Below are 72,089 nucleotides of genomic sequence, written 5' to 3'. Positions count from 1 at the left end.
ATCAAAGATGAGCTTGTGGGGCCTTTTCGGGTTGAGGATGGAGTAAAGCTCAACTCCCAGTCCTACTGCCAGTTTCTGGAAGACACCTTCTTCAAGCAGTGGTACAGGAAGAAGTCTGCATCCTTCAAGCAAAACATGATTTTCATGCAGGACAATGCTCCATCACACGCGTCCAAGTACTCCACAGCGTGGCTGGCAAGAACGGGTATAAAAGAAGAAAAACTAATGACATGGCCTCCTTGTTCACCTGATCTGAACCCCATTGAGAACCTGTGGTCCATCATCAAATGTGAGATTTACAAGGAGGGAAAACAGTACACCTCTCTGAACAGTGTCTGGGAGGCTGTGGTTGCTGCTGCACGCAATGTTGATGGTGAACAGATCAAAACACTGACAGAATCCATGGATGGCAGGCTTTTGAGTGTCCTTGCAAAGAAAGGTGGCTATATTGGTCGCTGATTTGTTTTTGTTTTGTTTTTGAATGTCAGAAACGTATATTTGTGAATGTGGAGATGTTATATTGGTGTCACTGGTAAAAATAAATAATTGAAATGGGTATATATTTGTTTTTTGTTAAATTGCCTAATAATTATGCACAGTAATAGTCACCTGCACACACGGATATCCCCCTAAAATAGCTAAAACTAAAAACAAACTAAAAACTACTTCCAAAAACATTCAGCTTTGATATTAATGAGTTTTTTGGGTTCATTGAGAACATGGTTGTTGTTCAATAATAACATTATTCCTCAAAAATACAACTTGCCTAATAATTCCGCACTCCCTGTATAGCATATGCAATAATACTTCATATTTTAAAAGGTTTGTTTGGGTTGGTCACTCATGTTTAGATTCTGTGATTGGGTTACCAGTGGACAGCCTTACTTATTTTGCTTTGGCCAGTTTTGCTTATCTTGTTTTTTTTTTTTGTTTTTTTGTTTTTTGCTTTGGCCCTACCTTCATGTGTTTTAACTACCAGCTGGCCTGGTTCTTATTGTCCTTGACCCTTGTCCTGGATTGCTGTTGACTGATTTCGAGATTTACTCACCGTTGGAGTGCAACTCCAACCAGGACTTAGAGCAGATAGAAAAGTGCTAAAGCTCTCTGAGACTGCAGAACAAGGAGCTGCAGTCCAAGCTTCCTGGAGATGGGGCTTGTATTGATTCATTATGTGTAAACAAAAATACATTAAATAAATAAAAAAATGCTCAAATCTATGCAGAAACATTTATTTCTTCATTTGAGAAAACGTGCGCTTCCTTACGCAGCACAGGCAAACACTTGTACCCTGACAGTCTCCTTTATAAATACAATCATTATTTCTACTTGTTAAAAATCTAATGTATAAGCAGCAGTGATCTCTCAGCCTGTATAGTTTGTACACAGGGCCAAAGGAAACTCATTTTATTGGTTATTTTATTTTAAGAAGCCACACCCACATATTTATAGCCGTGCTCACGTTCAAATCTCACACCCTTTCTGTCTCTCCCACCGCATCACTGAGTCATCATACATTGCTCGTGCTGAGTCACTTCTTATCGGCAGAGAAACACAAAAAAATGCGAAACACTATCTGTAAGAAAGTTACCGTACCCACCTGCGCTGATTCATCCAAACAGTTGCCACAGCCAGGAGATTCCCTAAAACAGTGAGTAGAGTTTGGTTTCATCACGTGTCACCTTAAATACCTTACAGGTGTGTGGGCACGTCAAGCACGAGACAACACTTACTGTGTGAAATATTTATATTCTTTTTTTTTTTTTTTTTAATTTTTTGCTAAATATGTTAAATTAGGTCATTCTGATTGGTTCCTTTTTTTTTTTTTTTCTTTTTTCTTTCTTTCCTAGATGGATGATATTTTGTGTTCTCCTTGTTGTGCAGGAATATGTTCGAGGACTGTGCGACCCAGAACTGCAGAAAGAAGAGCGGTACCCGGTAGATATGCACTGTATCTTTGCTGGCGCCAGGGGCCTTTTTTTGGACAGGCTCATACGGGACACGAGCGCTGAAGTTCTGGTGCAAGAGCCGGGCTGCCTGCGGCTGTTGGGTCGGGCTGAGCCCGTGGTGATGGCTCAAAGCAGAGTTCAGCAGTTTGTAGCACTGTTCCAAGTACGAGTCTTGTTATCAGACATAGTTTCATTCTGATTCTGTAGTAGTTACGTGACTCCAGGGGGGTCATTTATATTGTGGAAAGCTGATGAATAGTTGTAAATAAAATGTGAAGATTTAACAGTCATTTGAAATTATTTAAGAAGGAGTAGTCTACAGCATGTCATACCACACGCTCAAGTGTTTTTGTGTTTTGTCCAGGAGAAGCGAAGTCTACCATGTGACACAGAACCAACAGTAAAACGAGCATTCAAGTCCTTCGTGGAGGAAAGGGATGACAAGTACACTATGGAGCTCTTGCTGCTTCCCAGTGCGCTGAAGGAGGAGTTGCTGGGACTTGTTCACACCCCTACAAACACAAACACCTCTTCTCTGGTTAGTGTGAACATTTTCTGGCAGCACGTAGAGCATGACCACTGTGACCAAAGAGTTTTTGATGACAACTGCAAATTTCAAAGAGAATAAGCTGCTGTGGGTAGTTGAGATTGTAGCCTTGTGCTATAAGATTTAATACTAAGATTTTAAAAAGTTTTTCTGATGCATGACTGGTATTATTTTGTGTTCAACCACACCTCGACCCAAAAATATACCTCTGCATTCATTGTTTTGGTGTAAGCAGCTTAAGTTTACAAACTGGTCTGAAAGTCAAGGTGGGAAGGTATGGTCAATAAGAAGAAAGTTAACTTTAAGGTCATGTGTAATAAAAGGCGTTTTTATAGTGTTATTATATTTTTATAAACTGTGTAGAATTAGCTGTTAATATCTGCTGACATTCTTCTATGTCCCAGCAACAAGATGCTTCCCAGCTTTACAAGTCAGTAAGAATTTCCCCCCGTTTTTACTTAGAAAACTGGTAAGCTATAGGCATTGAGCTAAAATCAGTCTCACCCCCTCACTGCTCACTTCCATTGTGAGTGTGAAGGGGAGATTTACTAACACAGATGCTAAACATACTGCCAGCCCTGGCTTTGGGTGGGTGGGTTATTCAAAGTGTTTTTGAGGGATAGGATCATTGTGAATCATGCATAGTAGTCCCCCATTAACCATGTCTCTTTGATATGTTTAGAGAGCATAACTGGTGCTCTTAAACTTTCGTGATCATGCTGCAGAATTACAAATTTGGATCTGCCACCAAAATGTTGAATTAGTTATTATTTTATATGAAGCTTGTTTTAGTTTTAAAAAATATGACTTCAGTGTGAATTATTTATTTATCAACAAGTTAAGAGCTTCATTGTACTTTTAGGTATTTAGAAATCATGTTTTACCAACGTATGAAGTAAGAGAGAAGTTGAAGAACAAGTTGAATGTTTTTGAAAGTCACACACTAAGTACAATCGAAGACGTCATTTCTGGCATCGGGAAGAAGAACCACGTAAAGCACACTGGAAAGTACAATAGGAACGTTGGCTATGGCAAGCATTCCAGTTTGAGAGGAACTTTTATTGTAGTTTCCTAACTGAGGCAACAACCACTGTGTTTCCTTCCCCAGACTCAGCTCAACCAGATGCTCCATCCAAGCATGTCGGAGGTTGACCAGGACCGCTCACAGAGCAGCACCCCTGTGACGGAGCTCTCCAACCGCATCCTGGACACTAGTTTTGAGGAGCGAGGGACCACGCCATCATCTCTTGGCGGAGGCAGTAAACCAGCAGGTGGAATCGGTTTAGGTCCCGAGGCAGTCCTGCATAACAGCAATCGGCCCACGCACAAGCGGCGTTCATCAGGCAGTGAGACGCGGGATACAAAGAGACAGTACTCTCTGGAGCGGAGGGAAGAGTCGCCGGAGAGAGCAAGAGAAAGGGAGCGACAGAGGGACAGAGAGGGCCGGGGGGGCGGTAGCAGCTGTAGATCCAAAACCCCCTCTGCTTCGTCGTCCCTCTCCTCCTCAGCGAAGGCAAATACCGTATCTGGGCCCATCATGCTGGACTCTGCTGAGGGTGTCTCGGATGAGGGAGAGGCAGTCAGCCCAGAAACCAACCTCCGCTGCTTGGTCAATTTTTTCAGGTAAAGTTCACACTAGTCAAATGTTTCCAAATGAATTCCTTGGATTTATATTAGAACTGTTTGGAATTATGGTGGTCATCTTTGGGGTCTAAAGACGACCACCATAATTTGAAACGTGGTCAGTTTTTCTTTGTTTTACATTACAGTAAGTCGAATATTACCTGGAATGAAGGATATTGTGATGGTTTTGTTTTATTGATTAAATTAACACACTCGTTGGAAGAATTATTGCTTATGAATATAATAATTAGTTGAAATCTTAATGAAGAATAGATTTTGTATTTGAACAGAGCTCACATATGCTTATGTACATATAAGAGACCTGCTGGTTGTTGTCCTGGTTGATGAAACATTAGGTCATGACCGTACGCATACAGTACAAAAATACATGTGGATGTTCAAATTAAAGTAATACAAAGGTTCAGTGATCCAGTTGAATCAGATCGAGTGGCTAACTGTTGAGTTTCACTGTGCAGTGTTCCTTAGTCATTTGTGGTGAGATCATAATCGACAATGACAATAAATAAATACTTGACTACTTGACTTGATAACAGAACGAGTCAACCTCACGTACCCTTTTCAGACACGCCCCCCTTTTCATTGATCTCTTAATGACTCCTGTCTGAATGTGCAATCCAGTCAGCTTTCCCTTAAAGCCGTGATGACTAGGTGGGACATAACATTTATACGTTACGTTCAACTCCATAATGTTTGAATGAAGAGAGGCAGACAGCATGTCTGGGACGAGGTCACGTTTAATGAGCCAATTTGGAAAGTTGTAGCTGAAAAGTTGATTCTGTTCACCTGGACGTTTTCAGTGGGAGAAACGTTTTGTCATCATCAGGTGACTTCTTCAGTCTCAGCTGACTGCAGGTTCCAATCTTATAAACAGTACATTTGCACAATGGCTGAAACCAGCCCACTGAAGGAACAAAGGGCTGGGAGGTCAGTTCCTTGATCATTAATATGCAAATTCTCATAACCATTGATCAACAACCACTGATCAAAGCTCATCCTGGGTGACTGAGCATGCATCAAGATGTATTACATGGCACTGGATTAGATTCAGGTGGGTAAGTTATCTTACCTCAGTAGACTCAGTAGGGTAGGGTAGAGGTCGGGGGTTCAAATACACCAAACAGCTACCCTGAGGCACCCCTGAGCAAGGTACCATCCCTACACACTGTTCCCTCGGCACTGGATTGGCTGCCCAGTGCTTCACTGAGTGAATGGGTTAAATACAGGGAGTAATTTCCGTACAGGAGATTAATAAAGTATACAAAACAACAAAAAAAAACTCTACTGCTGAGCGGTTCGTCAGTATGAGCTGTGACAAGCATCGACAGAAAGGTGAGCCGTGTCTGAACGACACAATGAACCCAGTAATGTTACTTGATTTGTTTGAGTTTCTCTTGAACTGGAATTGAATGGCTCTCTTTACAGCCATTAAAGACAAGCGGATGCATTATAGCCACCAGTAATGTAACATGCTACAAAATCACATTTTCCCCAGAACCATGGGTTACCAGCAGGAAGTGGTGGAACGTGTTGTCAAGGCAACAGGACAGACGGAAGATACCTTCCTCGTCCTTGAGAAAATTGTGGAGGAAACTAAGCGTTGTGAAGAGAGCTTGAAAGGAGGGGAAAAAGAAAGAAGACTAAACTCTGTGCGTACCTCAGACGCTCGCTCTTCATCGTCATCCGTCTCTACAGCCTCCTGCTTCAGAGAGGAGCTCGAGCTGAGCAGGCTGTCGGCGGACCCAGGGAGATCTAAAGAGAACATCAAGCCCAACCAGTATGGAAGCAGCAGTAATGGGCTTGGGCACAGGAGGCAGTGCAGCGGCAGCGAAACAAGCACTCAGCAGGTACTTGACAACTTACAATAACTCACTTCAGCTTTACTTCTTTGTCTCACAGAAACAGACATAGAGCCAAAGGTCTAGCTGTAGCGTGCGATCCTGTCTTCACATGTACATCTTCTATATTATTCTCTCTGCTTCTTATTATCTTTCATCTTGTTCTCTGATACCTTCACCTGAGATAACCTCTGATATCTTATCAGATACGATGCCTTTTTTAACCGTGGCGAGGCGTTGTACACGTGCTAAACTTTGATTCGAACCTCATTTCAGGCGATCACTATTAAGAGGAGCTCGAGCGCTCAAGGAGGAGCAGGAAACTATGAGGTTATTACCATTGATGACGATGAAGACATCATCCCCACTGATACCAAAGCGGCAGACAGAATGTCTCGGATGATCACGGTGGCGCACCTCAACGCACAGTCGGGTTCCAGAACCGACTATTTGGCACGAGGAGGCGGAGGCATCCCGCAGAGGGACTACTTGTCCCGAGGTGGGACTCAGACTTTGGGGGGATCGGTGAAGGTCGAGACCGTAACGGCACTGCGCAGCACGCCTCAGTGGCTGACTGCCACCACTGCATCCCTGGCTTCAACCACCAGTGTAGGTATTGCCCCAGTGTTCAGTCAAAAATGGTGTGTGTGAAGTTTTCTGTGTAACAGGTGGCACTTTGAGGTAGCATTTTGTGCAGTGTCTGTTGTCTTTTCACACACACGACAAAGCTGGGAATGAGCAGTTATTTTAAACGCAGCACGCGCCCGGACAGCTGCGTCTGGTGGATTTATAACATCAGTGACATCACGGTCTCTTTGTCTCGTCCTCGTCAGTCAGCTCAGCCCATCGCCCGACCCTCAGCCTCTTCCTATCAGACAATCAGCCACACGGGGTTCCACGGGGCAGCAGCACGGACGCCTCCCACAAATGACCCGCCGGCCCCACCAGTAACTGGCTTGGCTCGTTTCCATCAGTCGCTGAGGACTCCCTACAAACTGAACCTGCCAAACGAGCCGGGACGCCCAGACCTCAGACACATCATCATAGACGGCAGCAACGTGGCTATGGCGTGAGTGTAAAAAGAAATTTATACTGAAAAGTCTGGCCTTTTCATACCAAGTAAGATATTCACATTCAGTAAAAACTTTATATAAGAAAACTACTGTTATAGTTTCAGATCCCTCTCATCTGTCGGAGAGTTATTATAAAAGGCACAAAGCTCTTCAGCTAACATTGTTTAAATATAGGTTGTATAAAATGTCTTTTTTTTCCAAGGTTAGTTAACAAATTGGATGTTTTTTATGTGTTGATGCGTACACCTGAGCTCCAAGCGGGGTATTTAAAAAAAACCACCGTGTCCGTTTTTCACAGGACGCCTCACCATCCTGTGACAAACACGTTTCAGCAGTTTGTAGCTTGTTGTCTTTAGCAGCAGTTCAGCTCAGTCAGGTTTGTGCTCATTTTTTCATGCACCGCTCTCTTAAGGTCCCACAAACAGCCGTTTTCTGGTTCGGCTTTGCTGCTGTGCTTGAGATCAGTGTCCTGTTGCGTGACATTTCAGCAAAGCGTTGGCTGTTGCCCAGATGGCTTCACTCTATATACTTTGGTATATAGAGGAGTTCATGGTCAAGTGCAATAAGGTTTCCAGGTGCTGTGGCAGCAAAGCAAACCTGATTATCAGCCCTCCACCGCTTTTCTTAGCTGTTGCTGTGAGGTGTTTGTGCTAATTTGCAGCTTTTGGTTTTCTCCAAACGTGGTGCTGTGCATCATCTCCACTTTAGTCTCATGTGTCCAATGGACTTTGTTCCTGACATCTTGGTAATCATGTTGGTTCAGCTTAGATGATGCAGAATATGAGCTTGAATATGAAAAAAAGACAAATATACATATTTGTATGCCAGGATTATCCACAAGGTACCATCAAGTACAAAGCTGTGCATGACTCGGGGAATCAGAAGATTTACCAGATGCTTCTTGTTGTAGCTGCAGCATTTTCAGGGCTGTCTGTCTGAATCCCCATCTGCTCCTCTGACCATTATAAATAAGAGATGAGAGCAGAGTGTTAGTCATTTCTTTCAGAGCGAGCATTTCTTAATCATGGCTGTAAGGACAGGATGTTGTAAGTCGCTTGATGACAAATATAATATGTGTTTTGATTGGTGTCACTTCCCGCGCCTGATTTTCTCGTACCACATTTTTCCTTTTTACTAACGAAGCTATCCACCTTCCCATCATCATCATCATCAGTTAAGGTCACACCATCTCTGTCACACAATACCATCTGTTGAAGCGCGTAGGTCGCAGCTACAACTGTTGTGTAGGTGCACCAAAACCTTGCCCACGCAGTCACATACTGTTATTAGTCATCATATTTGCGAGTGATTTCACGTGTGTGTGTGTGATTGACGGAGCGAAAGCACGTGTAACGGCACAATATTGATGATGTGTGGGGGTGAAACCGTGGGGGTGTTTTTGAGAAGAAAGGCCCTTTCTAGTAAAAAATCTGTATGTTTCTTTCTGATTATTGGATAGGACATTCTTTATGTGTGTAACACAAATTATTGTCTTTCCTCTGTGCTCGCACTCTTCCACCCAGATGACCCTCTCCTGCCCTCTCATTTTTGCAGCTACTTCCTTTGATGTTCTTACTTCATCGTCCCTCCTTACCAGAAGTATGTCTAAAGGAAACACACAAGTCAGCACTGTGACTCAGTTTTGATCATTATTGTATCTACACAACGCAAAGTGAGCCAAAATCAATGCAGTCGCTTTCCTGTACAGACACAGGAAGAGATTTTCTTGTATATTTATTGAAATAATAACACCTGCCTTAAATGACTGCAGTAATTTGAGTTTCAGGGATGAAGGCAATGATCCTGAAGGAGGTTATTGGGTTATGTAAAGTTTTGAAATGTGTTCCCTTGTCAGGTTTGCTCGGTGATTTTTAGATTGCATAAGCTCTTCCTGCTGTGTTCTCATTCATCACTTTCTCTATCAGCGGCGAGTGGAACTCCCCCTGACTTTGCACTTTAGGCTCTGACCACAAGCTGAAGTTTATCTTGTTGTGCAGTGTCCGTGTGCGCTCTCTGCCTCGACTCTGTGCATCTGCAAGACGTCTGAGTCGATGGGTTTATCAGCTTTGAGCGTCCGCCCGAGTATGACGAGCCATGTTGTGAAATACGGGGCACTTTCTCACAGCGTTATTACAAGAATGATATTACTGAGATATTAATAAGAATATTATAATGGCACCATTACATTAAGAATTCAGGTAGACATCAAATTTCATAGTGAAAAGTTTCCATTTCACAGTTCTCGTGTTTTAAGGAACTCGCTCTGTGAAGTCTCTACAGTCAAAGATGAATTATCACGTCGATGTTAAAAACAGTTCTGCTTGGTTTTTGGCAGAGTGTATACAGACGGATGTCGTTGCCACTTTCTACCTTTAGCTTGTTGCATCATTATTTTATCTGTTTATTTATTTTTGGTCAGACTTGTGTCACTTTTCCATGTGTGAAGCACTTTAAGGAACTGCTAAGGTTTTAAACGCTGTATGAAGAGTGTGGAGCAGCTGACCAGGATGTGAGCTGGTCATCTCTGCTTTAACTGCAGCACATGTAAGACTAGATTTTTGAACACCATAGTAACTCCGTATACAGGGAAGTAGGCAGGGCAGACAAAACCGGAATTCACATGATGGGGGAAAAAAAAGAATGAACAGAAGCTTCATTCATAAAGCAGCATTTAATTATTTCCTCAAGAACATCAGCTTTCCAAAACAGAAATCTGCAGTTCCAGTCTAGTTTTCCCTGTTTCGTAGTTTATTAGCTGCCGTTTTAGTTGTACATTCAGTTCTTAGTGAAGAAAAGGGGAACTTGTGCCGGTCTGTTTTTGTATATCAAACAGGGGTCACAGAAGCCTTAAAATCTTACAGTAGTAGTGTATAACATTTCCTCTGAAAATAACCATGTGCACAAGATTTCCCCCAAACATAAAAATCCATTGAAGGGCTGTCAGCGTTGGCGTGTGTGCCGTTTCTCCTGAGGTGGTGATTGTTGAGGTGTATGAATGACGCAGGATTAGATTTCACTCAGAAACCTGAGACCACTGAACAAAGTGCCAATAAGGCCAAATACTTAAAAATACCTCCGTGGCTGATAAGATTTTTGTGTCTGTGGATTTCAGCGAGAGAAGCCAACTTCCTGCTGCTGTCAGGGAGTTTCTCATGTCTGCTGCCGTGCGCTGCTTTTGTTGTTCTGTGGTTTTCTGCGTCCTAGCGACCGATGTTGTATTACAGCTATCTGACGTGCGCATATGGAGGTCGTGCACGTCATCGACAACAATCTGGGTCAGCTGACGTTGCGCCCTGTATCGTGTATTTGTTTGGTTTATTAACGAACTCCCGGGTTTTGCCCACACATCACGTTGAATGTGTTTACATGTGTTCAGTGTTTGTGCTTATTGCCTTATTTTTTGGGGGGGGGGGTTCTGAAGTGTTTCCAAGGTTCCCGTTCCTTTAGTTGACTCTAGATCCTAGTCCTGTGCACATGTTCACTCTTATTTCTCTCTGTGCTTTCAATCCATTTTTTGAATGCTCGTGGAGGGAACAAGGAGCATCTGTAGTTTAATTTGTGGCACTTCCTCACAAGTGGACAGCCTTATCCCTGAGCCTTATTACTGTCCATTACTTCTGTTTTTATGGGTTTTTAGGAGTTGTCTTCTCCAGTTAACTGTGTCCTCCTCCTTCTCGTCCTCACTTCTGCAGTCATGGCCTTCATCGGTTCTTCTCCTGCCGTGGTATAGCACTAGCAGTGGAGACATTTTGGAAGAGAGGACACAGGGAAATCACAGTCTTTGTCCCCCAGTGGCGTCAAAAGAGGGATCGACTAACAACAGGTACGACAGGTCTATACAGGCCAGTCTTCATATGTGTATTAAAATATTTTAACGGAGTGTCTGTTTGTCTTTCCTTTGGTCCTTTGTTGTCTTGGAGACACAGCCACAAAAAAGCATCAGCAGGCTTGTGATTGTTCCCGTGGGTATTTGATTTATTTACAGTTCATTCACTTGTGATGAATCAATTATTCAAACGGGTTGCTTTAGTATCAATCGCCTCCGCCCTTTGCTCACTCCTCATGCCACTGCCATTCTCGTCCATACTCTTGTTATCTCTCGAATTGATTACTGTAACTCACTATTATTTGGCCTCACACAAAAATCCATTAACAAGCTGCAACGTGTCCTGAATTCTGGTGCCCGTATTATTACTAGGACTTCCTCTACCCACCACATCTCCCCAATCCTGAAGCAGCTTCACTGGCTCCCGGTTAAATTTCGCATCCATTTTAAAATAATCCTCTATACATTTAAGGCTATTCATTCTCTCTCTCCACCATACCTCTCCAATTTAGTACAGATGAACTTCCCATCCCGGTGCCTCAGATCTTCATCTTCTCTTTCTCTCTCTGTTACTTCCTGTCTGATTACAATGGGGGGGGGGCGGGGCTTTTAGTTGCTCTGCCCCTCGACTCTGAAATTCCTTACCCCCTGACCTCAGAAATATTAGTTCATTCCCTCTTTTTAAGTCCACCCTCAAAACTCATCTGTTTAAAATTGCTTATGTTTAAACCTCTGTATGCTCTTAACTTTCATCTGTTGTGTATATTTCCAGTTTTTGTGTTTTTATCTGTTGTACAGTGTCCTTGGGTGCTTTGAAAGGTGCTATTTTTAAATAAAATGTATTATTATTATTAGTAGTAGTAGAAACACAAACATTTTTTTCTGCTGAAACTCTGTACTTAACACAGCTGAAGGTCATATCAGCAGCAGTACTTCTGGAGCAGCTGTTTGGGTTTTTGTCTTGCGGGTCATTGTGTACGGGAACCAAACAAACCTGTTTAGTACACATGTGTGTGTGTTCACTTTGTCGTCATTGTTTTTACTGACACAGCCGGCGGTGTTTTCTTACAGAGCAACATTTTCTAAACCAGCTAGAAGACCTGAGGCTGCTCTCTTTCACCCCCTCCAGGGAAGTCTGTGGCCAGAGGATATCTTCACACGATGACAGGTACACCCTGAAAACACTTCATATCTAAGGGCACAGAGACTGATGGACAAAGACCGAATAACTGAATCGCTCAGTTGTTGAAGGTTCCCTTGTGTGTGTTCGCTCCCAGACTCACCCTGCTGACCTTCATCTGTACTGTATCTTTCTAATAGATGACTAGAAGATACATATGCAGATATATGATGATTCTATGATGATGTTTTGAAGCCCAGATCATTCATCATAAAACTGACCAGCACCTTCTCCACATACAATATTTTTGAACACGAGGAAAATCCTGAGTGTCCTTTTTTTTTCTCCCCGTCAGATTCATGCTCCACCTAGCAGAAAAAACAGACGGGATCATTGTAACCAATGACAACCTGAGGGATTTCGTCGACACCTCGGACACCTGGCGTAGGATCATTAGAGAGAGGTGATTGTTGTGTATACAGCTCAGTGAGTCATTCACTTACGTGCTGCATTACCTAACATGGCACTGGAAAGTCCACACAGGAGCAATGTTAAGATTGAAGTTCTATTTAAAACCATTTTATTTACAATCAGCGAGTCCTTTATAGGAAAAGGAACCTGAGAATTCATGTGTGTGCAGGAAACTAAACGGGTACAGCATTTTTAAGTGTGTCACCAATCAAAAGATCCAGTTTTGGTGACTAATAGTGAATAATGCATTTTATTACTCCTTAATGAGAATTTCATATTGCTACATCAGTTAAAGCAACATATTTAATTTGGCTAAGAGATGTCTTTAAATGATTTTTGAACACCCACATCGTGTCCTTCACATGTTTTTTGACACGCAGGAGAACCGTTGAAAAAGTATTGAGGAAAATAAATCCGTTGATATCAACCATTCATACTCTGCTGTATCTGCAGGGAGTGTTGTAAACCACTCAGACTTACTTATATGGTGATGAATACAGAAATTACTCTCAGCGCATCTAGTATGCCGATATATTTACAGTTAAGGCTACAATAAAATAAATGCAAACTGAATAAATATATTGAAACTTTATATACATCGCTGATGACAAAGAGTGTTTGTATTGAAAGTAGCTGTGTAACATTTTCCATGACTTCTATCATACGGTGCTCCACCAGAGCCCATATGAAGGGCTAAATGTATGAGACTGTGGGATTGTGTCGCCCCCTGTTGGTCAGTGTCTCGGATAAAGACCCCTTTTGCACAGGAAACCACTGTGCAAGTTGGTCTGACGCCATCCGGTGCTGCTGTCATGGGTTAATTCCTGGTTGTGACTGCTTTACACAGAGAGCGGCGTTCCCCCGTACACAAACTGTTTATTTAAGGCTGCTTTGTTCAGGCTGACTAGTTCAGCCTTCACCAGGGGTAAAATTAGCTTAGCTTATAATTCCATGACAACAATCTCGCATACTGTAAAGTTTTTATTTTTTTTTCTCTCAAACTGGTTTAATAAACATGGTACTGGAGGGAGAGACTCATCACTGACTCTAACCAAATTTCTCATTTCCACATACCTGTAAACATACTGTGACTCAGTGTGGCATATTTCTTCATCAACAAACAACACAGCTCTTAACATTTTTAAATAATTTTCACAGACTAATTCTTTTTAAAACTTTTTTTTTTTATTGGGGGAAAAACAGACATTTGTACCCAAATCAGTAGACTTTCATGGAAAATGCTGTTAATTTGTCAGCAACAATATTAAGTCATTTCTAGGAAGGTTTGAGCAAAGAACCTGAAAGCGTGTCTTCTTTTGTATTGTTCTGCATCGCCTGGATCTCCTGGTGCGTTGATGATCTTAACTCCAGAGTACTTTCCAGCTTTTGTAGTGATGTTAAAATTTCAAGAATAAAATGTAGTTATTCGAAATCAGCAATTGAACATGTAATATGTCAACAGTAAGAATGTAAAAGCCGCAGAAAAAACAACACAGTGTGGGTTCAGAAAGTGCCCACTAGAGTTTAAGAACAGTTGCTTGGACGTTACAGTTTGTGAATTTGTCCACTTTGACCAGCAGATTGCTTCAGTTTACTTTTGTGGAGGACCACTTCATGATCCCCGATGACCCTCTGGGAAAGAACGGACCTCACCTTGACATCTTCCTCCGTAAAGAAAGCTGGTGTGTGATGAAATACTGAGGCCTTGTCGGGTCAGTGTTGGTTATTGTGCTGTGCACTGCTCCTTCTTACACCCTCTCTTTCTCTTCCTGTCAGGAGAGCTCCGGGCACGCCTCCGCCTCTCAGACCCCCGGACCTCCGGCCTCCCTCACAGCAGCAGCCAGTTTACGTGCAAGCTGTTCACTCTGCCCCGCGGACCCCCACCTCCCTGACGGCCCACACCACTGCGCACTGGCCCCACTCTGGGCCCCCAGAATGGCACCCACCTCGCCGTTCTCCCTCACCCTCTCCCTCACCTCCGCCCCAGCGGTCGCCGGGGGAGACGTCAGAGCTGAAGAGAAAACTGTACGACATCTTCCCCGACCAGAAGCAGCGGATCGACCGCATCCTCAGCGACAACCCATACATGAGAGACCTGAACGCCCTTTCTGGGTTGCTGCTCGGATAAAGAACTATCTCAGTTAAGACGATCAGCAGATATACACGCAGTGCATACACACGCAAGGATATATATAAAAATAATTTATTTTACCATCTCTTCCAGCTTGGAGGACTTTTTCTTTAATTGTTTTTATTTTTCATCGAGACTGATCGTCAAACTAGCTGCTACTGTTGAAACCCATCGTTTGGGACGATCTACTTTTTCTCTCCTTCACTTTCAGGTCGATAAAGATCGACAGCACCGGTGTCTGCGTCACCAAAATATTAAAAGTTACCACATTCGTCAAACAAGAAAAGTCTCTAGGTAATCATTTCTTTGTTTCTCGACAACAGTCCAGAGATTCCATGAATGTGGGACCAGCACTGGGCGCGCTCTTTTTGGACCGTGGCACCAGCTCAGCGCACGACCGGTTTCCTCTCCTGAACTTTGCTGACTTCTTAATACAGACTCTCAGCTTGTTCTCCAGCTTTATGTTGAGACACGTGTGACGCTGGCAGGTTTTTGCATGTTTTGAAACTTTCAGCAAAGCATTTTTGTTCTTTTTCCACTGTCAAGCAGTACCAGGCTACAAAACCCAACATCGGTTTGTGCAGTTCGGAGTCGTTCAATATTAACATGGGAAGTTTAAAAGAACACTTTGTTTTCGTTTGCAGTGCATCTGTTGGAATTGCGTTTTAATTGAGACAGCAAGAATTTCAGGAAGCATGATGAGATCAGTCGGATGAAAGTATAAACAGTGAATAGAAATCCCCAAAAGCAGTAGCTGGTCAAAAGTTAAGCAGGAAATTACATCAAAGCTTCTGTTTTGGCAGCTGAGCACATCAAAGAAACACCCTTAGGCGTGCTCGTGGCCAACATTTAGAGGCTGTTGTTCACAAGCCGTTTCTCCGAGTTATGATACGTGTGCATATTCAAGCTGAATTTAAACAACTACCAAAAAACGTTTCTAGTTAATTTAACCAGCCCCTCCCAACTCTACCTTCCCAAACCCAGTTTTAGATGCTTTCCCCCTTCAAAGGTAGACCATTATAAACTGTTTTATGTAATCTCATTGGTGATTTTTCTTTTTCATATGATATTTGCAGAAAGTCCCTTCTCTCATAGTTCTGTGTTCTTTCTCAAAGCTGCACTTTATAAATGATCTCTGAAGAAAACCTGAAGTGACGTTACTTCCCAAACTGACCCGCTCTGGGTTAAAAGTTTCTGTCTGCAGCCGACACGTGTCAGTTGTCTGACCTTGAATGGAAACAAACACTAAAACAGTTTAAACTTACCCTTTGAAAATTAATTTGCATTTAAAATGACGGATCATAAGTTTGCTCACAAAAAAACAGTGTTAAGAAGTTTAAGTTACAGATGTACCGCAATGAAGGCTGCAGCGGTTTCACCCTTACACACCCGGAACATACAAACACTTCATCTTGTGAGAAAAGAATCTCTGCACAAAAACTTCACAAGGTGTCAAAAATAACTTTTGTTTGTACTTGCCATGTTGTTATCGTAAGGATTACTGAAGGATTTCTTTTCTCTTGTATTATAATTCTTTTGTGTATATTGATTTCATTTTTGTAAATATGCACATTTTTGGCTACAGTGCACATATGGTTCTATGTATGTGGAAGAAGAATAAAATGCAGCATTCTCCATAGAAAAATGGGCAAACTCTGTTTTTCATCACGGGTTAAATTAAAGATGAACTCTTATGTCTGCTTACTTTAAATGTCTTAAATATTGTACAAGAAGGCTCATCGCCTCAAACACACTAGGAATGTGAGAAGTTTTTGAGAGATCTCTTTCAGGGTGATAACAGAGCGAAACCTAAACCCAGGTTGAAAATATTGTTTCAGTTGCTTTTAATGTATTTCAATTATGATATTTACGTACTAAGATAAAATTAAAAACGATTCTTTTTCTATAGCAACCACCCTGAGGAGGCACTGATTCTATTGCTTTTAAGACTGGGACAAATACCATATTTTTGTTACCTATCTATTCAGCCAATCATATGGCAACAATTCAATGCATTTAGGTATAGTCAGGATGGCCTGCTGAAGTTCCAACTGAGCATCAGAATGGGGAAGAACTGTGATTTTAAGCTGCTTTGTGGCATGGTTGTTGGTGCTAGACCGCCTGACCTTAATATTTTTCCTGTCTCACTGAGAATCGTCCGTAAGAAGAGAAAATATCCAGTCAGCGGGACAACGTCACACAGGGGGCCACTCTTGTCAGCTAAGAACAGGAAACTGATGAGAGAGAACAGGCCAATTCTGACTTGTATCAGCGGTTCAGGCTGGTGGTGTAATTATTCTTCTTTTGGCTGCTCACTCTAGGAGTCGTCACGTCACAACCCTATTCCTTGTATCATTTTCTGGCTCAGATGTAGTGGGTCGTCTGCCAATTGGAAAATCAGTGATGCGCTCCCCAGCTTCTCCAGTCTGTCAAGATACTGAGTTGCCCTTAAGTGTGAGCTTGTGCTTCTGGGCATGCTCCTGATGAGATGCAGGCTGGTGTTCCCTCCCAGACCTGCATCAGACCATCCTACTCCTACAGTCTTCTGTGCTACTTGACAGCATCCATTGTACCAACAGCTTGTACTCCTGCAGCTGCACAGAACTATTCCTGTTTCTTACTGACCTACCTGTCTGACCTCAAAGGCTGCCCTACATCCACAAACCCACTTAACAATGAGAAACTAAGGAGGAGGCCACCAGATGCATTAAGGGCAGTATCACAGGGCTGTACTAGACCCTTTTTTTTTTTTTTTTTTTTTTTTTAAATTCCACCACTCAGATGTTTAAATATCTGAGTGGCAACAGATTTTTTTCTCCATTAAATGGCATTGTGTTTGAAGATCTTGCATTGAATTATAAATCACATCAGTGCATATGTTAAACATGTTACCCTAAGCCCACTGTCATGATCTTCCATTGCCTCCACTGTCTGGCACAAAGCTCCGTGTTTGCTGTAAGCTTTGCATTTCCCTACTTTTCTGGCTAACATCTGTCACAGCTGGTTTACTCCCAGGGGAACAGTGATGCCTGCCTGGGGTGCAGACGTGGCTTGGAGGGCTTTCACGCCAATTGGCCGTCTCTCTCTCTCCAGTAGGTCTTTCTGTTTCACGATTCAGCATCGTGGGGGCGATAGCTAAACAATGTGCTGCCAAGGCTCTTACCTGTATTTCTTCCTGCTTTATGACCACTCCTAACAGTTATGAGACACCTGTAATGACAACATAGACCTGTTACATGTTACAAGATGGCGCGGCCACGTCCAGACGCCTTCCTGACCGCTCCGCTCCGACTATCCACTTTTTTTGTTTTTTACCTATTTTTTGCTCTGGTTTACATCCCAAAATCCTCTAGTCTTATAGTATACGACAGCGGATCACTTGTAAACATCGGTGCCAAGGTTGCACATCTAATCTTGGACACTTTTAAACCTGACCCTTCCTGGCCGCCAGAGATTCTACGCGGCGCGGAGAACAACAAAGGACGGGCCGCTCATCCGAGGCACAGAACAAAGAAGCGCCGGGGAAAACGCGCTGGTATTAGGAACAGACTGAGACAGCAGGCGCATCGCGCACCACTGCCCAGTATCCTACTGGCCAATGTACAATCCATGGAGAACAAGCTCGATGACCTAAGAGCAAGGGTCACCTTCCAACGTGACATGAGGGACTGCAACATTCTGTGCTTCACGGAGACATGGCTGACCCCCACCGTGCCGGACCAGGCCGTAACTCCGTCGGATTCATTCTTTGTGCTCCGCGCGGACAGAACGGCAGAGTAGAACAAAACCAAAGGTGGGGGAGTGTGTTTCATGATAAACAGAAAGTGGTGTGATGCCAGGAGCATTTCTACTCTCTCCAGCGGCTGCTCGCCACATCTGGAGTTCCTGAGCATTAAGTGCCGCCCTTTCTATCTGCCCCGTGAGTTCACCTCAGTCATCGCCACGGCGGTCTACATCCCACCCCAAGCGGACACAGGTATGGCTTTGTCCGAATTACATGATGTGCTGAGCTCGCTTCAAAACAAGGACCCGGGAGCAGCCCTCATTGTAGCAGGAGACTTTAACAAAGCGAACCTCAGACAAGTCATGCCAAACTTTTACCAGCATGTCTCGTGTCCAACGAAAGGGGATCGGATTTTGGATCACTGCTACACGCCATACAAGCAGGGCTACAAAGCTGTCTCACACCCGGCTTTTGGGAAGTCTGACCACAACGCCATCTTCCTCATTCCCCAGTATAAACAAAGCATACGGAGGGAAAACGTGACCACGAGGGAGGTAAAACGGTGGACTGCCCAATCAGAAGCTACGCTACAGGACGCACTCAACGACGTGGACTGGGACATGTTCAGAGCATGCGCAGTCGACATCAACGAGTTTACGGAAGTAGCAGTATGCTTCGTCAATGTCACTACCCGATCCGTACCGGAAACCCGATCGGTACCCCGCATGCGCAAATCTTACGTCACTTCCTCTCTTTGCGACATTCAATATATTTGAATGATGCGGTTAGCGCCCAGTTAGCTCCTAGCATTTCTCAACAGCTCTGCCTTCTGAGGGGGAGAGAAAGATGGCGGAATAAGCGGTTGTACAATCTGCGGGTCTGATTAAGAAACGTGATTTTGATGTCCTGTAAAATACTTTACTGACAAACTGTTACTCCAAAGGAAGTAGAACGCAAGCGAAACCCCCTGGAAGTTACTTTGACAGACCTTCAGGCAGACACAAAGATAAACTTAGAGTGATAAAAATGGCTAACCCCAAGCTAACAGATAGCCTCTCCGACCATGATTACAACCTTGCTGCTATGCGGGAAGCATGTGAGGATGAAGATATAGAAGAGATGGAACTTCAGAAAGAGATCGGAAGACCCATAGGTGACCACACTCCGTTACCAAGTCCCAATCCCAAAAAAATGAAAAGCAAAATAACTGAGAAGCAGGTGAGCATCGAGAATGTATATGAAGTTTTACTTGGCTTCACAAAGAGATGCGAGGAAAGGTTTGATTCGCTTGAAAAGAAGTTGGAAGCCTTCGAACAACGCATTGAAGTAAATACACAGGCGACCCAAAAAAACAGAGAGGAAATTGACAAGCTGAAGACGAAGGTGGAGTCGCTGATGAAGGAAAACAAAGAATTAAAGGAGAGCTGTCGGGAGAGTGCACGTTACCGCAGAAGATGGGACCTCAGAATTTTGGGTCTGACAGAGAAGGACAACGAGAATACACGTGAAACAGTGATCGGCATTCTAACAAGAGTGGTTCCTGTATCAGTGGAAAAACTGCAGCTCATGGTTGATACAGTACACCGACTGGGGAAGAAAGACAATGCAGTGAGCAACAAGGTGCCAAGACCAATCATCATACAGTTCAGCATGAGGACGGCAAGGGATGAAGTATGGAGGAAATCCAAAGAGGCCAGGGTCTGCAAAGAACTGAACATAAAATTTAAAGAAGACTTCTCCAAAGAAGACCGTGAAGCTCGGATCAAGCTGTGGCCCAAGGTGCAGGAAGCTCGAAACAACGGCAAAAGAGCATTCCTAAAGGAGGGTTATGCAATAATAGACGGTAAAAGGATCGATCTGTGAGATGCACTTGAAGAAGTCACTACAAGTTAACCATAAAATGTGGGTATGTATGTGTGTATATATATATGTTTATATATACATATCTGTTAAAAATACACAAATAAAAAATAGGAGAGGGTCAAAAAGCAAAGCCGTAGTTAAACGTGGGCTATCCAGAGCTAAAATTGCCGCATATATAAAGGGATAGTACTGTGATAGGGTCGGAGTACTGTTATGATTACATAGGTAGGACACTAGGCTTATTCCTGCTTCAAGCACTTTTTTTTTTTCTTCTAGTAAGTGCCAAGGAAGCCGTTACTGTTCTTGTTTTGTATTTTGTTCTTGCGTTTTTGTTTTTGTTTTTTCTTTATCTTATAGATGGCTGTTCTATTAAGTTCCTTAAATGTTCGAGGCTTAAAAAACAATGTCAAACGTAAGGCCATGTTCTTATTCTGCAAGGAACTTAAGGCAAACATTTTGTTTTTACAAGAAACACATTCTGGTAAGGAAGAGGAAACATTTTGGAAACATCAATGGGGAGATAGTATTCTTTATTCACATGGTACTACTCACTCAGCAGGAGTTATGATCTTATTCAACAAATTTGCAGGGAGAGTTATTGATCATAAAAGCGACGGAATGGGGCATTGGATCATGGTGTTGGTAGAAGTCTGTGAACAGAAAATTATTCTTATTAACGTGTATGGATACAATAACAGGTCGCTAAATAGAAATATGATGTCTAACTTAAGTAAATTAATTGCAAAGTGGAGTACTACATATGGTTCTACCCAGGTGATAACTGGAGGCGATTTTAACCTGGCTCCTAACTCATGGCTTGACAGACAACCACAAAGAGGAAATCAACCAGAACACGATAGCATTATTTGTGACTTTTGTACGACAACCAATATGATCGATTATTGGAGGATGACAAACCCAAATACGAAGAAATATACTTGGTTTAGTCCATCAAATAAAAACGTATGTTCAAGATTAGATTATTGGCTTGTCTCCCAAACAGTATCATCATATGTTACGAAATGTGAGACCCAGTCAACCCCACTTACTGATCATTGTCTGATAAGTCTCTTATTATCTCTACGTAAACAACAAAGATCTGACAACATATGGAAATTTAACAATAGTTTATTACAAAACGAAGACTTCTGTAAACAAGTTAAAGAACTTAAATCAGAAATTAACAATATGAGCATGACTAATGTCAGTAAATGGGAATGGTTTAAATATAATGTGAAACAATTAGCTATAGAAACGGGAAAGAAAGTGTCTGCCCTACGCGTATGTGAACAGAAAAATCTAATTGAACAAATTCATTTATTATGTGGTAAACCCTGTATGACTGCGGAAGAGTCAGAACGCTTACAAACTTTACAAAATAAGCTAGATGAGGTGTACTTGATTAAAGCTAAAGGAGCATATGTAAGGTCTAGAGCCAAGTGGATTGAGCATGGAGAAAAAAAATTCATCTTATTTCTATAGTCTAGTTGGGGCGATCGTGGCTCAAGAGTTGGGAGTTTGCCTTGTAATCGGAAGGTTGCCGGTTCGAGCCCCGGCTTGGACAGTCTCGGTCGTTGTGTCCTTGGGCAAGACACTTCACCCGTTGCCTACTGGTGGTGGTCAGAGGGCCCGGTGGCGCCAGTGTCCGGCAGCCTCGCCTCTGTCAGTGCGCCCCAGGGTGGCTGTGGCTACAATGTAGCTTGCCATCACCAGTGTGTGAATGTGTGTGTGAATGGGTGGATGACTGGATATGTAAAGCGCTTTGGGGTCCTTAGGGACTAGTAAAGCGCTATATAAATACAGGCCATTTACCATTTACCATAGAGAAGCGTAGACAAACAAAGAAAAAAATAACTAAATTGAGTAAGGATGGTACTATAATTGAGGAACCAAACAAAATAAGTGAGGAAATTAACATGTTCTATAGTAATCTGTATAAATCAAGAACTGAAAAAGAAAATGCAGATATGTTTTTGATATGATTAAAGATCAGGTTAAAAAATTGGAAGAGGATGATAAAACATGGTTAGAAGAAGATTTGAAAATATCCGAATTAGATACAGCTCTAAAACAAATGAAAAATGGAAAATCTCCTGGAATTGATGGTTTAACGATTGAATTTTATAAAACCTTTTGGCAAGACATTAAAGATTTGTTATTTAATGGCTTTTTGGATTGTTTAAAAAATGAAGAACTATCCCCAACAATGAAAACAGGATTAATAACCTTATTACCCAAACCAAACAAAGATTTACAAATGCTAGACAATTGGAGACCCATAACACTTTTATGTAACGACTACAAATTATTAGCCTTAGTATATGCAAATAGGCTTAAAAGCGTCTTAACCAAATTGATTGATGAGTGCCAATCAGCGTTTATTAAAGTAAGGCAGATTCATAATAACATAAGATTAATATTAGATATGATTGACTATCGATCCTTTATTAATTCAGAAAGTTTAATACTATTTATTGACTTTTTTAAAGCATTTGATTCAATAGACCATAATTTTTTATTTAGATCTTTAGAACTTTTTGGATTTGGAAACAAATTTTGCAAAGTGATCAAACTGTTCTACAAGCAAATTTATAGTTATGTTTCGCTCAATCCAGGCATAACATCTAGGATAGACATATTCTGTGGAATTCGACAGGGTTGCCCAATTTCTCCAAAATTATTTATTCTTTGCACTCAATTAATGGCTTACCTCATTGTGAACCATTCAGACATCGAAGGAATAAACATTTTTGATATTGAACTGAAAATAAGTCAGTTTGCAGATGACACAGTAATATTTTTAAAGGATAAATCAATACTCGAGAAAGCATTGAATGTCATTTCAATTTTTTCTAAAGCTTCAGGCTTGTGTCTGAACCTAAAGAAGTGTGAACTTTTGCCACTTTATGATTGTTTGGAAAATAGCATGAGGACGATTCCAGTGAAAAATGAAGTTAAGTATCTAGGCATCTATTTAGACAAAGACATCAACACTAGAGAATCAAAAAACCTAAAAGACAAAATTGATGGCATGTCCAAAACACTAAATCATTGGTTGACGAGAGATATTACAATTTTTGGACGCAATCTATTATCCAAATCAGAGGGCGTCTCAAAGATGGTTTATCTAGCATACTCACTATACATTACCCCGAAAAGCATTAAAAAGATTAACTCTATAATCTATCAATTCATTTGGCGCAATAAAACACATTACATTAAAAAATCACAACTTGTCAAAGATTACGCTAAAGGTGGTATAAAGTCAATTGATTTTCAATCAATGGTTGGAGTATTTAAAATAAACTGGATAAAAGCCTTCCTCTTGAAACCTGACTCCATATGGTTCCATATCCCAAAAAATATTTTCAAAAAGGTGGGAGGGTTGGATTTTCTCCTGAAATGTGATTTTGATATATTGAAGTTGCCTGTGAAACTGTCAGAATATCATAAGCAGGTCTTGTCTTATTGGAAGATGGTGTTTGCCCATAACTTTTCACCACATTGCTCCACCTTGTGGAATAACAGAACAATTACAATTAATAAGAAGTCATTGTTTATTAAAGAGTGGTTTGAAAAAAACATAATCTTTATAACAGACTTACTTGATGAAAGGGGTCAGTTTCTCTCAGTGGGTGTTTTTAATGCGAAGTTTAACATTCAGTGTTCCCTTAGAGAATATGACAAGGTTTGTAAGGCAATCCCCTTACCTCTGTTGAGTTTGATTCAAGGTTATTTGTATTACTCTAAGGCACAAATTAGTCTACCTTCTTTACATCTAAACCAGATTCCTTTGACGGATAAAAACTGTAATAATAAAACCATGAACAAGATATTTAAAAACAAATTATTTCACGACTTTAACAGTAACACAAAACTAAAAGGGAGTAATGTTAAAATAACGAACAAATATACGCACTTTTTAAAATGGCCTATCCCCCCCCAAAGTCAAAGAAATGCAATTTAAAATAATTAATGGATATTACCCAGCAGCTGAAATGCTTAAAAAAAGGTTTGGGTTTGAGGTAGAGCCATGTGGATTTTGTTCACAAAATGCGGAAAGTATTGATCATTTGTTTTTTTCCTGCTCAGTAACAACTGACTTTTGGCAAGATCTAGTAGACTGGTTGAGTATAAGAATAGATGGGATGACCCCACTGACTCTAACACAAGTTTTATATAATAATGGTGATCCATCTAAGGAACTGTCCATGCTACACAAGGTGGTGATAATTATGGGCAAATACCACATACACAAATGCAAATGGAAAAGTAAAAGACCTTCCCTAACTGTATTGAAAATTGAATTAAAATCTTTTTTGTCATCTTTAGAATTACTGAGGGATTCATGTAAAGAGGCTGCTTTGATATGCGACAATGGGACTCAATCTCTATCCTTTTAATGATTGTGTTTTTGGTGTACTAAGTAAGCCACATGTATGTTAAAGTGTTCGCAGAAAGGAAACTGTTATATGTCATAAAAATGGCCTTCATATATTTATGTATATGTATATATGTGTTTTTTTTTGTTTTTTTTTGTTTGTTTAGTTTTTTTTCGTTTGATTTCTTATTCAACCTTTTCAAGATGTTGTTGCACAAATGTTGTCTCCCAACGAGAGATTGTAATATGTGCATAAAAAAAAAAAAAAAAAAAAAAAAAAAAGACAGCTCTGCCTTCTTTTCGACTGCCCGGGACATTTAAACAATGGATAATCCGTATACAAAGAAATTCATGCTTTTCTCCTCAACAGAGAGCGTCCCCCGATTGAGCAACAGCGCCGTAAAATAAGAAGAATGGCGCCTAATTACAGAGTTAATAATGCAGACTTTGTAATATCTCACGTGTAGATTCATCAGCCAGATGAAGTGTTTACTGACAATTGACAGTGATGGCGCACATCATCATCACTATTCCAACAATCCTCTCCTCACAGACAAGCATAAACACACTCGACTATCGCTAAATCAGATTTAACACACGTTTGTAATGACGATAAATCAGTTTATAATAGGGTTTATTCGCTCGGTCAGCAGGTGGCGGTATCCTCGTACACTGGGGAGTAAACTGCCATTAAACGAACAGAAGAAGAAGAAAACATCTGCACATGCGCGGTACGGATCGGGTAGACCCGATTTGTACGGTCAGACTTTACACATACGCAGTAAGGATCGGAGAGTCCTGATCCGTATCTTTCTTTTTATTTTTCGTTTTTGTCTACATTGTACTGAAATGCTTCATTATTGCAAACATTTTAAGATATACTTGTTATTCTTAACATCTTAACAGATACTCTGACCCATAACTATCGTAAAACGCTACGACCGGAAGTAGAAACCTTTCGCGCATGCGGGGTACCGATCGGGTTTCCGGTACGGATCGGGTAGTGACAGTTGTCAATATGCTAGCGGAGGAGATTATCCCCACTGCGAGAGTCACCACATTCCCAAACCAGAAACCGTGGATGGACAGATCGATCCGCACTGCAGTAAACGCCAGGACCGCCTCCTACAACGCGGGTCTCGCCACTGGCGATATGAGCGCCTACAAAGCGGCCTCATACGGCGTGCGGCGCGCGGTGAGAGATGCCAAACGCAGGTACCGGGAACGTGTGGAGTCCCGCTTCCACCAGGGCGACACACGGAGTATGTGGCACGGACTACGCACCATTACGGACTACAAAGCCAGGGACACTGCGCCGATCAACGCCGACTCTGCATTCACCAACGAGCTGAATCGGTTCTACGCCCGTTTCGAGGTTAGCCAGGCGGCTAATGCTATCTACCGCCTGACTACCGAGGACAGTGACGTCATCAGCGAGAGACCGGTGACCAGCATCGCGGAGCATGACGTCCGAGCGGCACTGAGGAGAGTGAACACAAGGAAAGCGGCGGGGCCAGACGGCATCACCGGCCGTCTGCTGCGCTGCTGTGCTGACCAGCTAGCAGGTGTGTTCACTTACATCTTCAACGAGTCCGTGGCGAAGTCTGTGGTCCCCACATGCTTCAAAAGATCCACCATCATCCCTGTGCCCAAGAACAGCAACCCCTCATCCCTGAACGATTACCGGCCAGTTGCACTGACCTCGGTAGTAATGAAGGTGTTTGAGAGGCTGCTGAAGAACATCATCTCCTCCTCCATCCCAGACACCACAGATCCGCTGCAGTTCGCCTACAGATCCAACAGATCCACAGAGGATGCCATCGCCCACGTCCTACACACCACTCTCAGCCACGTGGACAAGAAACAGGGTAACTATGTGCGAATGCTGTTTGTTGATTACAGTTCAGCGTTTAACACAATAGTGCCCTGCAGACTGTTCACAAAGCTGAGGGATCTGGGACTTAACAGCCGTCTGTGTGCATGGGTGTTGGACTTCCTCACTGGCAGAACTCAGGTGGTGAGGGTGGGCAGGTGCTTCTCCAACAGCATCACCATCAACACAGGAGCACCTCAGGGATGTGTCCTCTCGCCACTGCGCTACTCCCTCTACACTTCAGACTGTGTGGCCACCCACGGCTCCAACACCATTGTGAAGTTTGCTGACGACACAGTGGTGTTGGGTGCCATCTCCAACAACGATGAGGCGGCCTACATGGATGAAGTGAAGAATCTGGCATCGTGGTGCCAGGACAACCACCTCCAGCTGAACGTCAGCAAGACCAAGGAGTTGGTGGTGGACTTCAGAAGGGGTCAGCACAGAGACTACAAGCCCATCATCATCAATGGAGCTCCAGTGGAGAGGGTGCAGTCCTTCAAGTATCTTGGTGTCCACATCTCCTCAGACCTGACATGGGCTGCCCACATTCAGGTCCAGACCAAAAAGGCTAGGCAGCGCCTGTATCACCTACGACAACTGAGGAAGTTCAGGGTCTCTCCAAAGATCCTCAGGATTTTCTATACAGGCGCTGTGGAGAGCATCCTCACACAGAACATGACATCGTGGTTTGGGAACAGCTGTGTGAAGGACCAAAAAGCTCTCCAGAGAGTGATCCGTACAGCAGAACGCTGCTGCAGGATTGCTCTCCCCCCGCTTCAGGACACCTACACCAGGAGATGCCGGACTAGAGCAGCGCAGATACTGAAGGACCCGTCCCATCCTGGCAACAAACTGTTCCAACTTCTGCAATCTGGTAGAAGGTTCCGCATCTTCCGGGCAAGGACAGAGAGACTCAAGAGGAGCTTCTATCCCCAAGCCATCCGTGCCCTAAACACACACACCCACCCTCTCACATCATCTATAATTGACTGAGACAGGACTCTCTTCCAGACACTCTAAACCAAGGCACAACATACATACACACACACACATATGTATGTATACACATACATATGTATGTACATATACACATATAGTTCTTCCTCTACACACACACACACACACACACACACCCCCCCAATTTTTGCACATGTCGAGGAGCGTGTCAGGCTACATTTCACTGTGTGTTATACTTGTATAACTATGCATGTGACAAATAAAGAACCTTGAACTTGAACTAGACATTGTATTTTATGTTGTTCATGTAAAACTGTTCCCTGTAGATCTGAAAAGTTTTTAAATGAACCGACTGTCGGGAAGATCAGCTTTTACTATTACAACGAATTTTATTCCATTTCATGATGGCCACAATCTTTAAAAAAAAAAGAAAAAAAAAAAAAAGTACTTCACCTACCCCCATCATGTTTTAGTGTTTGATCTTCTCCTAATCATAATTCCAATTTTGTTTTAAATGTTTTAAATCTTTTAAACTTGGCTCATTGCTTCATGCCGATATTGAAATATTTTTACCTGAACACCCTTCACAAATCTTAAGCTCAACAACAACCTGGAAAACTGGGAAAGAAAACAAAAGCTTCCAAAAATGCTGAAATGAAGGTTTACAACAGGAAGACCAATCTAATTTAAAAAATAAATAAATAAATAAAAGTCAAACAGGAGGAGCATCCACTGAACTGGATATGTTAGATGTAGAGTTCCTTACATTAATTTCTTTGCTTGTCAAAAACTGAGGTACTGTCAGTTTTACAGTCATCGTGTTGAATCCAAAAGCCTCAGAGAAAAAAAATGAGAAAAAAAAAAAAAAAAAAAAAGGAAGAAAAAGCACAGAGTATGAAAAAGATAGATTTATTTAATGACAAATTAAAACAGAAGTGGAGGACTTCAGGGAGAGCAGCAACATTACTGAGACTCCACATGAGGAGAAATGGAGAGATGATTGGCTTGAACTCCCTCAATCCTTGAACAAAAAAAACAAAACAAAAAGGGCTCGAGGGGGAAGACTTACCACACAAATGAGAGGACAGCGGGACAAATAAATGAAGAGAAAATAAAATAAAGCAACCCAACTCTGGAAGAAAAGAAACCTTCAATAGAATGACAACTTGTTTTGTTTTTTTTTCTTTAAACTACAAACACTGAAGTTTAGCCACAACTTTTACAATTGCCTTTTAATGTTTGTTTTTAAAATTCAATACAAAAACCGATAATTGTCATAATCTCCATGTAATAATAACAATAGCAACATTGTAACGGTAGAAACTGTCCCTCATTCCTTGTTGGGTGATCAGTCAATCGGTGAGGCAGACACGGGCAGACAGAGAAACGAGGCCGAGCACAAACGAAAGAGACGTGAGAAAATGAGCAGGTTTTCAGCAAAGACAGTGCACACGCGCGCACACAAAAAAACAAAACAAAAAAACCCCACTAATAGTTCCAAAGAAATAGACTTGAGAAATAATTCTTCCAACTGAAATGCAGTGTTTAGGTTTTTTCCTCCTTGTTCTAAAAAACAAAAAGGACCCCTTTGTTCCTAGGTCAATTTATTACACCTGCACACAGAGCCTGTAATGCAAAGAGCAATGTGCGTTTGGCATGTCAGAAAGCCGTTGATGTGTCCACTTTGAAAATAAAACTCCAGGGCTGACGTAGCTGAGGGCCTTCTTACATCCAACCAGTATGACAGCAAAGTTTAATAATTGATGATGACAGTCAACAATTTAATAACAAGCATCCGATGCTCAATCTTTAGCTTTGGGGGGAGGAACCGGTGTGGAGCAGAAGAAAGCAAAACGAGCTCGCGCAGCTGTAGTAATCCCGGGACCCTTTACACAGATCCAAGCTTCTTTTCCTGGACGTTACTTGGGGATTGGGGTGCTACAGCCATTCATGTCTGTGAGTGATGATCCCCAGTCACAGGCGAAGATACATTTTAGATAAAGATTTTTAGGGACTCAGGGTTCCAGTTTGAAATAGTCAATAGCAGCCACAGCCATAGCCCTGCGAGGGTGGGGAGCGTGGGAACCGTTCCAGTCCGAGTGAGGGAAAGTGTGGGGGGACTTGAGGGGTACTGAGGTGGATTACAAACAGGAAGTGCTAGCTGTCTTGCAAGCACTCCAGCACTGACCAGGAGTCCGTTTTGAACTATAGCTTGATCCTTCAAGTCAGGGACTGGAGCCCCTTCCACGTTCCGCTCGGGAAGAGCCGTAGTGTCTGAAATGTGTGTGTGTGAGAGAGAGAGTGCGATGAGAATGAGTTGTGAGAAATCACTCTAAGACAGGGACACGTGGCCAGGAAGGGAGTTTGACAGTTTGTGTCCGCGTTTACGACGAACAGAGGGTGAGGCCCCGCGTGGGTCTCACATAATGTGTTTCCAAGTCTATAGCCGTCACTACACAGTTATGCTATTTTGTTTCATTTCCTCCACTCATCCATCCAAACATTCAGCCATCCATTTCCCCCCCCCCCCCAGGCCTCCATGGCTGCCTAATTAGACAGTCCAAATCCATGTCTGAAGGAGTGAGGCAGAGAGGGGTGGGGCACTGTGAGGTCTAATAAAAAAAAGAAAACAAAGAAAAAAAAAAATGCCCCCTAACAATATGTAACTTGTTTGTTTGTTTTTTTTAAATCCTCTTCTCTTCAAAGTTTTTAGCACATGGAGATGGTGACGTTGATTCCCAGGTTGCCGTTCTCAGCAAACAGTTGTGCGATGGATGTGTCGAACACCAGGCAGTCGCTGTTCATGATAGCTGTGGCGATGCCCTCGTGGATGGAGCGTGGCGTGGCCTCCCAGGTCAGACGACGCCGGTGCCCGTTGAGCTCCAGTCGGTAGGCGAAGTTCTCGGCCTGCTTGCGAGTCCCAATGAGCTGCACGATGGCAAAGAACTGCTGGTGTCCGTCGTACTTCTCCTGCTTCTCCAGCACAAGCATGAAGTGGAAGCCGAAGCACGACTGCATCATTACCCAGTCCACCGCACCAGGCAGGTTGATATCTGTGGCCAGGAACACGATGTCCTCCCCCTGGACGGAGACACAAACAGGGTTAATCATCCCTGCTAGGGCAGGGATAGCTCAGTAGGTAGAGTGGTGGCCCCATGATCGGAAGGTCGGGGGTTCGATTCCCCTGAACAGCTACCCTGAGGTACCCCTGAGCAAGGTACCGTCCCTACACACTGCTCCCCGGGCGCCCAATGGCTGCCCACTGCTTCACTGAGTGAATGGGTTAAATGCAGAGAGGGATTTTCCCCACGGGGACCAATAAAGTACACTACTTTCTTCTTTCTTTCTTCTTTAGTTGTCAGCCTGAAGTTAACACCCAACGCTGCTCACATAAAGATCTTTTACATCATCATGATCTCAAAATAAATACATGTTATAAAACAAGCTGCAAAAGGAACAAGCCGTTTGTTGTTCTCATGTTAAACGCAATTTTCTGGAATAATCTGGCCAGTATTTGACAGGGAGTATGCTCTTGATACCAACCACACCGTTATGAGACCTCGACCACTGGAAAGTTCAAAGGTGTGCCAGGCCGCGACTTTCGGACTCGGGAGACTGAGAAACACATTAAAGTTGACATAATGACTTATGCACTTGTCTTTTTGAAAGGGGTTGTGATTTGCACTTGTCATCCGGCTGTCTTGTTGCAGGCTGACTTTTAGCATAACAGTAAAGAACAAGCAGAGACAAGTCTCCATGCAACCCCCACCTTTTGCACAATGGACACGTCGACTCATTGTTAACATCAAACCATCTAAAATTCTCAAGACCAAGTAAGATATGAGCCACTGAGTAATCATTAGTGTTGTCTTGCAGTCCAATCTTACAGCTTTAAAAACAAATTTCTAAGACAATTACGCCAAAAGTCATCCCACGAATTAAAAGGCTAAACCACTTTCAACAAAAAAAAAAAAAAAAAGAAGTACTGTAGTACTGCTGGCTGCAGTAGCATGCCAACTTTAATACGTCAGTGTTGCCAGATAAGATAACCACCATCATGGATGTTCTCGTTGTAGGGGCAAAGATCCTCCATGGTTTCAGAACAGATCATACAACTATATGTACAAGCCGCTCAGGCTTTGCATGACATCAGTGAGAGATGATTTCCTTATGTGGTGATCTCAGGCAGCCTCAGCTGTGAGCACAAAAGCTCACCTGTTGCCAGAGAAGCTCCGCCCACCTAGCAGTGGTGTAAACTACTGGAGTGTTCCTTCAATTTAAAAGTAATCATGATATTAAAATGAACAAATTCTGCAGGCTATAACAACTCATTTGTAAATTAACACACATTTACACAGTATGTTGTTTCCTTTGCTGTCCAGCAGAGGGCACACTCAAAATTCCCCATCAGCTTAGTGGGATGGAGTATGAAATGTTTTCCATGTTTCCACTTCATTTGAACAAACTCTACGCTGTTTATTCAGACTTTTATTTCTAGTTTATTTCTAAGAGTTTATTTCTAAGTCACAAACTTAATTGCAAACCCTGTACGATCCGTGTTTAAATAGCATCAATTCAGATAGTCTTCAAAGTGTCTCATCCTCACTTAGTAAAAATGGCACACACTTTTAGGAGCATGTTTTGTGGAAGAAACTGAGGAGCTGAGTAACTTCTAACCTGCAGTGTGGTGATGGACTTGTGCTGGTGCATCAGGTGAGGCATGACTGCATCCAATGATCCCTGCCACTTGCAAGAGGCGCCGGGGCAGGGGCAGGAATACGGCCGAAACTCGCAAAGCTCTTCGTGCTCGGTCTTGTCGGTATGAGGCAAGGTGACTTCGCAGCCTGATGAGGCATACTTGCAGGGGAAAAGGACAGAGTTGGCCACCTTCTCCATGGCCAGGTTCCTGATGGAACCCAGGGGACCTCGGCAGGTGGGGCAACAAGTGAGCTTAGGCCGGCAGTTGGAGCACACCTGGGGATGAAGAAAAATAACATTTTTTTTTTAAAATTTATTTATATAAACACGAGTATGTTCATGACAAGTTTACTAAAATGTTAATCTTCACAATTATGCTTCTGCAAGAAATTTTCCTAGCAACAACAACAAACAGTTCAGGTTCAGTTACAGGCTGGACTGTACACACCAGGTGTCCGGACTGGCACTGGAGGATTGGGGGGAGGACATAGTCGAAGCAGACAGGACACTCAAACAGGCTCGCCAGGTCACTGTTGGAGGCTGTGGTGCCTGAAAGGGTGGGCACACGCTGAGAAGGAGGGCACTTAGATGTTCCTGTGGGCAGCGCGGTGGCAGTCTGGCGACTCATTTCTGACAAGAGAGGAGGATGGTTATGATAAAGCCATAAGCACATCATATTTTACCATACCATTACCAAGCCTTAGTTAAAAGATAAGTATGACTAATTGTCTAGCCCTCCCTTTGTTGGCAGCTCTTACTCTACATCGGAGTCAAAACAGGTCACTGAGGTGGAAGAAACAGACAAGACAACGGACATGAAGGACAAACATCACTGTGTTGATGCTGGTTGCAGAGCATGCAATTTGTTTAAAAACATGTAAATGAAAATATACCAAAATTATAGGGGTGCAACGATACTCGTATGGATATTGAACCGTTCGATACAGTGCTTTCGGTTCGGTACGCACATGTACCAAACAATACAAAATTTTAAATTTTATCAACTTTCCTTCTGATGATGCTTTCTGTGTTGAGCGCTCAGTGGATCTGCGCTCGACAGTGCAGCCTAGGCGGAGTAGTCGAACGCAGATTCACTGAGCGCAGGGCAAGCTAGCGAGACAGAAGCTAAGCTCGTTGCAACATGGCAAACTGAACCTCCCCCACCCTCATTCAGATCTGGCGTTTGGAACTATTTTGGTTTTCATGTGACGTATAAGCGCGTCATGGACTAAATCAATCAATCTTTATTTATAAAGCATTTTTCATACAAAAAATGTAGCACAAAGTTAAAAGCAGCCCACCCCACCCTCCAACTCACTCCCCACACTCTCATTAACATAAATGATGTGAATACACACATATATCTCCCCCACACACACACACACACACACACACTTTTAAAGAGTAAAAATTGGGCTGGGTTCACATGAGCCAAGTGAGGAAACACTATAACAGGGAGCCGTCTGCACCGGGAGCCGGTCACAGACCGCAGCCTCCAGGCTGGGCACACAGCAGGAGGGAGGCAAAGAAGCCCCCCAGCCAGGCTGAGAGGACCCCCACAGACCCAGCAGCCACGGTCGATCACAGCCCCGGTGCAGAGAGCCCCCTCCGAGGAAACACTGGAGATATGACACAATAGGATATATACAGGGTAAAATGATAAAATAAATAAGAACGGGATACAATATAAATATAAATATAAATAGAGTAAGAAGATTAAAAAAATGAATAAGAATAAAATCAATAAATATTAGGTAAAGCCTAAATTAATAATAAAATAACGGGATAGAATAAATAAGCATAAAATAAATAAACGCTAAGTAAAAGCTAAATTAAAAAGGTGGGTCTTGAGCCTGTTGTTAGAAACATGTACGCTCTCTGCGGCCCTGAGCTCCTCCGGCAGGCTGTTCCACAGACGAGGACCATACCACTGAAAAGCTGCCTCTCCGTGAGTATGTGTCCTGACTTTAGGGACAATCAAAAGGCCAGTACCAGAGGACCTCAGGGTCCGCGAGGGTTCATATGGTAAAGGCAGATCTGAGAGATAAGAAGGCCCAAGACCATTAAGACATTTAAAAACCAATAAAAGAACTTTAAAATCGATCCTGAAACACACGGGGAGCCAGTGCAGCAATTCTAAAACCGGTGTAATGTGGGCCCGCCCTCTGGTCTTCGTCAGCACACGAGCTGCCGAGTTTTGCAAAAGTTGTAAAGTTGAAATATTCTTCTTAGGAAGACCAGAGAGCAGGGCAGTAATCAATGCGACTGGTAATAAAAGCATGCATCAACATCTCTGTGTTAGCCCGAGAGAGAATAGGGCGGACTCTGGCTATATTTTTTAGATGATAAAATCCAATTTTGGTTACATGTTTAATATGTGGGATAAAACCAAGCTCAGAGTCAAAAATAACACCCAGGTTTTTCACTTGTAGCGAAGGACATAGTGAAAATGCCTCTAATTTAGACAAGAGTTTCTCTCTCTGAGCCTCAGGACCGACGATTAAAACTTCGGTTTTGTCCTGGTTAAGCTGTAAAAAGTTTTCTGCCATCCAAGATCTTATATCTAAAATACAGTTAAAAAGGGCATCCATTGGTCTGGTGTCATCAGGAGACACGGAGATGTACAGCTGCGTGTCATCAGCGTAACTGTGGAAGTTCACTCCATGCCTCCTGATGACACCGTCAGCATATACAAATTAAAAAGTACAGGGCCTAGAACCGACTCTTGAGGCACACCACATGTCATTTTATGGATCTTAGAGGAACATGTATCCATACTCACCATAAAAGATCTGTCAGAGAGACAGGAAGTGAACCAGTTGTGTACAGCACCAGAGAGGCCCACCATGTATTTCAGTCTGTTTAAAAGAATAGCGTGGTCTACTGTATCAAAGGCTGTGCTTAGATCCAGTAGCACCAGGACTGAGAGCTTTTGGGCGTCCCAGTTACATCTAAGATCATTTAAAACCTTTAGGAGAGCCGTCTCTGTGCTGTGGTTCACCCTAAATCCAGACTGGAATATCTCCAGGATCTGTCTATCATTTAGAAAATCATTAATCTGAGTAAAAACAAGTTTTTCTAAGATTTTACTTAAAAATGGTGAGTTGGATACAGGTCTGTAGTTATTAAAATCATTACAATCCAAATTGCTCTTCTTCAGAAGGGGTCTCACCACCGCCGTTTTAAAGGCAGCAGGGAAGACACCCAACTGAAGAGCGCAATTCATCACGTATAAAAGCTCAGCCTCAAAAAATCCATAAAGTGTTTTAAAGAGTGAAGAAGGGATTGGATCTAAAGGACATGTGGTGGGTCTCACTGTGGAGAAAACTTTCTGAAGGTTCTCAGCATTAACCAGGACAAAGCTGTCCAGTGTCTCCTCAGGTACAATCGAGCCCTCAGATGTCTTTACAAACATATCGCGATTAGATAAAATATCAGATCTGATGGCGCTGATCTTTCCCCTGAAGTGGTCTGCAAACTGCTCACAGAGCGAGTCTGTGGGGGTTCTTTTGGAGCTTTTAAAATCAGGGTTAAATAAATGATCTATGGTGGAAAAGAGGACCTTGGGATTATTTTTGTTATTACTGATTATTTTGGCGAAGTATGAGTTTCTTGAATTCCTTAATGTATTATTGTACATTTTAAGTTGCTCGCAAAATATTTGATGGTTGATAGTATTTTTATTTTTCCTCCATCTCCTTTCTGCTGCCCTGCAATTTCTTTTGAGTGTTTTGACTTCTTCGTTTCTCCAGGGTGATACATGTTTTACGTTAATCTTTTTGGTGGTGAGTGGAGCAATGGAGTCAAGGCTTTTCTTCAGTTTGCTGTTGAAATGATTAAAAATCAAATTGCAGGGTGCAGGTAGAATCACAGGGGGGCATTCGTCTAAAACCCTGGTAAAATTTGCAGCCACTTCAGAGGTTAGATAGCGCCTCCTCACAGTTCGCACCGAGGTCTCCCGCTGAATAAAACCGGTGATGTTAAAAAAAAAAAACAAAAAAAAAAAAACAAAAACACTGAGACAGCCAAGTCAACAACAGAGGACACGCTGGTGGACAGCCCATGGGTGATGACCAGGTCCAGAGTGTGTCCTCTGTTGTGAGTCGGCTGCGTGACGTGCTGGGTAAAATCCAAACAGTGAAGAATGTTTAAGAATTCTTTTGATGCAGAGTCAGAAGGATTATCTATGTGCAGGTTAAAATCACCAGTTAAAATTATATTATATTTTGAATATATGTTTGTTAAAAATTCTGAGAATTCCTTGATAAAAGCAGCGCTGTCTTTAGGTGGTCTATAAATTGTGACAGATAAAACTGGAGGGCTGCTGAAAACAATAGCATGGAATTCAAAAGTGGTAAAATGATCAAATAAAATTTGTTTGGAGGAGAGTGTGTTGTTGGCCAAAGATGCAGTCCCACCACCTCTCTTACCACTTCTAATAGAAAAAGAGAAATTAAAATTTGGTGGGTGGGCTCAGTGAGAACAACTGGTGCATCCGAACCCAGCCATGTTTCAGTTAAAAATAAACAGTCAAGTTTATTATCTAAAATTAAATCATTAATAATAAAAGACTTGTTCAACAGAGAGCGGACATTTAAAAGTGCCATACTGATTGAGACTGGTGGATTTTTGACAATAGAGTTGAATGGATGTTGATATTTAGGTTATTAATGTTTTTGGAGTTACTGGATTTATGATAATTCTGTTGCTCTGTTTGTGATTATGACGGGTATTGTGTTGACTGTGGGAAAGAGAGGTCCGAGTCCAAAGTTTTGTGTATTACTGTTAAAAGTGGAACAAATATAGGAGCTGGGACCAGGGGAACATCAGTCAGTGGCAGACAGATCAGCAGGTAATGTCAATTTGGGGTAGTGACAGGGCGATGTGCGGGAGTGCTGTACGCCAAATGCCAAATTGGTAGACAGCAAACGGCGTCCCCAGGCGTTGAGGTGGAGCCCGTCTGCCCCAAAAAGATGCCTCCTCTCCCAGAAGGCATCAAAATTGTTAAAAAAAAAAAACCCACGCCGTGGGAGACACAGGCGGAGGAAAGCCAGGTGTTGAGGCTGAGCAGCCGGCTGAAACGGCCTATCCCTCTGCCACAGGTGGGGGTGGGCCCGGAGATAAAAGCACTCACCTGCAACTGACCAAGGAGGCTGAAGAGTTGGAGGAAGTCCAACTTCAGCAGCTCAGATTGCTGTTTGGGGATGTCATTGGTGCCGATGTGGATGATGAGCCGGTTAACCTGTGGGTGGGATGCCAGAATGTTGGGAATTCTGTCCACTATGTCAACAACAGTGGCTCCCGGGAACGACAGCGTGAGCGCCCCCCTCATCCACACGTTCCTGACGATGGAATCCCCGAGGACCAGTGTGGAGAGAGGAGGTGCCACCGGGGGCTGCTGGCCATCTGAGACGCCTGCGCCGCGGCACCGGGGGTGTTCAGATGGAGATGCGCCAGCCGGACTGCGTGAGTGACTCCCAGGTAGCCGCGCCGTGGGTCCTCTTCTCCGAGGAGCCAGGGTAAAGCACAGCTCTCCGCGGTGAGTTTGCACCACAGCGTCGGGTTGCCCACCGCGGCTCCGGGGGCGTAGTGGTGGAGATGGCGCAGACCTCAGCGACACAGCGGGATGGCGAGGGCTAGCGGTCAGAGGAAGAAAGTCCACAGGATCTAGGACATTAAATTTATTCTCCAGTACTACCGCGCCGGAGGGGTGAGGGTGCGAGAGACTGATCCTCCTGCCCCCTCTGCAGCCACCACGCGTCTCAACCACGGTCCATGGCGCTGGTTGGAGTGGAGTGGAGCTGACCAGAGCCTTGGGTCTGGCCCCTAGCTGAAACCAGGAGTTCTCGTCCTTGGCAGAAGCACCAGCGACTCAAATTGAGAGCCTGTGTTGACTGTTGGCGGGATCTTGGGACACAGCAGCTGGATGGTGCACTGTGTCGGCTAGCTCAGCGCTAGTAGCGGTGGTTTGAGCTTTGCCAAGGAGGATCGTGTCAAGTTCGCATTCAGCCCCCTGGATTTGGTATAGCGTGGATATCCTTTGCTCCAGCTTGATCAGTTTTTGACTCAGGTTGATGCAGCTTTCACAGCTGGATGTTGAGGTAAGTGGTGCCATTCCGGAATCTCTTACCGGCGACAGCGTCAAAAACAAAAACAGAAACTACCACTTTAACTTACGTTAGCTAAAAAGTCAGTCGTGACGCAGCAAGAGAAGAGTTTCACTAAAAGTTCACTAAAATGACAGTGAACTTGGATGCCAGTGGATCTAAAAATAAACTCCAGTTTTTGCGCATTCACGCTCAACTAAAACAGTATGTCGGATGTGCCACCAATGCTCAATTACATGAGTGGGAACTACTGCGTTAGCACAGTTTGCTCGTTAACGTGTTGGCCGTCCAGCCCCACACACGGGGCGATCCGCGGTAGCTCGTTAACAGATTTGCCGTGTTGTGGTGTTAACGTCATTTCAGATTAACGCTGACAGCACTAGTGGGAACACAACGAATATGACTGCACATAGGGCTGCTCAATTAATCGAATTTTAATCACAATTACGATCTGGGCTTTCAACGATCATTAAAAATGACTGAGCCGATTATTAGCCCCTCCCTCATTTATCCGCGATACCTTAAAGGCCGGTCCGTGAAAATATTGTCTGGCATAAACCGGTCCGTGGCGCAAAAAAGGTTGGAGACCGCTGATTAAGAGGACCAGAGGGAAGCTCGGAAAGCTAAGCAGAAGTTATTTGGAGAGGAGAGTGACTGCCGTTGGTTGAAAAGAGAGGTTAAAAAAAAAAAAAAAAAAAAAAACACACACACCCTTCAGTGGTGTTGCACACCATTTTATATTATTTTTTAAAGTCATTGTTAACCTTTAAAGCCGGTCAGAGCAGCACGCTCCGTGTTGTGTAACTATTTTTAAATCCCTGTAGAACCTGAACCATGTAAGCTAGCGCAATAATTTGTTTTGCATATGAAACCGGAGGAGTTGTACTTACATCTGATGCCATCAGCTTGTCCTCGGTCACGGTTTCCTTCCACATAAAGCTTTGCAAAAACTGCATAAAAAGCTCTTGCAGGAACAAAAACATAATATTCCAGAAACACGCTTTGCCGATCCGATCAGCTGTTCGTAACACTTCCCACAGTGAAACAGACGTCAGCGCGAACTATCACATGTCCGCCATTTCCTGGCCGAAACCGGAAGTGACGTCATTTTCGCGGAAATTGTAGTTTTTTACTTGTAGGCCTTAAAAGCCTATACTGGTCATGTTTGACTTTTCTGAATAGTTTCTGGGATGCTTAGAACTCGAATTGCACTGCTGGAAATAGTTTATTTTGATGCACCTGCTGTTTTCTTTGCATCATAGGATTGTTTTCGTTTTTCCTGCAATATATGAAAATTGGTGTATCTCCAAAATAAAACTATGAAGACACTCAAAATAAGTTTCCTGTTATTGTAAACTATTTTTTGCAACTTTTTTGTATTTAAAGTTTTGAGGGATAAACCTCTTAAATTTCTCCAAATAGAAATATATGTAAAAAAAAAAAAACCAAAAACGATTTTCAATTTTTTTTGTAGTTTATTGCACTTTTTTGCAATTAATGTAGTTACTATGGACTTAATGCATACATATTATTAAAATATGGGCTATAACAGTTGTATAGCAACTTGAAATGCTCCCACAAATGGCACTACAACATGTAAAAATATAATATAAGTTCTGGCGGACTTTGTTCTATAGTCCGCCAGTCCAGTGTAGGTCTTAAAGGGTTAAATAAATATCGTCAAATAATCAAGATCTCAATTTCAGTGAAAATAATCGTGATTATCATTTTTGCCATAATCGAGCAGCCCTAACTGCACATTTACTCCAACAGCATCCTAGTGCAAAGACAAGTGGAAGCAGACAAAAACAACAAGCAGGCATGCTACAAACTTTACCCGAGTAATTTAGACAGCCGTTAGCACAGGAGTCTCCTTATGGGGACCTGATATGTTTAATATGCTGCTGAGAATACAGCCCAGAAGAAGCGTATAGTATAGCTTTTATTTTGGAAAGAGCCATTTCTCTGTAATAAACTCCCTTTTCCAAAGATGAGTGATTCCTCAATCAGATAGATTTTTTTTCTTTTTTATTACTTTGTTTCAGCAACATTAAATTTAAAAACTGTACTTTTGAGGTAAAATATACATTTATAATTTTAATAAATGACAAATTAAAAAAGCATGAACATTTTTTGTATCGAAAAAAACATCGAACCGTGACACCAAAGTATCAAACCGAACCGTGAATTTTGTGTATTGCTGCACCCCTACAAAATTAAAGCATTTTTCCCCCCTTTAACACTTTCTTTTACTGTAAAGTTATCAACATGCTATATGACTGTTATATACACCACAGCATATATGTTGACTGTTGAGTCAAGCTGCGAACGTTGTTCCCAAATTAAGACGTTTACTTTACTGTTATTCAAGGTATAGTTTTTGGTTTTGCTTTAGCGCCATAGTGTACAGTTTACACATTCACACATCACCTGAAATATTCATAGACTCAACACTGGGAGGAGTCAAATCTCTGGGAGGGATAAATCAGGAAGGGCATCTGGTTCTTTTTGTGTGTGTGGTGGGCTTCATGACAAACCTAATGACTGGTAAAATATCAAAAAGGGACGTGTGACGTCTAATTGTCACAGAAGACCTGTTAAATACTTCAACTGATGATGCCCATGCTGTTGTGTCCTAGCAGGACTGATGCAGCTAAAGTGTTAGCTCCAACTGTTCATACACAGGTCAGAGCTATAAGGAAAAACTTAAATGCCGAAGCAAGACCACAAATTGCGCAGGCATTAAGCATTTTCATCAAACAGACAGCCACACAAATCTCCATGTTCATTTGGCTTCATGTGCTTTAGTGCAGTTCAGCTGTCTCTGTTAGCAATTTATATCAATTTGCTTCACAACTACAGCCAAATTCACAAATCTTTTCTCATGTATGCAATTTCATTTCCTGCTGTCACACAACAGAATGACAGAACAGCCCATAAACTACACAGGAGAAATTAAATGCATTCCCCAAGCTGCTTCTCTGCACCAACTGAGTCATTGTTTTTGTAGCTTTGCCTAACTCTTCATTCATACGGATCAAAGACAAAAACTGCGCTGAAAGTTCATGTAGTGCATGTAGAAGTAAAGTCATCACTCAGACCGAGCGTCTCCGTTAGGTCTGTATCAGCAGCTGTGGGGTCTTAGACAACATACTAAATATGCTGTGCGCCTTCTAGCCATCACTCAGTCCTCTACACCAGGCAGACCTTTAATGTTAATCAATACTTTATGATATGCATGTTCATAAGAGGATTGATCTAATGTGTATAGTTTGAGAATTGAAATGCATTACTATACAATTTATATAATAAATGAATAATATTTATATGTACAGCGCGTATGAATATCAATCATCTTTTGGCAATAGATTGATTCCCGTTTGTGTCCAGTCCAGCGTTAGACGGTTCTACTTAGGGCTGTTCGATATAACAATATATATCAGATGACGATATAAAAACGTCTATCGTTTCATTTTACGCTGTCGTTTGTTTCCTGGTGTCGCAAAATAAACTGTTTACAGCAATATTTTTCATCGTTTTGGTGGTCACTGTAGTGGCTATATTAACTTATTAAAGTTCTTATATTTTATATAACCACACTACAGACGGACAAGCGCCTGTTTTTATGCGTTGTGCTTAGCAACAACAACAGTAACAGCATCACTTGTCCGCTTGTTTATGTTCCACATAAACCTTTCACAATAAAGCTCAAGATCCTGTTGAGACTTTTCAAAATAAACTGAATCACGTGAAAGAGCAGATTATTTACGGATGAAAAGCAAAAAAGAGCCGCCAGGTGCTAAAAAATAGACCTTAGACTCAAACGTTAGAACAGGCTTTTCCCCGCAGCACGCCGTGTAATAAATACTCAAAGAAAACGGCGCCCTTTACAACTTATGTCTAAAAATGTATCGTTTCATGTATCGGTTAAAACGCTCGACTCCAGCTACATGACGCGCAGCTGGAAACACTTCCCGCAAGACGAGCTGCCCGAGATTCACAGAATTTACAGAAAATGTTACGTTTGATTTATATCATTATCGGGACGATAGAATTCTCATATCGGGATATGAGATTTTGGTCATATCGCACAGCCCTAGTTTTCTACTGACCTGAATCATGTTTGTACGGTCTGGTTGCACAAAAGTAAACAAGCTGTGTGGAAATCAAAAGGATGCTGGAATGCAAACCTCTGGCTATAGCCCGATGGTGATGTAGTTGTTTTATATGGCCACTTCATTTATCAGTGTTTATAAACAAACATCTGTTAACAGGGGTCCGTTCTTCGTACCTCGCTTACTACATCCAAGATCAAATGACACATCCAAGATCAAATCATCGCGCCAACTTTGAGCTCGCTATTCCGGTTCTCCGAACACACCTGTTGTTGACGATTAGTATAGCTGGATGAAGTAATGTGAGATCACTGGGTGGCTTAACAGGGGCTACGCATCAATAGTAGAAACATTGATCTGCAACCCTTTGATTGGTCGGCGAAAATGTCGAAGGAGCGCGCTCAGTATTTTTCGGCAGCAGAGCAAGAACTCTTGATTGAAACTCCTGAAATCCCTCAGAGTTTAATTAAAACGCAAGGGAACACTGCAAAGGCTGCAAAAGCAAGGAGAGAGGGCTGGCAGAAAGTTGCTGACAAATTAAACTCGTAATTTAATAATAATAATAATAATAATAATAATAAATTGGATTTCTATAACGCTTTTCAAGGCACCCAAAGCGCTTTACAATGCCACTATTCATTCACTCTCACATTCACACACTGGTGGAGGCAGCTACGATTGTAGCCACAGCTGCCCTGGGGCAGACTGACAGAAGCGAGGCTGCCATATCGCGCCATCGGCCCCTCTGGCCAACACCAGTAGGCGGTAGGGTAAATCTATTATGTTATCATACATTATATCATATTACATTATATCCTCTTTCACATTAGAGCCACAACAGGACCCACTAGAACATGGGAACAAGTAAAAGTGAAATATAAGAATATTCTACAGAATGGTAATATTTATCACTCATATTGCTTTTAGTCTCTTGGAAAGAGACCCTGAAATAATCTGTTTGTTTATAACAGCAACCAAGAAAAGGGCAGAGCAAAAAAAGACAGGTGGTGGTCCTGCACCCCCTCGTCAACAAGTTGGTTAAGTAAATAATACCCTCACGGAAAATCGATATCTCTCTATGAGCACACTGTCGCGCTGAGCTAAAGGATCCTGTCTATCCCGCAATATACGCTGAATTCTGAACACTCTCCTTATCAATCTTGCACCTTCCGCAATGGGTGGCTCGCGTATACGGACAGGACATGGCTGCGACAGGCTTCCCAAATCCACCTTCGCTTTTATAGCCGTGGTCTCTCATCTTGATTACACGAAGTAATTTACTATTACTACTCTAAAATATGAATTACATCTGAAATAATCAAATACATGGAATAGAATGATTAATAGTACATTTCCCTTTTTTTAGGAAATGACCTGTATGTATCTGTATGAAATCAATAACAATCAAATACTGCATTAGCTTTAGTTACATTGATAATATTTATTTATGGAAAAACAGTGGTAAAATATCGCTGTTGCTTTCGTATAGATGAAGCGGACATACCTGAGTGGCCGCGATCTAATCCTGTTTACATAAAGTGAGCCTGCTCCCAAGCAGGTTTACGCTTACGGATCTGTTGCTATGACAGCAAGTCCCGGATGAGCTTCGGAGAACAGAACGATCCAAGATCACGCGAAATCGTCAACAATCAAATCCAGCTAACTTACTTAGCGAGGTACGAAGAACGGACCCCAGAATAGGAAATCTTGTCCAGTTAGCGACACCAAAAATAAATAAATAAATAAAAAATAATAATAATAAAAATCAAGAGGAAACTCTGCTTCTTTCCTCCCGTTGCAGCTTGCATGATGATGTGCGGCTACATGCTGGGCTAATCCTTTCTCTCACAGCTAGGCCCAATCCAGCGCTTATTACACTCGCCATACACTTAATGTTTAATCTCCAGAATTACAAACACTTCATAGTTAAACAGTCTGTAGCACACAAACCGTGCCAATACCAGAGAGCTTCATTTCCTCACTGAAATCACGATAACCCACTTGGAGCAATCTCAGGAGACTCGTCATTCTACCACACTTCCTTATTTGTATGACTAATGCAAGCTTTTTGATTATATTTAGAGTGGATGGAATCTTAAGGGGTAATAAATTCATCTTTCTGTGAAAACCAAATCTTATGGTTTCTACCATGCTTTAAAAAAGCCTACAGTGCAGGAAGAGTATTCTTCAGTATTCTGTCACTGTGGTGTAAAACACTGTCATCGCTGCAACGAGTCAGCTACGCAGATTTTCTGTCACTTTAATTAAATAACAACCAGACAGTAAAGTGGTGTGTGGCACTGATGTTTCCCATGTGCTGTGTAGTTGCCTTGGTAACAGGTTTGTGGATAAGGATGAGATGGCCTGTGAGGCAAAGGAGAGAGGTGGCAGCCAAATGTGACTGGCAGGAAAACAATTGTGTTGAGGAAGAGGAGAATGCACGGAGGCTAATTTACGCAACTGGAAAAGGAAAAAAGAAAAAAAAAAAAAAGATTGCATCCATAATCCTAAACTTTGAGTTATGCTTCTCAAAACGTCATTGCTTTGTTACTCGGAAGCAGGAGGTGGATGGCATCAGCTGCCAGTGCTACAGCTGGCAGGCATGAATATGCAAAGTGCTGAGTACTTTCAATGTCATGGGTGGCTGTAGCTCAGGTGGTAGAGCAGGTCATCTACTGATCGGAAGGTTGGTGGTTCGATTCCCGGCTTCCCCTAGTCTGCATGCCAAATATCCTTGGGCAAGATACTAACCCGAAATTGCTCTCCGATGCATCCATCGGAGTATGAATGTGTGTGAATGTCAGTTGTGCTTGTGTGAATGGGTGAATGCACAAGTTGTGTAAAGCGCTTTGAGTGCTCAGAAGAGTGGAAAAGCGCTATATAAGAACTAGTCCATTTACCATTTACCAATGTGGTTTAAGAAATGACGAAATCCTTGCGTTACTCGCCAACATGAATAGCACTTTGTTCGTGTTTACTATACACTGAAAGCTGACTGATGCTGTCCACTACACGATTTTGAGTGAGCTAGTGTCAGGGATATTTTTCCCCATTGGTGGAAACACGCTTCCATCTGAATGAATCAGACATAACCATTTGAGTCAGGAAGGAGGTGGTTTTAAAAAAAAAAAAAAAAAAAAAATTTAAAAAAAAAAAAAAAAAAAAAAGAAGGTGGCGTGACGATAGACTGATGGGGTGACACCGCAATGAGGATGCAAGAAGAACAAGAGTGTGCAGAGGGGGGGAAGATGAAAGAAAAAAAAAAAAAAAAAAAAAAAAAAGGATGAAGAAGAATATTTCTCAGGTCACATTTTTCAGGTCAGTACAGTAATTTGGGTGGACTACATCATCTACTCCGCTCCTTTTTATAGCCCTACCTACCTACCTACAGACAGAGGCAGCACAGGGAGGGCCGGCACACAGGAATAATATGGAGAAGGGACTGTATGTGTGGGAGGTGAAGACAAGACGAGAATCGGCCAATGAGACACCACAGTGATATGTAGACAGACGAAACAGCTGGGAAATTAACACCACCAGAAAACTGCTGCCAAAGCTTAGGTGAATTGAGCAGTCATGATCAAACTTAGCACAAATTTAACAATTTCAAAAAGAGTAGAAGAAAACCTACTCAGCTGCTGCTGTAGCTGAGTCAGAGGCCCTCATAGGTAGTCTTCTGAGGTCTTCCCAGGCAACTTACCTCCATTTAGCAAGTAAATTATGATGTTTGATAAAACATTTGGGTCCTTGTTTTTACAGAAGGGAAGCACTTCCTCTTTCCCTTTGATGGTGATTCAAAGAACTAGCAATAACCAGCAATTTTTGAAGACCTTTAGAAAAACCAAATAAATAAGACTGTCACTTTGAGACCATCCTCCACTAAGGCCGCCGCTGTACTGTGCTATTTTAGAGCCACATAAGTTTGAATACGCTCTCTTTGCACAAGCTCCAGCTCTCCAGAAAGTGTCACAAATTTCAGCTTTTTACACAATTTTTCTGAAAAACACGCAAACAGCACTAAAAACCCATGTTTTAGCAATAATAATTACTTCATTTCCTGCTGACAGTGGAGTCATTTGCCAGATAATAGCGTAAACCTGTAGCCACGAGTGTTGAATGTGATGCTTTTATCTACGCCATCATTACTTGTGTAAGCATCCCTCTTATGTCTAGCTTAGTAGCTGGCAGTGCTACCAGTAGGCAGCACTGCCTTACCTGCTAGGGTAAATCTTGTCTGCATGCTCACATGCACACACTCATGCCATGTGCTGAGGTTAAAAAAATAAATAAAAAATAAATACATAAAAACTGGATCTAATCAGACGCTCTATTAGCTAGTGCTCCCTGTGCCTGCCTGCCTGCCTGCCTGTAAACACATCTGCTGCGATGGAGATACTGCCTTAGCAGCTATTAATAGAAAGTCTTTGCTAGCTAACATGCTAGCAACAGCACCAGGAACAGCGAGACCAAATTAGCTCAGGACTTTCTGCAAAGGCAAGACTGAAATATCCAGCATGTGTTAGCATCACCAGCTTAGCGCTTATGCTTGAAGACAATAGTTTCTTCATAACTGCAGAGTCATTTGTTGTAGATCTATTGAGACCTTTATAAAACTTGTTTACTTGTCAATAATTGGTGTCCACAAAAACACACCGAAATAAAACAGAGCCATATGAATGTAGTCTTAACATGATCATGACAATGTAGAATCTGTTCTGTTCAATCTGACAACTGTGCCATGCACCTCATGCGCTCATGTGAGAGTGGGGAAAGGGAAAAAAGGACAACCGTGAACTTACTACTTTGGTAAATGTAGAGGTCAGCTACCAGCTGTGTTTCTGTGAAAGGACGTCTGTGCGCTTAAGGCGTGGCTTCTGTGCTTCTGTCACACAAGAGTACACTGCAGCACCATCTTATTGAAGAAAACTGGCTGCATTACTGAACAGAACTAATGTATGGCTCAACATACTTTACTGAAATAGATCATCACTGGACCTCAACCAAGGGGCCATGAAAGGGGGAGAAGGGTTTTGTAGTCTAGCAGCTGAGAAGCAGCGCTGCCACACACACACACACACACACACACACTACAAGTGCTGATATTGGGCTATTTTGTGTTGATAGTGGTAATATTATAGAGATTACTATTAACAACAGCTGGAATTTTAGCACAAAATGCCACCAACAAACCAGACTAAAGGATACCGAATTATTCTCCTTTGTAGTTTCCTGGCTTGAACAATACATATGATGAAACAATAAGTAGTTTGCGGCATATAAGGCTATAACAAGCTGCAGAGCTAAATGGAGTGTGGAGGGATAAACATAGCATCACTTGTTTAGCTGACACATGAGAGGCCAAGGGGGTGCTGCTCCCAAGAAAAAGGAAAAGAAAAGACAAGCAGCAAACTTTTGTTGTTAGCAGGTGGCTTAGAAATGACTTCTGCAGCCTGAATTTACTTTATCACCCCTCCAACCACGGAAAAAAATAAATAAATAAATAAAAATAAAAAAATATCGAAACACACTGTTGAGTAATTCAGGACGACTCTTCTCCTTTATAGCAAAATTATACATTTCCGAGAAGGGTGCAGCAAAAGGTGTGCGAAGAAGGTAAAAATCATGTGCGCAAAGAGACTGGAGAGACCGGAACAGTGAGTCAGCTAACCAGACAGAGAGAGATACTGCACTGTGTCGAGAGGGTGGACAGGAGGATGACAGAAAGAACAGACAAACAATGACTGTGCACACAGCCTGCTGTGTTCAGGAGAAGCACAAAAAGGGAAAAGCTATTCTGTTTAGAAAATAGGCGATCACACAGTAGTGTATGCACGTTTGACAAAAAGGTGAAATAAAAGTCATCTTGCATACCCCTCCATGTGTTACATTAGACAGTGTGTTAGGTGCTGTCCAAGTGAAGTAAATTAAGAGCACCAAATTCCCAAAACAGGAAACAACTCACCCCGTAGCTAGGACTACAAAAGGAATGAGGACAGATACGGTTAAAAAGCCTGCTGGAAACACTGGTATAAGCACTATAACTGTAGATGAACAGGGGGAAAACTAAAATACACACCTTCGTCCATAAGATTTCCAAATAAGGCTTTCGTCTCCTCTTGAAATGTGGGGACCTCTGGAAAAGAAAAGGGAGCAAAGTAAACAAACACAAGTTAGAAAAGCAAAGCTAGAGGGATACTGGTTCAGACCGATCCCACCGTAACAATGTTCCTACCATATAACAGGAATAATAACCATCAAGTAAAGTACACCAAATTACACACATTTATCACCAGCTAAACATGAAGCCTGGCTTTGTAATTTCTAACAATGTTAAATAACATGCTCAAGTCAGTCCGATAAGCTGGATTTCCATCATGACAGTCTAGTTTTTAAAATGGTGCCAGCTGGCTATAGGAGATCAGGAGGGGCACAGCAGATTTAGTGCACTTCCACGAACTACAACCAGCCTTTCAAGGCATTTAAGCCACTCACTGTGCTGCTAATGCACCATACATTAGCACGAGACTTTATATATTGGAAAAAAAAAAAAAAAAAAAAAAAAAAAAAAAAATTGATTCACACTGTGCCGTCTTGCCTAGGGCTGGGCGATATGACCCAAAATTCATATCTCGATATTTTTTTAGCTGGATGGCGATATAAGATATATATATCTCGATTTTTTTTTTAAAGCCATAAGTTAAGAACAAAAAGAGAGTTCTTAGTCACACTGTGTCCCAGATGTCACACGGGCACTTTTATTTACATACAGCGTAGATGTACATGAAGAAATTACTCAAAAATAAATTATCAGCATTTATTAAATAATCATGGTCCATAAATAAAAGAAAACAATGTTGTTTTTGTGCATAACAAAAAGCTCACAATTGTGCAGTCAAAATGTAAACTAATAGACGCTGAGCATAATAACAAAGAGACAGATTTCACAGCTGCACCACGTCTCTGAACAGGTGCCATTTGTGGTCCTTATACACACACAGTACGTATCACTCCGCGAGGCTCCTCCTCGGTAGCCGTAATCCTCTGGCAATCCATCAAGCGGTGCAGCTCCGTAGCTTAGCAAAGTCATATTAAAACATTTTTTGACAGATTGCTGAGCGCTGTGTACCACATAAAATCGGTTCGCGGTCAGTAAGCACAACCAGAATTCATACATAAGGCGCACTGTCGATTTTTGAGAAAATGAAAGGATTTTAGGCCGTGCAGCCCCTCCGGGCTGCATGTCGTTAGCGCGGTTAGCTCGTTAGCGCGGTTAGCTCGCTAACACGTTGACGCTGTCCAGCCCCACGCACGGTAACTCGCTAACGGAGATTTTCCGCTTTCATCTTGTCATTGCCTGCAGGTGAAGCTATGGGGGAGGCGGAGTTGTGTTCAGTGAAGGAGAGGCGAGGCCGAGTAACGTTGCGTAGAGACAAAAGTGGACGAAAGAGAGGCAAACCTGCGGCTCCACAAGTATAATTATAACGTAACATAGACTATATCGATATAAACGATATTGTCACATCTTATATCTCGTATGAAAATATATCGATATTTTTAAAAAAAACTCGATATATCGCCCAGCCCTAGTCTTGCCCTACTCCACAATGTCCCCAGTATTGTTCAGTCAGTGCCTGTGTTACAACTGACATGTAGCCATTGTGTCTGGGTCATAATAATGTGATCCTCTACAGAGGTGACTGCATGCGGGCTAAACTGTGCACATATGTACATTTCAAAACACAGCTGCCATCTGCCAGAGAAAATTTCATTCTGCCCTTAATATAGTGCACATTTGTCATTGTAATTCGGGGTGGGTGATATCGCCTCAAATTATCATGTCGATATGGCCAGAAATATCATGCCCATTTTACTTCAATATAGAATAATCCAGACAAAAAGCTGGTCACAACATTTTATTGATACTTTCAGCTTGCAGGCAGCACCATTTATAATTGCAACTAAATAAAAGATCATTTTCAATCCTTTTTAAATGAGTCAAATGAACACTACGGCATCACTGAGAGTTACAAACTGTCTAAATCCTTTCACCTTTAATAAAATGATCAATGTGGCCGCTTTACCAGGTGTAACAAATAGGTTTAACATCCAGGCATCCATGAAAACAGAGTTTATGAAGGTTAACAGAGTTAGAAGCAAGCAGGAAGTTGGCTTGCTAGTTTCCACCTAAACATGATATAGCATGTTCTGACTAAGGGGTTTCTGAAAAATTAAGACGTACAGCTCTGCTGTCACTTCCAACATAAATGAAGACAGAAAACTAAACAGCAGTGACGGTTGTAGGGTTACTGAAGTTGGGCTAGCTGGTATATAATAATGTGCTACGTGGTGGGTAGCTACACAGCTACAGTATATTAGCATGATATAAACACATTAGCAGTGAAGCTAACTTTTTTCCCCACTCCATCTTAATAAATGCAGTGTAGTTTGGACCCGGAAGCAGGGTTGATAAATCATCACTCAAAGATCGGATACTGAAGAGGCAATCTTTTGAAACAAGATGCCAGGAGAAGCAGTATTATATCTAGTGACGCAGCACAAAAGTAACCTAGGTGAAATTGTTTCTAGATACTTCAGGTAAAACATATTTGTTTAACAATAACTTCTGTGACTGTTGAGAATGCTCTGGAAGTTATTTTAAACTAAAATAAAGTTTGTACCTCAGATGTTGGGTCAAGCTATTCAAACCAGCTGCTTAACCACATCAGTAATTTGCATCCACTGTTTGTTATTCTTGTCATATGAAGCGCAGCTAGTGAGTACTCCTGCCACGCTGGGTGAGTCGTGTGTTTACATTTCGGTCCCAAGTCACCGGCTGCTAGCTTCTCGTCCTTTAAAGTCTGGCTGCACCTTCAGTGTATTTGTGCTGGCTAAAGGTGGAGAAACACTTGTCGTTTACACCTTTAACCTCCTAAGACCCGAACTCTTCCACGGCATGCATTTTAAATTTCTCTATGATATTTGGGCATATTGGGACCCGATGAATGTAAAAACAAAGAATTACCTGATTTTTGTTTCTAAGAAAAATGAGAGCCACATATGAGGATATTTGTTTCAAATTTCGATAGAACAGTGGGAGTATAATGTCCTCGTAAGTGGATATCAGGTCCTTGTAGTGCAAAATTGAGTACTTTGGTCTAAATAACCCAAAATGTGATGTCCACATATGTGGACGCAGGTCGTAGGAGGTTAATCTGGACAGTTTTCTTGTACATGTTGCAAAGTACTGTGTCCTTATTGGAGGTTGTTGAAGTAGCTCTCATCTTCAGTACTAAATGGTGACTCTTGCTCTCAGATATGCCTGGGCTCATCTCATTGTGTACAACAGGGAACAAACTCATGGTTGTTAGTAAATCTAGCCACTGTTAGTTTAATGGATGAGCACACTTCGAAAGCTTTCACCATGCTAAGAAAGAACAATCAATTTAGATTTCTACTTATAAAACACTTAACAAGGAACCAAATCTCATCAACCATTTTAGATTAGAGTGCCTAATTCATTTCTGACTTTCTCAATGGATACCAGATTGACAGGATCTGATATAACGGAAATCACCATGTGGGCATCATGAAAACAACATTTCCTTTAGGTTAATCTGCAGCCTTTTAAAGCCATTTGCTTTAGACAAAACAAACACATACCTTGGAAAAAAACAAAAAAAACAAAACACAACTACATAGCACCTCAGGTACATGTGAAAACAGAAGGACACAAAAAAAAAAAAAAAAAAAAAAAAAAAAAAAAGGGGGGGGGGGGGGGGGGCACTAAGAGAAGCTAAGATATGCTGCACACTGAAGCCAGGAAAAGTTGAAGTATACGGAAAATAAGCACTCGGGGGAATACAAGAATGCAAAGAGATACAAGTGGGAAAAAGACACCATGAGTAGAGGGGGGGGGGCCAAAAACAAGCTAGGCTTCAACAAACATGCAGTTCTTTGTTCTTAAGTGGCCCACTCCAAGTTTTCATACACACTATAACAGTGTAATTCACAATGCACGCATGCGGCGCCTGCTGAAAGGCTCCTCTGTATTCACCCACAAAGAAACTATTCAGCACATTTTGTCACAACATACAGAACACACTTTCACCAGCTACGCTCGAGCAACAGAAAGGCCAATCAATTTGTCAGCTTGATGCTAACAAAGCTACAACTAGAATTTACACTACTGTACAACATCTTACCCTGCAGATACACGGACAAATGCATTGAGCTGATGATGAGGGGAGGAGAGGGGGCTTTTTGTGTGCTTTACCGTTTTAAAGTGTAATACCTTTAGTCCTGTGCACACTCCTTGTGGCTACACATGAGAAGAGTCTGAGCAAGGAGTTCCAGGGTGGAGCTTGCAGCGATACACTAGCTGGCTTCGATTTCACTTGTACCACAGACATAGAGGTAAAGCATTTATACGCTCCCTTTGCGCCATATTTCTCTGGCCTTTTCCATGGAAACCACACAGTGTTACTGCTGCCCCAAACACACGACAAAACACAGGATCATGTTTCATCCTCCTGCTCACCCATTTGAGAAGAACAAGTTCATGAGGGTTGGGGTAAGCTGAAATGAAAGAACTGTGTCCAGAGAGGCAAACTGATCCTTAATAGCTGGTAAAATGAGTTCTCAGAGGAGATGGCACAACAGAGTGGCCAAGGCTGGAAAGAGAGAGGGAAAAACGAAACAAAAAAAGTAGGTCACCGATGTTTTCACTGCAATGCTTCGACACAAACCATCAGATTTGTTTTCTGTTAAAATTAAAACCTTGAAAATCAAGTCTGTAAGCAGTCTGTTGGTGTGTGGTCAGTCAGCCACTCCCTTGTTTCTCCCTAATCGGTCAATACAGGAACAGACAGCAAAGCAAGGCAGTTTAGCCAACTCACAGTAGAGTTTCTTCAACACTGGATAATTATCCTTTAGCAAGTTCCACCTTTGTTTCTCCTGGTGCCAAATTTTCAGGAACTGTTTGGCACTACACCACTGCAGCATCTAACAGGTACAAATGCATCCAACAACCACCTTGTGAAATTGTAGGTTTGCTGGGGGGGAGGAACATTTCCCACAGTCAAACAGGGGTGATTTTGATAGAAAAACAAATCCTGTCCAGTGTACTTGAGTTGGAAGGTAGAAAAAATATATATAAAAGTTTGATAGGAAAAAGCTCTGCTTTTTTGGTTTCTTAAGATGATAAGACTTGCGAGAGAAGGAAACAAAGAAAGTGTCCCAAATAAAGTCACTCCCTCACTGAGCGAAGTTCTCTCCGTCCAAGAGTGTGGTTGGTGTCGCTGCTGCTGGGTGCGTTTGTGAGAAAGACAGAGAGCAAAGCTAAGCCGGCATCCAATGTCAGTCCAAACAGCAGCCTCGCTCACACCCTCCCCGCTCTCCCCTGACACTCCCTACCCAAACACATAACCCTCTCTCCTCAAACAGCTGACACTTGACAAATTTTATTTGCACCTGAAAATATACATACAGAAAGTATACAGACAGTGTATGTACACGTCTGTATACTTTCTTGCATTTTTTCCTGCCTCAAGCTCGCGTATTTCGCTCCCCTTCTTAGGTGGACATTCCTTCTCTTGCTCTCCCACTTGTGTTTCTTTCTCTCTGCCCCCTCCGTTCCACTGCCTCTGTGGTTAAGCAAGTCTCAGATTTCAGCCTCATCTGGCTGCAGGCTGTACCACCAGCTGCCCTCACTGACACCATACCTCACTTTCTCACTGCCTTTTCTCTTCATTCTGTTCTATCGACTTTCACCCTCACATTGCTTGCCACAGTGCAGCAGGTCTGTGCATAGCATTAAGCACTCAAACACTAAATCAGCAGATTCAAACAAAATGATGGTCTCTGTAGCTTAAACAAGTCAAACAAGAAACTTTTTTAAATCCAGGTCTGTTAGTCAATTTTCTCCTCCTACAAACAGGACCATATTCTCTTTAAAAAAAAAAAAAAAAAAAAAAAAAACCCACACAAACACAAGTGTATAACTGAGCCAACTAAGAAGGGAAGCAAGATTTAAAAAACAAAAAAAAACCTAAATATTACTGTGAGCTGCAATCTGTCAGCAGGAGAGAAAGTGATAGTTAGCTTAGTGCACAGGGAAACACAGACCCGGTTCACATGCAGCACTCTAGTGCGTCTTGGTGATCTGATCCCATATGGACAGATCTAAACACAGATGTAACTGCCCCCAAACACGATGACTCACGGACTCTGCTTCTGGCCACCATCGTGGCCGACAATAATGCCAGCAATGACGTAGAACGACTGCTGTATAGTGTGTGCTGTGCCTGCAAGTACTGCCAAAAGTGCACGTCTATTTTTGAACTGCAAAATAAATCACAAATGATATTCGGGTTATGAAGAGATTCAAACTTTAATACCTTTTTATAAAACGAACTCTGCTTACAAGAAGACAGTATATGTGATGGATGATGCTTCTGTGTCTGAAAAGTGAAGCAGATGCACAACTTCCTTAAACCTGCGTTCTTTTTATATGTCCACCAACGGAGCAATAACTGCAATTGAAAAGAAACGTCCAGTACAAGTCTGAGAAAACAGCCCTTGCACGTGCCCTCAGTAAAGACTTTCCTGATCAATCTCTGTGCTCAGCCTCTCAAAAGTCCATTTTGCATGTGTATGGTCACTTAAGTTTCACAAAAGAGGATTATCCAGGGTACGCTCACTGTAACAATTTGTGACAAGTCTGAACCACATGCTTCTGGTTTCACAGTCACACCTACCTCATGCCGTCCCTTTCCCAGCCTGTATGTGGACACTAAGCCCTTTCTTCTATACTCTGTGTGACAATGGCAGATAGAATTTAAGGGCACATCTTTGACAGGTCGTGCCAATTCACTTGATTTTTAAGTTACTTGCATGGTAGTAAAACAAATCGGACTGTAAAAGGAAAGGACAGCGTCATTTCATATGGAAATGTGGGCTTGTGCTTTACTCTATCCTGTCTTACAACCCCTCACCAAGGCATGCCTTTCACATCTCCAACTCACTGATCTTGTTTCAGTTCATTGATATGCTATTGGCATGACAAAATGCAAAAATCTGCACTACTGAAGGATGTTTAAGGTGTAAATAGTTTCTCTTTCCATCCTCTCCTCTGTAGCCCCTGTGGATGTAGGGGATTACATGTTTGGGTCGCCAGTGATGAACTGCTGCCTGGTCCAGATGGCTCATTGTTGTATATATTGCCCTTGCCCCTTTTAATAACACAATTTGGGCATTGGCTACTGTCACTAGCTCTGTTTTACAGCCCACATTGTGCATGCGTGTTACAGCGGTCTCTCTTTGCGCCTGTATTTCTTCTACTGCTGCCAAGTTTCTGACTGTATTCGGTTTATATTATCTGGCAATAATGCGAACAGATGTGGCGTAACCACTGAGAAAAGATTACAGCAGAGGCAGTACGGTAGCATGCCCCATGTCTCGCTCGTGGTTTAGTCAGTATAGTCAAAAAAAAAGGGTGATTTTTTTTGGGGGGGGGCAGACGAGAAAATTAACACTCAAGTGTGATCAGTTCAGTGACATACTCAACAATAGGTACACTACACTGATCATCATAGAGAGGGGTGGTGAATAGAAAGGAAAATGCCTGTAGGTCCTTTAAAAATGCACTTATTTGAATTTTAGGTCTCTGAAATTGTTTACAAGATATTTGAATATGTCCTACAAGTTGCATTAATATTAGTCTTACTTCCATCTGGGTCTTGGGGAACAATATTAATCACTAATACACATTTTTCGACATCGCAAACTATCAAAAGGATGTCTGTCTAGTAGATAGCAATGTATTGTGAGGTAGCGCCATGCCCTCTTGGGTTTTAAATGCACCTTAGAACACACATGCATCAACACTACATATGAGCGGGCGGAGGGAGGTTTGGAGTCTTCACACACCCCCGTTCTCTGTTGCCTGCTGGAGCGGGGGTCTGGGAGGAAGAGTTGGCCGTCCGATTGGGGTCTGGAATGTGGGGCCTCCTTGCTGCTGCCGCCGAGTCGGGGCGGTCTGCTTCTCTCCACCCCAGGGGAAAGGGTAACACTACCTGGGTCTGGGTGCAGTTTTCCCCTCCAGGGGCAAGGGTACCTAGACCTGCTTGGGTCTAGGTATGCTTGGGGAGTGTGATTGTGTGTACAGGGTTAACATGGCTACTACTTCAACTTTTAACTTTAAAAACCCATTTCTGCATACACTACTTTCATCTATGACAAGTGCAAAATCTGTGAGATCATGACACTGAAAGAACCTGGGGGGACCGTTTGTGGACATTCAGTCCCAGTTTTAAAACCTTTACACATCTGAGTAGCAAACTGCACCAGCATCCATTCTACCTACAAAACAGTCTAAAACTGGAGTTTGTGTCCAAAAAAAAAAAAAAAAAAAAAAAAAAAAAAAAAAAAAAAAAAAAAAAAAAATTCAGACAAAAATGATTGCACTGATGAACACGCACAGAGCAAAGCAGGCAGTTGGCTAATGGTTCCTTTTAGCCTTTAAACAATGTTCACATAACTTAGTTGATTGTGTGTGCAATTGTTCTAAGATGCTCTCTTGCATAGGTGAACTAACAGCAGGCTGTCACTGTGCATTCCTCGGCTCTGATTTCATAAAAAACATATTTAAAGATTTGCAAGACCCTTTCCACTTCTGTTTACAAACATTGTATTGTCTCTACTGAATGTAAAATTCTCAGAGGTAAAACATTGGCAGACCAAAAGAAAACAGAAAAATGCCACCAAATACAAATTGAAATTACCGTAATTGTCGGACTATAAGCTGCTACTTTTTGCACAAGCTTTGAACCCTGCGGCTTTTAGTCAGGTGCGACTTTTCTATGGATTGTCCATGATTTTTGTCATATCGTAAGACGATTTGTTTTGTTTGTTCCGCTGTTGTACGGCACTACGTTGCCTGGCGGAAGGGCATGTGATCAGACACACAGTATCTGGGTTCAAGAGTGGTATGTTGGTCACGTTTTCATCCGCCAGGCAACATAGTGCCGTACAAGTAGCGCGAAAAACAAACTTCAAATTAACGCTACGCGTTCAGCGGAAGTCGTGGATGACGAGCGGCGATAAACTTGCGAAAAGCAAGTTATGCTCAACTCCACCGGTGGAATCTGACAGCGTGGAAAAGTGTGAAAACATCCATGATCACCAACGGATTTCGAAGGGCTGGACTGCTGCATGATGGAGAGGAGGACACCGCCACGGCCCTTCTGAGGGTGTTTGACTCTGACACTGACAACGAGGATTTCTTTGGTTTTGTAAGTGACAACGAAGGAGAGAAGCTGAGAGTGGATGACGTAGCCATCCTGAGCCTGTTCGTATCCGACACTGGAGAAGAGGACTTTGGTGGTTTTAGTGCGCAGGAAGATGGTGGTAAATGACTTGACTTTTCTTCTTGTTAAAGCCGTGTCACTGCACCTGAGCCTAAAAGGTAGTCTGAATCTATTTTTCTGGTGTGTTGTAGGTTATTGTTATGTACTACATTTGTTACTCATTTATGAAGCACAGTACATGTTTCGTACTTGTAATTACCGCTACTTGTACATATACCTAAAAAGTTATGCAAATATGTACCCGTAACTTGTTTTTCAAAATATTAATAAAAGTGATGTCTCCAAACAGCCATCTCTTTCCTGACAATTCCCTTTGTGCATATTCTCTTACATATGATAAGTCAACATTGAAACACCTGCGGCTTTTAGTCAGGTGCGGCTAATGTATGTACAAAACAGGATTTTCCCCTGATTTTAGCTTGTGCGGCTAATATTCAGGTGCGCTTTGTAGTCCGGGAAATACGGTAATTACACAGTAACATTAAGAAGACCCTCTTCATTACGATGCATTATACTTCAATACAAAGGGTCAATCGTTGTTCAAAGTGCACATCCGGACCAAATGTGCGTTTGGCATTTTGAAGGAGAAAGAATATCATGTTGCAACCACACTTTCACTTCAAAAACAAACTACACAGCAAGGCACTTCCACTTCAGTCTGTGAATGCTCACTAAAGAGACGACCTTTGGCATGTTATTTCGATCTTCATCTGCAAATTAAGTGCCACCTACTTCAAAGACAGGGCCAGTCTTAATATACATATTAAAAAGACACAATGTTTAAAAAAAAAAAAAAAAAAAAAAAAAAAAAACACAACCACAACCTGAAGTAGAAGCACCACAAATAAACATGCAGGTGTATCTATGCATTTACTGAGGCACCATGCATGATCCTACAGCTCCTATGCTAGAACTTTAAAGCAGGCTCAATTCTCATTCAATCAAGGCAACAGGTTGCATATATGCATAAAACTGTAACCATTAATAATAATAATAATAATAATAATATCATCATCATCATCCACCAACTACAGTTTGATTTCATAGTGCTACAGAAATGGAATGGACTGATTTCAAAATCCAGACCCAGTCAACAGTTGGCTCTTTCCCATAGCAGGAAAAACAACTTGGGAACAATGCAGCCTAGCAGCTTGTTACCATGGAGAAGCCACACAGAACAGGGATATCAAGGTGGAGGCAAAACCAACCACACAGACCCTATCTTGTGTGTTAGCACCTAATATAGAAATACACACAGAGATAAAACAAGCAGGGACTCCCTTTGGCATTAGTAGCAGATCTAGAATTACCTCACTGTTAGTGAGCCGATGACTCACTGCTCTCTTTCTCACATTCACACACCGCCAGTATTAGGTTGGACAAAAACAGCTGTCATGCTTATAATTTTTTCAACGCCAGCTGCTAAAGTTGTGCCAGCACAGTAGAAGATGCAAAGATCTCCTAAAAAGTTCAGTCACAGACTTGTCTTCACACACATCAACATTTATATTTAAAAAAAATAAAAATAAATCTGTTATTGTCAAATTTCACATGTAATTAGTCAACAAAAGGACAACTTGGTATACATCTCAAGTTCACCCTTGCTGTAAGACTGTCAAAGATAATATTTCTTAAAAATACATTTCTCGTCTCGTGTCATATTAGAGGTGGGCGATATAAACGATATAAATTTGGCCAACGATAGAGCGATATAGTCAAAATCTCTATCGCGATAGCACATGTTGATGATGTCATCAAGCTCCGCCTGCCTGTTTTGGTCGAAAGCATCGCAGCGGCTAAAACCATTATCATCTGCAAATTCTGGCGGGCGACAGTCATAGCAAAGAGATGAAGCACTTTTGAAATATGGGGAAAGCCAAAAACTGCACTTCCTCCACTTCCGTAACATTGATTCATTAATGTTGAATTCTCTCGCAGCTGTTCTATTCCCATGTTGTTGCAGTATATAGAGATTGAAAATGTGACGTCATTCAGGGGTAAAACCGCAAAGGATTCTGGGAACTCGTGGCAAGAGGTACTAGCGCACGCAGGCTTTCAATTGAAATCAGTTACACAGCGATAAAAAGAAAACACAAAAAAAATGTCAAGAAGCTGTTGTATTATTAACTGCAATAGCCGGTCGCATGACAGCCACGGGAAGCCGAGGTGTAAAGAGATCGGTTGTTATCGGATTACGTCGTTGAAGAGAAATTGTTCGAGCCATGTTTCCGAAGTAACAAAGAGGCGACGGATGGCCTGGATTGCAGCTATTCAAAGACCAAATATAACGTCCTAGAACACTCCAGCTCACAGGTTAGTCTGCTCCAAAGCATTTCCACAAAGGTCAGTGTTTTGTAGTAGTTAATGTCATTTTTCATAACATAATTGGTGATATAGGTTACAAGCAAGTCTGGCGCTGAACAGAAATTGTCGCTCCTGTGTTTATTGTGCATAAATAGTGAATTGTCCCGACACAATATTGTGTTTCGCTTCTGTTATTACCATGGTACATTGACAAAAACATATACTTTTATTCACAGGATAAAACAGTTGTTTTGTATCACTAATTGACCAGTGCGATTACAACATACAATATTATTGTCACTGCTACATTTCTGTAATGTGAACCAGAAATTATTTCCACTACTAATTAATTACCTTTGAGTAGAGCTGGGCGATAGAACGATAACGATATGTATCGCGATATAACTTTTACTCGATAGAGAAATTAAGCTATCGCGATAGACCTCGCCGCTCTTGTCCTCAAAAAAAAAAAAAAAAAAAAAAAAAAGTCAGCCAATCCAAATTAAGTAGCGCAGAGCCGAACCAATCACAGCCGCAGCGTCACGTCGCGTGACTTGTTACGTACAGCACAAGTGCCAAGCCACACGTGTGTTTGTTTGGGAAGCAGCCAGCGGGTAATGGAGCCAGCGCGTAATGGAGGAAATGAGTGACCGAAGAGAAAACAGATGATGGTTCCAATGCCGGAGAGATTGTCAAACGGAAGAGCCATAGAAGTTCCGTAGTGTGAAGGTATTTCGGCTATTTCAAGTCAAAAAACAGAGTAGCGTGCACTGTAAATTGTGCCGAAAGCAAGTCTGGAAATACAATAAACTGGTGCATGCGTCACACTGTGCGCCACGTTATTGTTTCGGTGAAATGAATTTCTACAATACTGTTAATTCTACTCTCTGCAGTGTTTAAATGCTTACATATACACACAGTTACTGTCCCTCCACACATACGACTCTGTTCTGCTTCTATGCCCCAGCTTTGTTTACTTTTTCCCACCGAGGCTTCTAGACTTCTGATTGGCCAACATTTCGGCACGGTTAGGAATCTAGCGCCACCTGCTGCTTTGGCATGTTCATAGCAGCGTTTTCCTTCATTTCTGCCTTTATGTGTGGACGGGATTATTTTTTAAAACGAAAACTGAAAATCTCCGTTTTCAAAAATACCCGTGTACGCGTGGACGTAGCCTCAGTCTCTGACTGGAAGCGCTAATTCGTCATTCGGCTTTTGTCAGACTAAAGTAACTGTTAAAACTGTTTGAAAAGCTAAGCTATACAACAAGGAGAGATTGAGAATTTCCTTTTAGTTCTCAGTTTATTTGATATTGACAAAAGTTAGTCAGTTTTGTCTGTTCTTCTGTAAAACAAACTAAGATTTATTTTTAGAATTAATATTTTGTTTCTAAGTGGAATTGACAATTTAGTAGTCTGTTTCGTTTGTTCTATTTTGAAACTTAAACGCTTTAAGTTTCAAAATAGAACAAACGAATTTTAGGCAATATCGCCCAGCCCTAAGTCATATGACACTACGCATGCATGCACAAGCACACAGGTAGTCAGGTGACAGCAGGAGCAGCAACAGAAGTAGACAGGCAGCTCTGATGGACCAAATGAATTTTGAATTTCAAATACAAGACGAGTCAGCTAAGCTTTCAAGAAAAAGGGTGGAATGTGATGCTAATTAAACCAACTGGCCAAGAACTAACAGCAAAAAGGGTCTACTGCTGGAAAGAGAAGAGGCACATCAAATGCACACCACCGTTTGAGGTTCAAGCACAGTGTTTCCCAAAAAGACGACACCATGGGGAACCAGGGTCAGTCTTCCCAAGCACAGGAAGCATCATAACATAATACAGCTGACAACAGCATGAAAGCAAAATGAGGTCTGCACACACTTATGTTATTTGGGAAACACTGCAAGTAAAAGTACTGAGGTAAGGCAGTCAGCAGCAATTGACCTTTCAAGTATACTGAGTGCAGGAACGTGCTGGCAAACATACCTGGGAGTGTTACCCGAGGAAAGTCTGTGGGAAACTAGAATTCGCAGTGAAGACCGGTTTAACCATCAGAACAAGCAGTATGTGCCCGTTCAACATTGCCCGTGAGCACACATACGTGGTTACGTTATCCTCAGTTCAGAAGTCAAATACAAAAGACAACTGGCAGAATTAAAAAGGTAATCATTTCTTATGTTGAGCTGAAGCTGAGGGTTGCACACAACGACAATCATCTTCATGTTTGATTACCCAACGTATTGTGGTGGAAACCTGGCACTGCCGTGTCTAAGATGAGTACAATAAAACAAAGCACCAGCATCTGAGAAATTTCTGAGCCAACAAGCAGAACCCTCGCTGGGTAAGCTAAGACAATAGGCTGCAGGTTGTTTCTTTGGTCATCAAAAAAAATAATCCCATAGAGTTTGTAGTCCTTTTCCTCAACAAGCGTGTGTGCATGCGAGGCGGGAGGGATTGGCCGGACATCCACTTCTGTCACCGTTTTAACAATGGCTGGTTGCTGCATAGTGGTCAAATGGTTCAGACATTTCCTGCCTTTAACTCCAAGTGCTATTCCACTGAGAGCAAATACTGCATTAGAGATTTGATAAAAGAAATATTTAACAACATTTTACATTGGTCAGAATAAACAAACCCATTCCAGATGGAACCTCTTAAATACAGTCTGTAAAATGAAAGATGAAAAAGCAAGCTTTTATTTTCTTGCATTTTAATGAGCTTTGGGATTTCACAAGGATGAGTCTTTCCTATCAATGACATAAATCCTTTGATCCTGGCATCTGTCAGCTTTCATCCACATATGAAAACCACCCTGGGGGCTACAATACCAAGTGACTAAGCCTCTCTGAAAGCTATGGAAAACCCTTGGGTCAAAACAAGTTCATCTCTACTGCTGCATTACAGACAACCAACACTTAACTGTGGCAGTCAGCAGAAACCAAGAAGGATCATACATACACGTGTACATGCTGTGTTTCTTTTCCCTGCCAAATGCAGTTAGATGGACTAAAGACATGTTATAGCTGGACAAACTTTATCAACCAGTTAAAACAGCGCAGTGCATACATATGGGTGTGTAAGGTCTCTGAAAGAAAAAGGTTCTCTGATTTTGTGGTCTGCAGCAAAATGAGAAAAATTTCAGTGTGTAAAGAAGTGTTTTTAAGGTACAATGCAGAACTTGTATCTAGCATCTAAGTGCAGCCCAATAACTGGTTTTCAAGGAGAGGGGAGATTAATTATAGTGAACTGAAATCAACCACATCCTGACAGAAGATATTTAAATACAAGTTGCAATTATTAAAACCTGTATTGCAATTCCCAATTACAGTGTAACAGACTCCCACCTCCCAATCAATACCCTGTATCTCTCATGTTTATAACATGCTGAAAAGACCATATTTTTCCAACTGTAGGGCAGATCATGTACTTCCAATAATTTGCATCTCAAGATAATGAGACGCTACACCTGACCAGACCGACATCTGCCGTGTAATCTTACTGTAAAATCTCAAATACTGTTTCAAGCATGACACACAAGTCCAGCACTTCGGAGGTTGGAGGCCTGTTTAGAGAGTATTTAATTTGTCAAAAGCTGAAAGAATTAAACAGTCACATTGGGGGGGGGTTTTGGTAATACAATCCCAGAGTTTTACAACTAGTGCATCCCTTTGTCTAGGTTCATTTAATTTGTACATTTATTTACGTTTTATTTGGTCTTACTCTGTGAGGAGCTATGGGCTGCACGTCTGTATGCAAAGTGCTACATAAACAGTGGTATGGCTTTATTATTTGATTGACCTCGGCTTAGATCCATCCAGCCTGAGCAGAGGTTTTGTAAAGTAGGGCAACAACTGTGATCAATATGGAGGTTGCTTTTTTAAGCCAACTTCAGCAAAAGGTCATATTGTGATACCACTGTGCATCTGTCCACAGCCCTAATTCATAACTCATCTACAGGTGTCCACGTAAACGACTACGTGATCGCTCAACTACTGCTCATGCAATGCAAACTGCAGTGAACATGTAACGATGGCGATTAGAGCCCTTTAATAATCAATAACGACCAGGAGCTGACATTAGTCTTATAATAGACAAGTCAAACACGCCGACTCCGACTGTAACCTTTACTTGGAGTAAACATTAGTCATCACTTCCTCTACAGCCGTTATGCCAGCAACAGTGCTACACAAAACAATGCCACGACGAGTTTCTGTTGACCTGGTCTAACCTACTTTGAAAGCAAAATGGCCTTGTCTTTGCAAGGCAGACAACGGCGTATCCTAGCAAACAGTTTCCACTGCAGGCACACAAGGCCTCGTCTTGCCGTAAAGCAGTATCCCACAGCTTACTAGCTAGCTGAGTCGGTGAGTTTGTTAGCTTAGCTGGTGTGTGAACATGCTAAGAAACGGTACCCTTCCATTTCCCCCCACTCACACCAGTTAGTAAACGTTAACAACAACGTTTAGTCGCTACGCGTGTCAACCCGTTAACCACTGCAGGCAAGAGGCGTTTAAAAGATCAGCAAACAAGCCGGACAGTAGGCTAGCTAACCGCCAGCATTATTAGCACTGCGCTAACGAAGGAAGCTAGCGTCTGCTCTGCTAGTCAACGGGGCTGTTGTTTTCACCGACACACACTCCACTCGAAAATCTGATGTTTCACTGTCTGCGGCACACCCGCTTACCTCGAAAGAATTATCCTTCAGTTCACCACGGAGAAACAGGTGAATGTGTGGCACCGGGACAGACACAGGATCCCTCTCTGTCGTCGTTTGCTCGATGTACACATTGGCTCAGCTCCTGGAACAGAGACGAGACGGCAGGCGTTAAGTACCAGCCGCTCAGAGCGCGCACAGTTAAGTTTGCCACGGGAGCGCGCCTTGCACGAATTGCAGGTTGCTCGAAATGGTTCAATTTTATAATAATAACAATAATGCGAAAATAAATATACGCATATATGATTGCATCCCACACAATTTACTGCATATCTTTTGAAGCTGTTTCACATTATGAAAATATTCTCACCGTTTACAAAGAATATTAACGCATGCTCACACTTGTACTATCGCCTTAAAATCAAGGCTCGTCTAGCAGGTTCTCACCTTAGTTTCACTTCATTATACTATTCGCCTGCATCTTGTATCTGTACTGGATTTGATCTCTTGCCTCTCCGCTATAATGTAAGTGAAGGAAACTGCACATATGCTTAAACCAACAAGTCCCACAGATAATCCTTAGAAATTGGACATTTAAATCAGCAGTTTTAATGAAAAAAATAGCAAAGGGTTTTAAAAAGAGACTTTGGACAGGTATAGCGAAGATTGAGGTCAATCTTGATGCTGGACACATGTAACTGGCTGGGATTAAGATTTAGAGGTCGTGTTGTTTCTTTCATAGCAATCTGGACATAAGGGAAGCCATCACCACGCCCCCCCCCCCCTCACACACACACACACACACACACAGCCATCTACCATCAGGAGGGATGAGGGGTAGGAGGGGGAGCTAAATAGTAATGTGAGGTGGGGGTGGGAGGAGCTGCTGCGCAGGCTGGGATTACAGAGAAGGATTGGTTATGCAAGTGTGTTGTCCCAGTAGGCAAGCTGCAGCAGGAGCAAACAGTAGGCTGAGAGACACTCAGACAGCAAGAATAGTAAGAGAAACAGCAGACCTTTGTAAATATAATCCTGCTGTCCTCCCGTAAACAGTGGCTATAAGCCTTCTACTGTAACCGGGCAGAGTGCAACACATTTTCTTTGTAAATACATGAAGTACACCATCATTGCATGCACACCAGAAACAACTTCTCACATTTAGGGTATCACATGTGCATTTAAATATAACAGCTTACTTTGGACACATATACATCACATGCGCACTTCTTCTCTAAACAAAAAACACAAAAGAGTATCTCTGCTTTTTTGGGTCAGTTACTGTAGAAACAGAACTCAAGAGAAAATACAGAGTACTGGAGAAATATAAAGAGGGTATGACATTTTTATAAGGACACAATAAAAGACAGTGGGATGTCAAATGTCTGAATTCGGTCAATTATGAGGATGTCCCTTTTTTCATCATTTAGCTAGGAAAAAACCAATCTACCAATTGTGAATGCACTGGAGGCACTCATTAAGCCCATTTCTTTATATTAATTAGAGGAATAGAGCAAGCAAATAAAAAGGAATGGAACTACAGAGAGCACCAAGGAGAATGTGGGAGAGGGGCTGGGGAAGGAAGACAAGAGGAAGTGGAGCAATCCAAACCCATGAGAATGTTAAGCTGTGCTGGTATGCTAGAGGAATTTGAATTTCTTGGTCGGACATAACAACATGCACAGTTTTTTTTTTTTCCTTTAGCAAAGTGAGAAAGAGAAAAGGGTGGAGGGAAGACGCCAAAAAGAAATGTGGAAGGAAGAGATAGTTTGAAGAGGAGAGGCAGAAAATAGAGTTTAAGAGAAAGGGAGGAAGGAAGTTGTGAGACAAGGATAATGGATGTAATGCAAATGGGAGAAGAGTATGGAGAAAGAGGATGGGAATGGAGGGGTATGTGGGAACGGGGGGAGTGTTAAAAGAAACGAAGGAGGAATTGGGTGAGTGAGAGCTGGCAGAATCATCAGCACATTCCAGACATAATGTTGTTTGGCAGTAGATTGTTATGCTGAAATCAAAGCAAGTTAGTAGCTGTGCATTGGCCAAGATCCTCTCCGAAAAACTTGTTTGCTGCTGTCTGGAAGCCTGGTCAAGTGGAAAACCTTGACCGGGCTGTATGGGCAGAAATCTGTGCCATCAGAAACTGAATTTGAATAAGTTCAATTTGAATTTGAATTGCTCAGATTGAATCTGAATTGTAACTTGAATAAATGCTTTTGAAAACTGAATTTGAATTAGTCTAATTTGAAATTGAATTTATGATTTGAAAGTGATCATCACTAAATTGAAATTGAATTTTATATTTTGAAAATGAATTGTATTGCTTTGAAACTGCATTTTATCCTTTAAAAATTCAGCTCTCGAATAATTTCAGTCTCACTTCTCACCATTCAGTTTCAGTTCTACAATTCAATTTCAGTTCCAAAATTCAGTTTTTTGGAACTTACATCCGGTTCCGGTTCAAGCGCAGATTAATAGAACTACGTTTTACTAGCGGACCGAAAGCGTTACTGACGGGAATCTACAGCGTCTTGAGCTGAATTAAGACTTCAGAAGTCATTCGTCATGTCGAATGACCAGCGGATAAACTCTCAGGTTGGTAATAAATGTATTACATGTATAAGAACAAGCGTCATGTTAACAAATGATAGCCGTACAGTAACTGTTATGCTTATTGTAGCTGTTAGCTAAAAACGCTAATTTAGCGTAGTTTGCCCTGAATTCAGCTTTGACAACAAATATGATCGACTGTTTCTAGTAGAATTCCAAAGTTGTCATCTTGTACCCTCTCAGAGTACCCCCTCTGTATGCTTGCAGAGACCCCTACAGTAGGGAAACATTTAGCTTTATTTATGTCTTACACAGCATCCCAACTCTTTAGCTAACTTAATAACTTTAGCTAAAGTGAATAGTTAGTCTAATTCATTAGTGCAGCTTTACTGGGTCACCTCTGTTTGAAGTGATACAACTATCACTGTGTTTAACTACCATAATAATTCTTAGGGTACTGAGTGCATGCTTAATTAGATTTTTTTTTTTTAAACATACTGCTCCATTACTATGTTTGACAGGCTGAAGTTGTCGGGTCACCTCCTAAATCGACCATCTTTTACAGGTGTTTTGTGCCAGAAATGGAGTGTCCACTGAAGACTGAAGATACTGAATCTCTACGCCTTGCCATTGATCCCTCTTGTGCCTTCATCTAGACAAGAGACATTAACTTAACCACTCTCATATGCTCTGTACCTACATCACCTTCCCTGACAGTCGTAGCTTGGCTCATCTGAGGGTGAAATTATAAGAATGTGTTATTTTGCAAAGTGCTCTCTCGGGTTCCTAAATAAAATATGGCATTGAGGTCATTTCTTTTGAATTAATCCCTTCGTCTGAAATATAAGAACCTCTCCTGGTTTTAATGGCACTTTGGATTTCTTTACTTTCTGTTCCACTTCCAAACCCAAATGGATGCTGACAAGCTGCCACAGTAACATGGAAGAGGGAAAGACGTTGGAAAGGACTACTACAAATAAACCTAATGCCTAACAATGAAAAGTGTAAAATAAGAACAATAATAATAATAAAGATAAAAGATGAAGTAACAAGTTTTTAGTTTTTTTGTTTATTCCAAATGATCATCCAGATGTCTGTGACGTGATGACAAACACCATAATGGAAGGCCTTAGTTATCACATGCTTAAACTCATATTTTTGCATATGCTGAACAGGCAGTCAGACATGCTGTAACTGTGTGGTAGAAAACAGCATGAACACCATACGGCAGGGGTCTCAAACTCCAGTCCTCGAGGGCATGGAAAAGTTGCATGACACTTTGACCCTTGAGGACTGGAGTTTGAGACCCCTGTCATATGGAATATGACAGGTGTGGTTGAACTGCATGAAGACTCTGAAGTTTCTCTTCTCTTCTGGCAGGACAGGAATGTGGCCTTGTCCTTTGAGCCACTGTAAGGATGTACTTAGAGTAGAACTGGACTGTCACCGGCCTCAGGCTCTTCACCCTTTTCAAAGACAAAGCAGTCATTTAGATAAAATATTAGGTATTGTTTACCTGTAAATGCACAAAGATAATTTAGAAATGTAATTATTGTCAAGAGTGAACAAGCACTGATAGTGTAATCTACAGCTGTGGCCAAACGTTTAGAGAATGAGAAGTGTTGTTTGCTTATTTACAAAGTTTGCTGTTTCAGTGATAGTTGTATATCATATTATATCACTTCAAACAGAGGTGACCCAGTAATGCTGCACTAATGAATTAGACTAACTATTCATGTTAGCTAAAGTTATTAAGTTAGCTAAAGAGTTGGGATCCTGTGTAAGACATAAATAAAGCTCAAATACAAAGGTTTGGGCACCGTTTTGCATGTTTCCCTACTGTAGGGGTCTCTGCAAGCATACAGAGGGGGTACTCTGAGAGGGTCCAACATGACAACTTTGGAATTCTACTAGAAACAGTCGATCATATTTGTTGTCAAAGCTGAGTTCAGGGCAAACTACGCTAAATTAGCGTTTTTAGCTAACAGCTACAATAAGCATAAAAGTTACCGTACGGCTATCATTTGTTAACATGACGCTTGTTCTTATACATGTAATACATTTATTACCAACCTGAGAGTTTATCCGCTGGTCATTCGACATGACGAATGACTTCTGAAGTCTTAATTCAGCTCAAGACGCTGTAGATTCCCGTCAGTAACGCTTTCGGTCCGCTAGTAAAACGTAGTTCTATTAATCTGCGCTTGAACCGGAACCGGATGTAAGTTCCAAAAAACTGAATTTTGGAACTGAAATTGAATTGTAGAACTGAAACTGAATGGTGAGAAGTGAGACTGAAATTATTCGAGAGCTGAATTTTTAAAGGATAAAATGCAGTTTCAAAGCAAATCAATTCATTTTCAAAATATAAAATTCAATTTCAATTTAGTGATGATCATTTTCAAACCATAAATTCAATTTCAAATTAGACTAATTCAAATTCAGTTTTCAAAAGCATTTATGCAAGTTACAATTCAGATTCAATCTGAGCAATTCAAATTCAAATTGAACTTATTCAAATTCAGTTTCTGATGGCACAGATTTCTGCCCATAGGACTGGAGTTAAACTCCCATCCTCTAAATTCCAGCTCATGCTGGAATGAGCAAACTAGAAAGTGCAAATACACTGCATATACTGGAAGCACGGATGGTGTTTGAAGCATTGTCTCTTTGATGCTGCTGCTACCCTCGTGCCACCTGTGGTACAAGAACTTTCTCTCTCATCTTCGTCTGAAGATTTAATTGTTTACAATATACCTTCCATGCCTGCTTGTCTAGTTAAACCACTGAAAGGACATCTGGGAGAAATACACGTATTTGTTGGCTTGGCAGGACTTGGATAAGAAGATTAATACCACTCTTACGTCTGTATGGTAAATGTGAAGGGGTGGTGGTTAGAGGTGATGTTGGTTCACAGCAAGGGCATTATAGGATTGAATCTGCCAGCCAGATGGGGCCTTCCTGTGTTGGAGTTTGTATGTTCTTGCTGTTAAAGGACTCAGGTTTCCTCCCACAATCCATAGGCATGCATGTTAGGTTGAGTAGTGATATAAAATTGGGCATAGATATGGATCATAGTGTAAATGAATGTAAAATGTTGAGCTAACAGCAGGCTGAACGTCAAAAAACTCGAAACTCAATTTCAGGTTTGTTTGTTTGTTTTTTTTACTCTCAGCTCTGTGTGATGTCTTTACAAGAGGATAGACTTAATTTAGCCATCTCAGGCACACACCTCTGCAGCCCTCAGCATCCCAAGCCATGTGCTGGTTAAACTTTCTGTGGATTTGCTAATGTTCAAAATGTATCATAAGAAATGTATGTTGCATGTGTATTGATAAGTGAACTGTGACACAGTGAATATTCTATTCTATTCTGAAATCCGACTGTTAAATTATGGTCTACGGGCAAAGATCAAAGCTCAGCTGCAGCACAAATAGCATTGTCTGAGTATTCATAACCATAACTACAGGGTTGTGCATGACATACTGAAGAACAAGAAGTGAGGCAATTAAGGACAGAGTCTGACTCAGAAAAACAAGGAAACAGTGGCACAAACAGGATTATGCATTTGAATGACTTTATTAAGGATAGAAAAACCACAAGTCTATAATGGAATCTTGTATTTCCCCATTTATTGTTCAAGATGACAGTATAAAGTGCAATCACAGTCTGCCCACAAAGAGTCGGCTGCTTTTGTTAATGGAGCATCAGATAGTTTACCAGTTTGGTGACAAAATAAAATGTGAAAAATAAAATGCAATGCACGAGACGAGAAAAGATTTTATTTCATCAAGATGTTTTTTATTTTTTGTCCTCTTCTGCTTAACACTTGGCAGCAGTCGGCAGTTGTAGAAGCAGCCTACAGCCCTTTGACATTGTTTTAAAATAATATTACATTCCACCGGCTTATAGTTTCAGCATTTTTTTAAACAGGTAAGTGGATTTGCTTATGCACAGGTCTGTTAAGGACCTCAGGCTGACACCTGGACTTTTGACTGGATCATTGCAACACCTTGATTCTTTTCTTTTTCAGCCATTGTGCTTTAGATTTACTGCTGTGCTTGGGATCATTGTCCTGTTACATGACCCAATTTCAGCGAAGCTTTAGCTGTTGGATGGATGGTCACACATCTGACTCTAGAATACTTCAGTACACAGAGGAGTTCATGGACAATCCAATGACTGCAAGGTGCCACACCATGCTTCACAGCTGGTATGAGGTGTTTCTGCTGATAGGTTGTGTTTGGTTTTCTTCAAATGTGCTGCTGTGCATTTTGGCCACATACAGTGGGGCAAAAAAGTATTTAGTCAGCCACCGATTGTGCAAGTTCCCCCACCTAAAATGATGACAGAGGTCAGTAATTTGCACCAGAGGTACACTTCAACTGTGAGAGACAGAATGTGAAATAAAAATCCATGAATCCACATGGTAGGATTTGTAAAGAATTTATTCGTAAATCAGGGTGGAAAATAAGTATTTGGTCACCTCAAACAAGGAAAATCTCTGGCTCTCACAGACCTGTAACGTCTTCTGTAAGAAGCTTTTCTGTCCCCCACTCGTTACCTGTATGAATGGCACCTGTTTGAACTCATCATCTGTATAAAAGACACCTGTCCACAGCCTCAAACAGTCAGACTCCAAACTCCGCCATGGCCAAGACCAAAGAGCTTTCGAAGGACACCAGGAAAAGTATTGTAGACCTGCACCAGACTGGGAAGAGTGAATCTACAATAGGCAAGCAGCTTGGTGTGAAAAAATCAACTGTGGGAGCAATCATCAGAAAATGGAAGACATACAAGACCACTGATAATTTCCCACGATCTGGGGCTCCACGCAAGATCTCATCCCGTGGGGTCAAAATGATCATGAGAACGGTGAGCAAAGATCCCAGAACCACACGGGGGGA

At 41.9% G+C, this 72,089-nt stretch overlaps 2 protein-coding genes across 5 annotated transcripts in view; one reads left to right on the top strand and one right to left on the bottom strand.

Annotated features, from left to right (window-relative positions):
• The window catches only part of n4bp1 (nedd4 binding protein 1), a 33,692-nt gene extending 17,184 nt beyond the window's left edge, over window positions 1-16,508 (top strand). The window contains exons 2-13 of one of the 3 annotated variants that reach the window (XM_085461077.1): window positions 1,882-2,109; window positions 2,311-2,484; window positions 3,602-4,116; window positions 5,630-5,981; window positions 6,249-6,581; window positions 6,806-7,041; window positions 10,738-10,868; window positions 11,943-12,039; window positions 12,347-12,454; window positions 14,040-14,144; window positions 14,239-14,602; window positions 14,687-16,508. In XM_085461077.1, the coding sequence (XP_085317203.1) occupies window positions 1,882-2,109; window positions 2,311-2,484; window positions 3,602-4,116; window positions 5,630-5,981; window positions 6,249-6,581; window positions 6,806-7,041; window positions 10,738-10,868; window positions 11,943-12,039; window positions 12,347-12,454; window positions 14,040-14,144; window positions 14,239-14,590 (2,631 nt within the window). In that variant the 3' untranslated portion in view covers window positions 14,591-14,602; window positions 14,687-16,508. Of the gene's footprint in view, window positions 1-1,881; window positions 2,110-2,310; window positions 2,485-3,601; window positions 4,117-5,629; window positions 5,982-6,248; window positions 6,582-6,805; window positions 7,042-10,737; window positions 10,869-11,942; window positions 12,040-12,346; window positions 12,455-14,039; window positions 14,145-14,238 lie in introns of all 3 variants that reach the window. The other 2 variants (XM_085461078.1, XM_085461076.1) reach the window with 2 other exon arrangements.
• Window positions 16,509-28,286: 11,778 nt separating this feature from the next.
• On the bottom strand, window positions 28,287-64,838 carry siah1 (siah E3 ubiquitin protein ligase 1). 2 transcript variants are annotated; one of them, XM_085461075.1, is made up of 5 exons: window positions 64,669-64,838; window positions 48,391-48,447; window positions 32,541-32,722; window positions 32,072-32,368; window positions 28,287-30,475 (listed from the first exon to the last, which is right to left on the bottom strand). In XM_085461075.1, the coding sequence occupies exons 2-5, from the start codon at window positions 48,398-48,400 to the stop codon at window positions 30,104-30,106; spliced, it is 861 nt and encodes a 286-aa protein (XP_085317201.1). In that variant the 5' UTR covers window positions 48,401-48,447; window positions 64,669-64,838; the 3' UTR covers window positions 28,287-30,103. The 2 variants fall into 2 exon arrangements, with proteins under 2 accessions (XP_085317201.1, XP_085317200.1); XM_085461074.1 differs by lacking the exon at window positions 64,669-64,838 and adding an exon at window positions 52,606-53,654.
• Window positions 64,839-72,089: the final 7,251 nt, after the last annotated feature.

This window comes from Copadichromis virginalis, linkage group LG7 (assembly GCF_057382275.1).
Source record: "Copadichromis virginalis isolate Kocher_CV1m ecotype Utaka linkage group LG7, C_Virginalis_male_GT1.1, whole genome shotgun sequence".
NCBI classification, from domain to species: domain Eukaryota; kingdom Metazoa; phylum Chordata; class Actinopteri; order Cichliformes; family Cichlidae; genus Copadichromis; species Copadichromis virginalis.
This window is presented reverse-complemented; position numbering and strand designations above follow the sequence as displayed.

What these genes read in the sequence shown, in the direction of transcription:
- siah1 (XM_085461074.1), bottom strand. Translation starts at nt 52,723, where the DNA reads ATGTCTGTGGTACAAGTGAAATCGAAGCCAGCTAGTGTATCGCTGCAA. An exon ending in GAGTGTGCACAGGACTAAAG is followed by an intron (nt 48,448 to 52,605) that starts GTATTACACTTT and finishes TTTCTTTTCCAG; the next exon opens with AGGTCCCCACATTTCAAGAG. An exon ending in TGGAAATCTTATGGACGAAG is followed by an intron (nt 32,723 to 48,390) that starts GTGTGTATTTTA and finishes CTCTCTTGTCAG; the next exon opens with AAATGAGTCGCCAGACTGCC.